General features: G+C 40.0%; 5 protein-coding genes across 5 annotated transcripts; 2 read left to right on the forward strand and 3 right to left on the reverse strand.

The window, feature by feature from the left end:
• Positions 1–437: 437 nt before the first annotated feature.
• Positions 438–22813, forward strand: jph2 (junctophilin 2). The gene is made up of 6 exons (XM_067593257.1): positions 438–1276; positions 4163–4979; positions 14941–15059; positions 17950–18833; positions 20599–20699; positions 20829–22813. Exons 1-5 carry the CDS (start codon positions 898–900, stop codon positions 20677–20679), a joined length of 2280 nt encoding a protein of 759 aa, XP_067449358.1. The 5' UTR covers positions 438–897; the 3' UTR covers positions 20680–20699; positions 20829–22813.
• Positions 22814–23948: 1135 nt separating this feature from the next.
• LOC137185042 (tubulin alpha-1C chain-like) lies at positions 23949–26677 on the reverse strand. The gene is made up of 4 exons (XM_067593258.1): positions 26538–26677; positions 25344–25566; positions 25098–25246; positions 23949–24989 (listed from the first exon to the last, which is right to left on the reverse strand). Exons 1-4 carry the CDS (start codon positions 26538–26540, stop codon positions 24015–24017), a joined length of 1350 nt encoding a protein of 449 aa, XP_067449359.1. The 5' UTR covers positions 26541–26677; the 3' UTR covers positions 23949–24014.
• Positions 26678–33942: 7265 nt separating this feature from the next.
• Positions 33943–36913, reverse strand: tuba1a (tubulin, alpha 1a). Its single transcript, XM_067593260.1, has 4 exons — positions 36774–36913; positions 35406–35628; positions 35148–35296; positions 33943–35046 (listed from the first exon to the last, which is right to left on the reverse strand). Exons 1-4 carry the CDS (start codon positions 36774–36776, stop codon positions 34066–34068), a joined length of 1356 nt encoding a protein of 451 aa, XP_067449361.1. The 5' UTR covers positions 36777–36913; the 3' UTR covers positions 33943–34065.
• Positions 36914–41354: 4441 nt separating this feature from the next.
• LOC137185047 (tubulin alpha-1B chain-like) lies at positions 41355–44438 on the forward strand. The gene is made up of 4 exons (XM_067593263.1): positions 41355–41506; positions 42721–42943; positions 43035–43183; positions 43292–44438. The coding sequence occupies exons 1-4, from the start codon at positions 41504–41506 to the stop codon at positions 44270–44272; spliced, it is 1356 nt and encodes a 451-aa protein (XP_067449364.1). The 5' UTR covers positions 41355–41503; the 3' UTR covers positions 44273–44438.
• A 648-nt stretch (positions 44439–45086) lies between these two features.
• pmelb (premelanosome protein b) lies at positions 45087–57983 on the reverse strand. The gene is made up of 12 exons (XM_067593261.1): positions 57906–57983; positions 55713–55808; positions 55297–55443; positions 53753–53881; positions 51635–51796; positions 51204–51536; positions 50557–50844; positions 48710–48847; positions 48495–48597; positions 48193–48398; positions 48002–48092; positions 45087–45537 (listed from the first exon to the last, which is right to left on the reverse strand). Exons 1-12 carry the CDS (start codon positions 57961–57963, stop codon positions 45375–45377), a joined length of 1914 nt encoding a protein of 637 aa, XP_067449362.1. The 5' UTR covers positions 57964–57983; the 3' UTR covers positions 45087–45374.
• Positions 57984–58959: the final 976 nt, after the last annotated feature.

Here is a 58959-nt window from a genome sequence, read left to right on the forward strand (position 1 = left end):
CAATAGTTATATACCATAAAATACCATAAAAATATCATAGGATTATACATATACTGTTAAATAAGGTTATAACAACCACAAAAACAGTGCAGGTTCCCAGTAGAATATTGTAGAAATTATCAAGATCCAATTTGACATAAAAGCTCTATGAGAACCATACAGGCCATACAGGAATATGAATGGGAAATTACAGTGATTTATCTACTGTCAGATATCTCTTTCACCGAGCTTAATAGCCTATTAGATAATAATTACGTTCAAACTTCATTAACTGTGCTAAAACTTGTCCTGAATGACACGCACTCCAGTCCCGAAGTGGGAGACTGGCATGGCTCCTTGCAGGCAGCAGAGTAAGGATTGGGTTGTATTTTTGGAAGGGTGTGTGTGTGTGTGTGTGGATTGGTCGCCTTGTTAGGTCTGCTAAAATATTTCCAACAGCAGCGACTGTCAGGAGATAGCTGGGTGGCAGGGACAGGGGGAAAGGGGCTTTTCTCTGTGGCCACCTGGAAAGCCATGTAAGATCACTGGCTTGTCAGGACGCAAATACTCAGAAATAATTCGGTAATTAGCTCCAAATTTAAAACAGCATACTTTATTATTCAGGGAGGAATCTGTAGATAGTTCATGAGTGAATCCAATCGGAGAGGACTCTTGAGTGGATTAATCTGAAGAAAAGGAGGAGAACAAACAAAATTGCGTAAAGTGCGCCCATGGACACGCTCAGAAATCCTCAAACCAACTCCAAAAGAAGACACAAGTTCAGCACCAAGGATATCTCCAAGCAGTTTTGATGTCAGGTGAAGGTGAAGTCAGACTGAGGGAGACTTTATCTTTAGCCAGGTAACAGACTGAACAGCTTTACTTTCTGATCGGTGCGTTATTGAGCCGCGGTGAGGCATGAGTGGAGGTCGCTTTGAGTTTGACGACGGCGGGGCTTACTGCGGAGGCTGGGAGGGGGGTAAAGCCCACGGACATGGCATCTGCACCGGACCCAAAGGCCAGGGCGAGTTCTCCGGCTCCTGGAACTACGGTTTCGAGGTGGTGGGAGTCTACACCTGGCCCAGCGGGAACACCTACGAGGGGTACTGGTCGCAGGGGAAGCGTCACGGTTTGGGAGTCGAAACCAAAGGACACTGGATTTACAAAGGGGAATGGACTCATGGCTTTAAAGGGAGATATGGCATCCGGCTCAGTGTTGGAAGTGGAGCAAAGTATGAAGGGACGTGGAATAATGGGCTTCAAGATGGATATGGAACAGAAACGTATGCTGATGGAGGTGAGATTTGCTGTACAGATTGCAGGGTTAGAAAGTAACGTTTAAGTACTTTTAAGTGTAAGTACATTTACTCAAGTGCTGTACTTAAGTACAGTGTTGATGTACTTGTACTATACTTGAGTATTTTCACTTGATGCTACTTTAAACTTCCACTCCACTACATTTCAGAGGGAAATATTGTACTTTCTACTCCACTGCATTTATTTGACAGCTTTAGATTTGACACAATGGATGATATTTTAAAATACAACACATTGTTAAAGATGAAACCAGCGGTTTCCAACCTTTTTGGCTTTTGATGTCTTACAAAAAGTAGTGTGTAGTCTGGGTCACATTTTAGATGACTATGAGTTGTTAACAGCTCCACCAAATAGTAATTTTTCCCTCTAAATGATCCAATATTTCACCAAAAATCAAAGATTAGAGAAAAAGTCCAAAAACTGAAAACAGATTTGTGTATCAGAACTTTGTTTTTTCTTCTTTCCTCTCCCATTAATCAATTCACGACCCCTCAGATTTATCTGGTGACCCTTGGGAGGGGCCCGACCCCTAGATTGGGAACCACTGGACTAAACTAACTAACTGTATATAAAGTAGTTGAAACTAGCTCCACCTCCAGCAGCTACAACAGTAACATGCTGCTCTAACACTGATGCTTCAGTATTAATAATCTAATGATGTCATATATAATTATATATCAGTCTGAGGGATCAAACCACTACTTTTACTGCAATACTTTAACTACATTTCGCTGCTGATAATTATGTACTTTTACATGAGTAGGATTTTTCAGCAGGACATTTACTTTTAATAGTTTTTTCTACATTACTGTATTGGTACTTTTGCTTAAGTAATGGATTTGAACACTGACAGATTGAGACTTTTGACTTTATTATAGAGCAAATAAAATGTGGATGTGTTTTCAAATTGCAACTGAAGACCTCAGCAGTGGTGTATTCAGATCCTTTAATAGAAAATACAAGCATGTCACTTAAGTAAAGTTTGAGGTATTATAAGCAAAATGTACGAAATATGTCAACATTATTTTTTATGTTACTTACTAGTATTTTACTGTTGTAGTTGGTTGAGGTGGAGATAACTTTACTTTTTTATCATCCTGCTGGGTGGTTAAATCTATAACATTGCATCATATCTTATAAGATGATCATATGTTTTGCTTATAAAATCTTATTCTGCAAACCAGCATCCAGATAAATGGAGTAAAAGTATAAAGTAGCATAAAATGGTAATACTCACAGAAATTTGTACTTAACTTCAGTACTTGAGTAAATGTACTTAGTTACATTTCATCACTGGACTGTTGCATTGAGTCAGTGGTGGAAAAAGTACTCAGATCCTTTAAAAGTAATCATAGGCCTGTCAAAATGTAAAAATACAAGAAAATGTTCACATTCAAATTCTTTGGTAAGTTAAAGTTCTTGTGCAAAAACCGCAAAGTATATTTAAAGTATAAAAAGTGAAAGTCAGTGTTTTATTATTATACATCATATGATGGTGGCTGGTGTTGTTGAAGTTACTACTTTATATACTGTTGCGTAGTTCCGTTTATTTCAATATATCATATTTTATAAACCGATTACATTTTATGTGTAAAACTTGAACCTGCTTTTACTTAAGTACAGAAAAATGTGTTTTCTTTACAGTAACAGCAAAAATTGCATTCAAAATCTTACCTAAGTAAAAGTACTTGTACAAGTAATGTACAATTACCTTAAATTCTGTTTTTTAAATACAGTGCTTGAGTAAATGTACTTTGTAATTAAAATGTAATTTCTTGTTAATAGGCCAGATCAGATTACATTTTAAGTGAGTTTTTTCGACTCATCATCCATGAGACTGTCTAGAGGAAACTAAATAAGTTAGACAAATAAAATCTATTGTGGTGATGTCTGCTTGTACGATAGCAGTGGTTTCCCTCCTTAACAGCTGACTCATCAGCTTTAAGGCCAGTCTGGTGGAAGTTGCCATGGGGGATGTGATAGCAGCAGATGTCAGGATGTAATAATAGCCCACGAGCCCCATGCCCTGCTGGCCTCACGGGCTGAGGCCTAGCTGTCACCGTAATCCACACATGTCAATTTTAGCATGAGTCCAGACCTCAAGATGACTTGTCAGTGGGTGCATTAATAAATGAGATTTTTCACACTATATAAATATCATGACAGTCTGGCAGATATAAAAATACGGATAGTTTTACAGAAGACTCTATAGCTAGGCTAGCAGCTCTGTGAGGCTGTACTTAGGCACTGCACTGCTTTGAGCTAAATGCTAATGTCACAATAAATTTGTTAAAATGTTAAGCAGGTATAATGTTTACCACGTTCATCATCTTAGTTTATCATGTTAGCATGCTAACATTTACTAATTAGCACTAAACACAAAGTACAGTTCAGGATGATGGGAATGTCATTAGCTTTGCAGGTACTTGGTCATAAATCAAAGTAGGTTATTGGACAAAATGATGATGGATGATGGCGCTAGATGAAAAGTCAGGAGATCATCAAAATTATTACAATTCATCCAGAGGGGAACATGAATGTATGGACCAAATTTTCTGACAATCCATCCAAACGTTGTTGAGACATTTCACACAAAACCACAAACATGAACGTCATGGTAGTATTAAAGGAAAAGACAGAGGATCACCAAAGTCAGTGAGATTCATCCTTAGAGGATCATGAATGTTTATACAAAACTTCATGGCAATCTGTCCAGTAGTTGTCGCCAAAGTTGTGAACCAGCCAACCAACGACAGAGTGACCCCATCCATTAAGCCATGCTCCTAGTGTGGCTAAAAATAGCCTCTGATGTTTGGTCTATGGTGCAGTTAGAAAATAATTACTCCTGGTTTTCGTATGTTTCCAGGTACTTTCCAAGGTCAGTTCACTGGCGGGATGCGGCATGGCTATGGGGTCCGTCAGAGTGTCCCCTATGGCATGGCGGCAGTTGTCCGCTCCCCTCTTCGTACCTCCCTGACCTCCCTTCGCAGCGAGCACAGCAACGGCACCGTCCTGCAGCAAGACATCCCCATCATCACAGCCACCAATGCTTCAGGTGAGGAGACACCTGTCGCCACCCCTACCCAGCTGGGACCGTCCCGTGGCGGCTTCGCCCTCACTCTCCAGGTGGACCCAGATGCCGTGAAACCAAAGAAAAAGGGCCTGTTTCGCAGGAGCTCCCTGCTGGGCAAGCTGAAGAAGTCCGAATCAAGCACCTCACTGTCCAGCCAGAAGAGCAAGATCAGCTTCCTGAGGACGGAATCGGCTCTCAGCTCCAACGCCAGCGACACCAACTCCACCATCAGCATCGGGGACGAGAGCCTGGCCGGAGCCGAGGACTTCCCCCCGGTGGAGGCCGACATTGACGCCACCACCACAGAGGTCTACATGGGCGAGTGGAAGAACGACAAGCGCTCAGGATATGGAATAAGCGAAAGGTCCAGTGGGCTGAAGTACGAGGGCGAGTGGCTCAACAACCAGAGACACGGCTACGGCTGTACCACCTTCGCCGAGGGAGGGAAGGAGGAGGGCAAATACATGAACAACATGCTGGTGAAGGCTATGAAGAAGAGGGTGATCCAGCTGAAGGGAACCAAGATCAAGCAGAAGGTGGAGAGGGCAGTGGAAGGAGCTCAGAGGGCTGCGGCCATCGGCAAGCAGAAGGCAGAGATTGCTGCTTCCAGGTAAGAATAGACGTGGAGAGATGATTCTCCTTATTGCTGTTTCATCTTGTTTAGCAGTGAAATGTTTATAAAGACAAACTGTCTTTTATAAGAACTGTTTTCACGCCTTACTATTACATTACATTTAAGTAAGAGTACATTCATTTTTCCGAAAAATAATTAAAGGACAAGTCTTATTTTCAACAATATTCATGTGCAGAGCCGAACGAACATGAATTTATATACTTACAAGTATTGTGTGTGTATCCAAAGCCTGATATATCTTATTCCTCTGTGCTGTAGACCTCCATCGTTGTCCAAAAACTATTAAAAACACGTCAATGAGCCACATCGCTGCACTGGGTGAATGTTCCTTCACCATGCAGATGACGGTCATGGTATGTTGTTGAGAAATGGCTCCAAAGACTAACAACAGCGGTCACATTTCTCTTCTCTGGAGAGTCGTTCTGCTGTTCTGTTTATGTTTCTGTACATTGTTCAAAGAACTTCAGTACAAATCCAAGAGGTATCACAGTAAGCTGGGAAAGCTCTGTAAATGGAACCGCGTTTCCACACATGCTCAGTGGCGTCTGCCTTACACAGAACTACTCTACCGAGACCGAAAACATGATCACTGTTATGAGTCTTTGGAGCCGTTTCTCAACAACATACCATGACCATCATCTGCATGGCGAAAGAACAGGTCATCCAGTGCAACGGTGTGGTTCATTGACATGTTTTTAATAGTTTTTGGAGAACAGCAGAAAAATAAGATATACCAGGCTTTGGATACACACACAATACTTGTAAGTGGGATCAATTTATTGCTGGTTTGGCTCTGCACATGAAATTTGTGGACAATAAGAAAAAAATTGCCATTTAACAACATTTACTGCTGTTCTGGAGGTATTTACAGAATCTGAAGACTCTGCTAACCACTTGGACAAAAAAATATTCTATCTGCTGCACATTAAAAAAGATTTTTACCAGTTTCTTAAGTTGCGTCTCTCTTTAATGATCCAAACAAAGATGAATCAAAAACATTTTAAATTTTTAAATAATGTGTTTATATTTTACAAAACAAGCTCATTTTATGTTTATACATTTATACCTGGACACGAAATATAGTCACAACTTGGGAAAACATTTAAAGATCATTTTTATTGTGCAGCGGAAGGAAACCTTTGCCATCCAGATGGCTAGTAGAGTCTTTAAAGATTCTGAAAATATCTTTTCACTGATCACTGGGTATTTATTTCTTCTCAAAAATCATTGCTTAGCGCTGTGATTCAGATATAAAGGTAATACATGAGAGGCACAAACTAGGGCTAGGTTTACTCAAAGGGCAGTGCACGAAGTTCAATGAGTTTAACAGTTCATAAAGAGACAATAACAATAAAAAGAGATACTTCATTCAGAGCCATCCACTCCCGAAAACACAACCAAAGAGAGTCATTATGTTCATTTAATACTCTATAATAGATTATGACTTCAGTGGCTAAAGTGTTTGTTAGGATTTCATATCATGTTCTGAGTATAGCCAGATGCTTAAATTCATTCTGTTTGTCTATCACAGTGCAATATAAGTAGTTAGGACTTGAATGTTGCTGATTTGTGACATTATTTTCTCAGTTTAGTCCTTGCAGTGATTGTGCCATTCGAAAAGACTGTTAAGAAAGACACAATATTACCTCACATCGTTTCTCCCTCATGTGTCTCTGTGTCTGTTGCTAAATCTGTCTTACATTTCCTCAGCTGTAATTTCTCACCACAACCTGCTGCAGTGACACAATTTGAACTGCACTAAACTTTAAAGCCTCAATGCCCAATATTGCAGCAGTAACTGTTTGACTACTTGACGGCTGATTTCATCTTCTCATCAATCTTTTCATCAATCTTCTTAGTGGGTGTTGAGATGATGAGAAAATGCTTTTTGCAGCAGGTTTATTTATCTTTGGTCAGTCCAGCTTGTTGCAGACAGAAGATCCAACACATAAAGTCCATAATGCAACAAAAGGTATCATTGAAGAACAGGCAACCAAGTAAATCTGGGCACAGAGTAGCTAATAAAAATACAATGAGACAAATTAATTATCAAATAAAATACAACATAAACGGGGCCATACATTTTCACAATACACATAGTGGGGATATTTATCTTCATGTTTCCCTCTTTATATGAATTAAACAATAATAATTAAGAGTTACGATAAGAAAAGTCTGCATGCAAGCAGCTGCTTGCTAATGCTAACATGCTAAAATGTTCACAGTGACAATGACAACAGGCTGGTGTTTAACAGGTATAATGTTTTTTACATTCACGTTTAGCGTGTTAGCATGCTAACATTTGCTAGTTAGCACTAAGCATTAAGTACAACTGTGGCTGATGGGCATGTTTTTAGTTTTGCAGGCATTTGGTCATAAACCTAAGTATCGGACAAACTGAAATTATGACCTGATTATTGCGCCAGAAGAAAAATCAGTCAGAGTTATTACATTTCATCCTGAGGTGGACATGAGTGTCTGAACCAGTATTTCAGTCTTGATCAAAGTGGTGGATTGATTGGCAGACCAAGACTGTTATCCCTAAAGCCAAAAATATGAGACCTAACTTAAGAAGCGAAACAAATACATGAATTTGGACTACATGTAAATTTACAGTGGTGGAATGAAACTAAGTACATTTACAAGTATTGTACTTAAGTACAGTTTTAAGGTACGTGTACTTTACAAACATGTCTGAGTTGTTTTCCGCTCCACCAAAGAGACATTTCCCCTCTAAACGTCTTACATGGTTTCAAATAAATAATGGCCCAAAGTGGTAAAACTCTCCAGTATTTCACAAAAATGCAAAGAATAAAGAAAATTTTGAAAAATGAATGAAAATCTATATAGCAGAACTTTGCTTTTTCTTCTTTCGTACCCAATCTATCTTCTCAACACCCATCAGATTTATTTTATCACCCTCACAAAGCAGTTCAAACTAGCCCCCGCTCGAGTAGGTACAAATATAAAATGCTGCCTATGCATTGACTCATCAATATTAACAATGTGCTTTTTTAAACTTGGTTTATATATCAGTTACAGCCCGATTATCTGAAAAATGTACTTTTACTTTAGTATTTTAAATAAATTTAGCTGGTAATACTTCTATACTTTTATTTAAGTAGGATTTTAAATGCAGGACTTTTACGTCTAATGGAGTATTTTTACATTGTGGTATTGATACTTTTACTTAAGTAAAGGATCTAAGTACTTCATCCACCACTGCAAATGTATGGCATCCTAATTCATGAGGCTGGGACAGTTTCATCTGGAATAGTCTCTTGCCAACAGTTAGAAACAAAACGAACACCTCTCTCATATCTGTCCGTTAAATGTGAAGCTATTGACAGCAGCCAGTTAGTTTAGCTTATCATTAAGATAACAGGGGAAACAGTTTGGTTAGCTCTGTCCACAGGGAACCAAATCTGTCTACCAGCACCTCTAAAGCTCACTAATTAACACGTTGTGTTTATGAGCTGCCTCCTGTAGCTTATCGATCTTCTCATCTAATGCTAATACCAGTGTGCTAAAGACAATGAATATGAGTATATTTGAACTTTTCTAATCACTGTGCATTGTTAAATCCATCAATCAAACTGTAGTGAGTCATGTTTTTCTTAGTAAGTATATTGTTCATACATACACGTCTACCATCAGTTTGTCTGTGACCGTACAAGGCGGTGGTGTTTTTCTATCTACAGCCATCTTTAGCACCTGAAATAAGTGTTTACAGCAGTGAGACTTGCACTGATGGACTGCAGACCCCTGTCCCAGCAGATTGAAATCTAAATATTTTATTCCAAGTATAAGCAGTATATAAGAGTTATGGGAAGGTTCTCATTGTATCACTGCTTTAAGCTCACCTACAGCAAATCCACAGACGCCAGGACAGAGCTGGGAATGGAAGCAAACACTTTTATTTATGTTGGACCGCTTTCAGCAACACCTTGGTGGCCTTTACTTTGTCCAAACCAAACATGCGAAACACATCTTCACCAAATCATTAATATATGAAACTTCTAACTCCTGGAAGACTAACTAAACAACAACCACTCCAGAGTGGTTCTGAACATTAAACTGAAATCCATTATTATATAAGCAGAGGAGACATGACACATCTGTTCCTGGCAGTGGTTTCCTCACTCTATGATCTTTTGGCAATGAAGTTGAGGGTTAAAAATACATGTACAACCTGTGCACTGCATGGCCATGCCAGACCTGGCCTCTTGAAGTCCAGTTAGCTAAGCATTCACTGGCATTCAGACACTCTGTGGACATTGTTCTGTTGCGTGGGCTGGCAGCCGGGCGTCTGGAGTAGGACCTGTGTGGCAGGACAGGGTGTAAATGACGCACACACAGGGGCCCGGTGGTCAGAGGAGCTCTGACTAAATATGGACAGGCGCACTCCTGCTGTATCACAATCACAGGGGAATGCAACAGCTGATTATCCCCCCTCCCCCTGCCTCCAAACTCCATTTTTCCTGCCTCGTCATAGACACACATCCAGACTGTTTTCTTGTGCTGAATCGCAGTGGCTCTTTCTTTTTTGTGCACGCCTAGGCCTACAACTTTACTCACTCATGTCCTGTTATAGGAAATCTAATACTTGCCTCTAGTTGCACACAACTCTGCTCCATACTCCATACTGTCTGTTTCACTGTCTGTCGCCCTCTATGAGCTTTAGCTCCGCTGCTAACAGTTACAGATCACAGATCCCGGTCTATCTTGCGTCAGCAGTGGTGTCAAATGCTTCCCTGGATATAAATATTACACAGCTCATGAGCGAATGCTTGGGTATAAAGGGTTAGCGTATATATGTACCACACCTAGCTTTAGTTGTGCGGCTTGGCTTACATACTGTACTGCTGAGATGTGCATTTTGTGTCGGTGAGCAATCAGCTGGTTGTAACACTTGTAAACAAAGTTCAGTTCTGACTTCAGCTCGAGACTATTTGCAAGTTATTTATTTAATGACAAATAATGTCATAGAGGAAAAATAACTTATCAGTATTAAGATAAATTGCCTTATATGAACTCTTAGCAATGTTGCAATAATGAGGTTGCAAGTAGCACATAATATGTGTATATTTTGGCAAAGAGATTTAATTACGCTCTGAAACATTTACTCGTCTTTATATAGAAACTAAATCACTCCTTCACACTCCCTCTGTCTTTCCCTCTCTGTCTCTTAAACACACACACGCTACACAGTTGAATAGGACCCTCCACAAAGATCCAGTGGCACATGCCAGAATGACAGAGTATCTCTTCCCATCAGCGGGCTCCAGGACAACTGCAGTGTGACAAAAAACAGATGGTTAGAAAACAGCAGAACAGTAGGACCTGTCTTAAGAAGAAGACGTTTGCACAGGCTGTACAGTAGGATTTACAGTATAGACTGCTCTGTGATCTCATAGGTTCGAGTGGGGACGGCAGTTTTTCACAACTGAGCCTCTTCCTACAGCTGATGTCTCATCACTCCTCAGAGTGCAATGAGCGTCTCCTTAAGGCAGCCCTAAAAGCATAAACGGTATTTAGGTCACAGTGTCAAATGTCATGTTTGGTTGCGGAGAAACGCTGAAGGCCAACACAGACTGCAGCAGTAATACAACTTAAAGGGTCACTCCAGTAAATTCTGACCTGAATTCTTTTGTTCTTTTGAAGGGGAGGGGCATATCAAGATCTGACAGATATTAATGAGAGATTACAGTGTCTCTGATAATAGATTATCGTGTCATCTTGTGGACTGCAGAAAACGTAAAGCGCCTATCATAAAAATTTTTGTATTAATACTGGATCACATGTGAAGGGGGTTTGCCCATAGGCATAAATTACAGATAATTATTATCCCACCTCTGCAGTTCTCTACAATTTACGCAGCATTTTAGCGTCATTCAGCTCATTGTTTAATGGCCTGCAACTTTACTGCTCTGGTTCACTCACACTTCACTCATCAGCATCGTTTCCAGATGATGAAAAAATGGTGAAAAAGCTCTGATAAGCCAACTGTACACAACCTTCTAAAGGAGAGTGAATATTGGACTTACATTCACCAGGCGGCCAGAAACACAACTCCAAATGAATGATCATATTGCTCTGTAACTGTGTGGAAATACATAACATGCTTTTTGTGATTTTCTCTTCCTTTATATACTGTTATGATGTTGGATGTCTGTGTTAAACATGTGCACTTTTCACATATGAACTCTGGACAATGTCCGGAGAATCAGGTCTGGACATGCGCTGGTTTTAATTAAAGTACAAGTACCTGAAATTGTACATGTACTTAGTTACTTTCCACCACTGCTGAATACTTATCTCCATTTAGTGAGCTCTGCGGTGGATGTTAGTTTGCTGGAAGAAGCCATCTGCCGCCATCCTTTCTCCTCCTCCCACCCACTGGCAAATTACCAGCAGAACTGAGTGGCTGCCATTTTGTCAACTATTAAACACACAGCTCTGTTTGAAGGGAACCAGGAACCAAATGAATGTGTTTCTGGCACATATGTTTGTTATGACTGATTTAAGATTGTTACATTAATGTTTCAGCAAACCAACTCCAGGAAATCTGTTGTTACTAAAATGTGAAACATCATAAATAGAAATAGAAAATGTAAGTATTTGGTCCTCAAGAGCCACATTTCAGCAACAACCAACATAAAGCTCAAACATTTAATATATCAGTTGAATGTGTTAAATGTGGTAATAAATTATTAGTATATACTGTATGTATATACATATATATATATACTCACCAAGTACTTTATTAGGAACACCTGTGTAATCTAATGCAATCCAATGCAACAGCTCTGCCATAAATTCTACTTTTACGAAGCTTATACATTTTCAGTTTTTGTTGACATTGTCAGAAAGGTGATAATTCTATTTTATGTATGTTATTGAGATCATAGTGAATGGTGGTGGTGTACAGAAGCCGAGAACGGCTGTGCTTGCAATTGTTTTTTTTAATGCCGTTATCTCGACTTCACAAGTTAATTATAAACAGCAGCTTTCATTATTATAACTCTACATTTATTTAGTGGTTTTAGTGTAATTATCATCGTGCATGTTTGAGCGGATTGTGTGTAGAAGTTCCTGGAAGAAGAGGTGCTGACTGTGTGGACAGGTGGAGCTCATATATATATCAAACAGGAAACCTCAGGAGTCTCTAATTGTTCCAGTGGGAAGCACCTTCCCCACTGAGTCTTGAAGTGGATAGGAGGCTATTTTCAGCTCCGTGTAAAGTTACAGTATGTCAAGTATCCACAGAGTAATCACAATCAGTTATTCTCCCAGTTAATGTGGAACAAATATCAGCAGCCTTGAACTTTCAGTATTCACCGCTGCTGGGTTTTAGCCAAAATCAGCCTGCTGTCACCTTAAGAATATATCAAAAATAAAGGACTTAGCTTTTGTGTCATCCGCTCTAATGATGTCTTTACAGCCCTCTCTAGAAACAAAAACATGGATGACATTAGTCCACTTAGATCTTTACACTTCCTGTTTGTTAAAAAGTTTATTTCAAAATACTACTGTTGGTTTATAAAGCACTGAATTGTTTATGGTCAAAAAACATTCCTGATCTGCTGCTACGTTATAAACCGTCCAGACAAACCGTCCAGAAAGTTGATTTCAAAATATTATTGTTGGTTTATAAAGCACTGAGTGGTTTATAGCCAAAAAACATTTCTGATCTGCTGCTATGTTATAAACCGTCCAAACCTCTCAGGTCGTCTGGGACAAGTGTGCTTTCTGTCCCAGTGTGCTTTAGTCAAAACTAAACATGTATTTAAATGTCTCATCTAACTCTCAGTTCTTTTATTTTAATTATAAAAAAATAGTAAAATTGAGACTATTTATTCATATCTCATATTGTATTTTAAGCTTATTTTTGTCTCCCTTTTATTTTACTGTTTAAATCCTGTTTAAATGTGTCTTTTTATATTGTCGTGTGTTTCTCTTATATCTTGTTGTATGCATTTTATTTTTATGTCAAGCACTTTTAATTTCCATGTTGTCGAAAAGGCACTATACTTTGTTCCAGACTGAAATATCTCGACAACTGTTAGATGGATAAGATTAGATGGATTCATGTTCCCCCAAAGATCTGGTGACCTCTTGAATTTTCATCTAGTGTCGCCATCAGGTCAAAGCACAGCCTCAGTTGTACTTTGTTTGACAAACTAAGGTTGTGAACATTGTACCTGATAAACATCAGCACTCACAATGACATTGTCCTTGTGTGCATGTTAGCATGCTTACGTTAGCATTTAGCTCAAAGCAATGCTATGCATAAGTACAGTCTCACAGAGCTGCAAGTGTGGCTTTAGACTCTCAGTGTTGTCACTAAAGAAAAAAGCTGGGACATGGAGGAAAATCATCTGAAAAACACAGACAGAAAGTTGAGGATTACAAAAGTGTTGCATTATGGGTGAATCCTCCAGATCTTTAACTGTTGGTCTTAACTTTCCTGAGCTTGTGTAGCAAAATGACTCTTGGCTTTACTGTTCTAGTGACTTCTCTGTCTTGTCGTACCCTCTCCGTCTCTCTGTCACGTAGAAATATCTGTGTTGATGGAGCCCCCGGTAACTTGCCAGCAATAACTCATAGACTCGCTGGGGGCGATAAAAGCATAATTTATTTCTGTCCCTGTCCAACAGCAGAAAAAGACACCTCCTCTAATAATACTAATGAGCCACATGACAGACAGCCATCCATTCCTGGCCTTCATTTCAACATGATTGAATACTATAAACAAGCCCTGTGTTGTGGTATTTTTGGTCAGTCTTAAATTGTTTTAATCCATTATATTCAAAGACCACACATGATGTTTAAGTAGGAAGGTCAAGATCAAGGTCAAAGTGTATTAAAACATCCATTAAGATATGACATGATGACCTCCATGATAGCTGAGAGAGCAAATGAGTTGTAATAAGGCTGCAACTAATTAACTACCAAGTAGTTACCGAACTGGTTATTTTTTATTATCAATTAATCTTTACGATTAGTAAAGTCTATATATCAGTCTATAAAGGAAGTCATTTGAATAGCTGGGAGCAGTTTATTGTTATTTTTGCTGTAAAAATTATGATTTTTTTGTTACAAATTTATTTTCCATTGATCTAAATGATTAATTGACTAATAATTTCAGTTTTATGTGACACTTTGTTGGCTGATTATGTGTGGCAGCAGAACTGCACCATTAAACTATTATTCTAGTAAAGAAGCGTATTAAGTTTTTCAAGACTTAAAAGAGTTTTGCAAACTGAGGTCAAAGGCTCTCATCTGAGAGATGTTGTCATATTCATTAATTTCCACTGTAGTTTCACAATCTGGAAAATGTGCTTGTTGGCTTTCTTGCCATAAGTTAGATGAGAAGATCAATTCCACTCTGTTTTTTTTATGATAAACAGTGTAAACTATAGCCAGCAGCCACTTAGCTTAGCATAGCGTAAAGAGTGGAAAAAGGGGGAAACAGCTAGCTCAGCTCTGCTCAATGGTAACAAAATCTGCCTACCAGCACCTCCAAAGCTCATTAAGTAAGATGTTATTTCACATTTGTTTAATATGACGGAGCCAGGCTAGCTGTTCCCCCCTGTGTTCAGTCTTTGTGCTAAGCTAAGCTAACTCCCTCTTGGCTTCATATTTATCGTACAGATATGCGAGTGGTAGGCCTCTTGATCTTCTTATCTAACTAACAGCAAGAGAGTGAATGATTGTATCTCCCTAAATGTTTAACGGTTCCTTTAAACATGTACATTGTTAGATACCAGCACAAATGTTATTTTCCGGGCATGAATAATATGTCACCATATCAGACTGACTTCTTTCTTTCTCTCTTTTATAACTCATGCCACTAACAGTAAAATTAAAATATGACATCCAGATGATCATCTTACTGGTGATTTATGAATTGTGTTCCATGTGTCCCCTCTAGGACGAGTCATGCAAAGGCCAAGTCAGACGCAGCTGAACAGGCTGCTCATGCCTCCAATAGTGAGTCCAGCATTGCCAGACTGGTGGCCAAAGAGCTCTCCCCTTCCTTCTACCAGCCAGGTCAGTCAATGTCAACTTCTCATCTGAGAGGGATACTGCAAAATGGATAACAACATGAAGAAAGTACCAACTTAACAGCTATTATTATGATGTTACGTCTTTGAAAAAAGCTAATATGGTAGTTTTGCCTCATGAGAAGAACTGTATGAAGAAATTGATGGTTCAAAGTGAAGACTTCAATATATATTTGAAGGATATGGCTGCCAATTTTCTATATTTTTCTTATTGTCAATAAATCTCGTGCAGAGCCAAACAATAACTTACAAGTTTTGTGTGTGTATCCAAAGTCTGATATATCTTATTCCTCTGTGCTGTAGACCTCCGTTGTTGTCCAGAAACTATTAAAAACACACCAGTGAGCCACACCACTGCACCAGGTGACATCGTCCTTTGCCATGAAGAGTACAGTCAGGTTAATTTGTTTAGAAACAGTTCCAAAGACTAATAACAGCGATCACATTTCAGTCTCTGGTGAGTAGTTCTGTGTAAGGCAGATGCCACTGCATGTATGGGAACATGGCTCCATTTACAGAGCTTTGCTAGCTTGTTTTGCTACATATCACAACCTCTTCACTTCGTACTGAAGTTCTTTGAGAAATTTACAATGTCGTATGAAGTCAAGAGGTTGGGTTATGTAGCACAACAAGGTAGCAGAGCTCTGTAAAAGGAACCACGTTCCCGCACATGCTCAGTGGCATCTAATGTACACAGAACTGCTCTCCGGAGACTGAAAACATGATCGCTGTTATTAGTCTTTGGAGCGCTTTCTCAACAAACTGATGTACCAGAACTCTTCGGGGCAAAGGAACATATCACCTAATGCAGCAATGTGGCTCATTGATGTGTTTTTAATAGTTTTTGGCCAGCAACGGAGGTCTATGTCACAGAGGAATAAGATATATCAGGCTTTGGATGCACACACAATACTTGGTAGTAGGATCAAATTATTGTTGATTTGGCTCTACACAAGATTTGTTGACAATAAGAAAAATATAGAAAATCACCAACCTTATCCTTAAAACATTTATTTTCACTTGAAATCTGATGCCATAACATGACATCCCAGTCTCTCCCAAAAGGAAACAGCAAATATAAAATCATGTGTCTAGTTTTACACTGTGTCCCTGCATGTACCTCCAACTTGAGCTAGTGGATCTTTGGCTGAGGCTCACCACAAGGGTAGTCGCATTTGAATGTCTAAAAATGGAACATCTTATTGGGTCGAAGGGAACATATCAGTTTCATTGGGAGTCTGGCGACACACACTTACACATTCACACAAAAGCACAGGAGCTATTTAGGAGCATCTTGCATTCTCCCTCTGCTGTCTCCCTCAATAGAGCTTAAAGGAATCAGACACAGACAGACAGAAAGAAACTTTCTGAGTGGCTGCCCAAATTGTCTCTGACCAATACTACAAATGGATGAGGCCTGGCTGAGTCCTGCTCTGCATTCTTCCATGAAAGATCTCTCACCAAGGAGATAACAACACAGGCGGACAGTGTCAGTGTGTGCCGAGTTATTTTTACTGGATAAAACAACGCTGTAGCCTCATGATTTAAAGGAGTATAGTGATATGTTCTTATTTTCAACAAATTTTATGAGAAGACCAAAATCAACAATTAAAGTGCTGTCTGTGTAGCCAAAGCCTGATACACTGTATCTTATTCCAGCTCCATTTTTGTCCAAAAACAGACAGTGTCAGTGTGTGCACCATCTGGTTTATTTTTACTAGAGAAAACAAAGCTGCAGCCTCACAATTTAATGTCCAGTGATATTCTACATTTTTATTTATTTCAACAAATTTCATGACCAAAACCAACAAGCGCAATTTATGTACAAAAACTATTAAAAATATGACAGTGAGCCATACTGTTGCACTGGCTGACATGTTCCTTAATTACCATGAACACACACACTGTATTTATTTTGATTCAATCCCACACATACCATCCTGCTGCCATCAATACACACTAGAGCACCAAATGTGTTTTAATCCACTGCTGAAACAAATTAACTCCTGTTTGAGTAATGTTTGCTAAAAGCTGCTTTAGGAAATTATCCAGCATTTTTAAAAATGGAACAGTATATTCATGACTCATTTTTTAAAGATTTACGGCTTTGAGCTGAAAGCTAAAGATATTGTAGAGAATTCATAAAATATTGAGAAACACACACATTGTTGGTTTTGGCATTTTCATGACTATTTGTCAGCAATAACATAAATATAGAATAATGCCAGGCTTATCCTTTTATATTAAGTAAACCTTTCTACTTCTTACATAAACATTTTCACTCTTCAAAAGTTTATCTCGATTCCCACTGAAAATTTGACATCATGGTGAAGAGTATTTCTTTGGCATTTACACCTTTTCTCTCTGAAAATGTGCATTGAAGGGCAGCTACCTCTAACTCCAGTAGTCTCCGTAGCTGCATCCTGTGGTCACTGGAAATTATTTTAGTTTATGGAGAGGGAGTGGCATAGCTATAAAGTCGATTACTGAGATTTAAGGTCTTTCTTCTGGTATTTACTTCCTGATATTTTAGTCAAAGGAAATTAGTCTAGTTTAGGAGTAGTCTTATGAAAAAGTCAGTTTCTAAAATGACCTTCAGTAGTTTTCTCCTAATGTATTCAACTGTAACCAGCCTTGTATGGGCAGAGAAACGAGGGCTCCGTGATAATTATGTTAAAGAGCAGAAATGTATGTTTTTATCCAGTTATGACACCAATCATTCTGAGCTAAACAAAAACGCAAATTTGTCTGACTGATAATTATCGAATTTTTATAAGATCAAATATTCTCCAAGGAACAAAACATATATATATACATATATGTATATTGAGACTCTCTGAACTTTTTAATATACTCATTGAACTGGTCTTATGCAGGTCCGGAGTATCTGAAGAAGAGAGTGTTACAGGAGGTTGTGGAGGGCAGTGAGAACACAGATACAGTCATGCATGAGCCGCTGCTGGCTGAGGAGGAGCCTCTGCCTACACCACCCGAAAGCCCGCTCATGAATGAATTGGACAGCCTCATGCCTGGCTCGTCCCCAGGCCGCACCCCCTCCCCCAGCCCAGGCATCATCAGCAAGGAGGACCCCAAATTCCTCAGTCCAGGCAGCTGGAATGAAGACAAAACCAGCAAAGGTGGTGGCAGTAAACCCAACAGCAGGCCCAGTAGTCGCCCCACTACACCTTCTGCTCCGGCCTCGGCTGCACCTGAGGGCAGTCGTGGCCCCTCTCGCACCCCCAGCCGTCAGAGCAACAAGATCGAGCAGGGCTCCGACCTGGAAATCAAGCCCCTGCAGAAGTTTGACTCCGAGGCAAAAGCTCCAGACGTCACTCCTGCTGCTGCTGCCCCTGTAAGGAATAGCCTCATCTCCCCAGATGAAGAAGAAGTGCCTCGATCCTCCAAAGTGTCGTCCAAAGCTATCACCCCCGAGCCTAAAACAGCAGCGCTCAAAAATGAAAGAGCTCCGTCAGTCCATGAGCGAGCGTCGTCCTTCTCTGAGAACAAAGTGGAGTCCAGGGAGGTGAGCAGGCCTTCAAGCAAAGCAGAGACAAAACCATTACCAAAACGACAACCCAGCCCCGCTCCATCCCCAAAACCTGCACCCAGACTTGAACCTAAGACAGTACACAAGCAATTTGAAGCCAAAGCCACAGCTGCCAAACTAGCACCGAAGGTGGATCCCAAAGCAGAGGCCCGAGTGAAGGCCACGGTCTCGAGCCAAAGTAAGGAGATGATTGCAGAGTCTTTGGAGGTGGAGGTAAGACAGCACATATTCACATTGTCTCACATTTATTCATTTATTTATATATTTTTTGTGACAAGAAATCCTCTATTTTAAAGGAAATTGTTGCCGATTTTCTATATTTTTCTCGCTGTCAACAAATCTCATGTGCAGAGCCAAACTAACAATGAATTGATCCTGCTTACAAGTATTGTGTGTGTATCTATTTATTTCTTATTCCTTTGTACCATAGACCTCCATTTTTGTCCAAAAATTATTGAAAACACACCAGTGAGCCACACCACTGCACTGGGTGCCATGTTTTGGGCGTGGTAGTTTACTGAGAAACGGATCCAAAGACTAGTAACAGAAATCATGTTTTCAGTCTCTGGAGAGTAGTTCTGTGTACGGCAGACACCACTGCGGTTGTGCAGGAACGCGATTCCGTTTACAAAGCTTTGTTAATTTGTTGTGATACATATCACAACCTCTTGACTTTGTACTGAAGTTCTTTGAGAAATGTATAATGTTATACAAAGTGCTCAGTGGCGTCTGCAGTACAAGGAACTTCCTGATAATGTTATCGCTGTTATTAGTCTTTGGAGCCATTTCTAAACAAACTTTAGTGGCGGCAAAAGCAGAGGACTTCAGTACAAAGTAAAGAGGTTGTGATATGTAGCACAACAAGATAGCAAAGCTCTGTAAACAGAACCATGTTCCTACACAAACACAATGACGTCTGCCGTACACAGAACTACTCTCCAGAGACTGAAAACGTGATCCCTGTTACTAGCTTTTGGATCCGTTTCTCACAAACTACCACGCCCAAACATGTCACCCAGTGCAGCGGTGTGGCTCATTGATGCGCTATTAATAGTTTTTGGACAACAACGGAGGTCTGTGGCACAGAGAAATAAGATATATCAGGCTGTTGATACGCACACAATACTTATAAGTAGATCAGTTCATTGTTGGTTTGGCTCTGCACATGAGATTTGCTGACAATAACAAAAATATAGAAAATCACCAGCCATATCCTAAAAACTATAGCTCACATAGATATTAACAAGAGTAGAGTTAAAGTCTAGACATCATCTAATGCCATTAAATGTCCATGTCACCATCCAAGTAAAGAACTATATTTGACTTTGGAGAGTAAGCTAACATACTGTTCAGGTCAAAGGGGACACATTTTTATATTTGAGAGCAAAAAAACACTCTAAACACCTTTCTTTTAACCTGAAATTTCATGGGTGACTTTTCCCAAAGTGACCCAGAATATACAATAATGGCAATAGTTCGACTTTTTATTATATTTTTGTGCAGCTGATGCACATTTTTGTACACAGAGGGTGTGTAAATTTGACCCGTATTTATACAAAAATTACCATTCAAAAATATTATATATATTGTTGCCTTCTTCATGTTCAGTAACATTTATTGAAATCATGTCTTCTGTTTTAGGTAACACACTGTATGACCATAAAATAGTGTGATTGTAAATGTTTTTTTTCTCCAGAAACAAAATTGTGTAAAACCTAAAGAATATACCCCCTCTGCTCTCTGAAAGCTTCATTAAGGATTAATGAGGAGATATTTATGAATAAAAAATAGATTTGTGGTTCAGAAGTTTGGTACAGAGACTAATTATGAGGGATAATGTGAAGGGTCAGAATATGTAATTTTACACATTTACAGGATGTGAAACTTAACAGCTCATAATCATACAGTTACGTTTATTTCAATCAAACATTAGTAATTGACTACATGCGCTGTTCTCACATGTTCCTTTGTTTTCAAGGGCCCAAACACCATAATGATCTGCATGGTAATCCTGCTCAACATCGGCCTGGCCATTCTCTTCGTACACATTTTGTCATGAGACACTGTCCACCATCTCAGGTAATAAACACGACATGCATGTTTAACGATATGCAGCTTTAAAAAAAAAAACATTTCCTTGCTGCTGCTTATATTGTTTGTAGGTGAGTGAAAGAGGTACATAAAAAGACAAATGCTGTTCCCCTGCAGGTCACCAGCAGTGTTGGAGAGAGATGGCCTGCAGCCTCCTCAGTGAGGACCAGAGATCAAAGAGACCGCTGAGGGGGACAAAAAAAAAGCAAAAGCCTCATGCAGACAGCCGCAGCTCTTCTAAAGGTTTTTGTTGGTGTGACTGTGTGAGGCTCTGTGAAGCTGCTCTCTTTCCAGACGTTAGAGAAACTGAAGGACATTGACTGACTGAAATGATTCAGTACATCAGAATATGATGATGTTTGTGTGTTCAAGTGGCAGGGAGTAGCGGGTGGGGGTGGGGGAGGGAGGGGGTGGGTCTCGGTGCTTACACTAGAAAAGCAGGGTGGGATAGTATGCACTGAAGAACAACTTTGTCACAGTGTGTGTCAACTTTTTTGCAAAACGCTTTAAACTACATCCTTAATTGGCACACACTGACAGATTAGACAAACTCAGTAGATTATTATGTATTGTCACAAGATATGTTTGTTTGTGTTAATGTAATGCCAGCTGAAGGAATGATGTTAACATACAGTATACAGACTGATTTTTTTTTTTTTTTCCGCACTCTGCCTTGAACTTGATTGTTTGGACACAAAGACAACTGCAGCAGATGTGTGAAGGATTTGAGAGTCATTGTTTTAATTATCTGCAATGTCCAACATATGGTAAAAAAAAGCTGAAAAGGATTGATTAGGTAGCAGTCTGAAATGTGTAATTAAGTGTGTCGGTCCTTTTGAAAAGCTCTCCAGAGAATACTGCGTACTGTAGTCATCCAATGCTGCTGTAAAGCCAGGTTTTCATCTTGTTGCTCTTCACTCTCTTAAGAAAGAATCCAAAGCATCCGTTGAGTTGCATTTCGGCTACTGCATCCTGCAAAATCTGTATTTTGAGACTGTGGTGTACTACACTGTGAAATTTTATGTTTTCACTGGGATTTCTGTGCATTTATTGTCATAACTGCTGCACTGGTTTCGGAGATGATGAACCAAATAGAGAAGGAGAAATAGGAAGCTTAAGAGTGTCACTGCTAATGACTGTATGTTCCTGTGGTGTTTGTAATGCAGTCATGTTAAACATAAAGGTGGTTTTAAGTGAGAGTTGTGTATGTTATGCAATAGATAAGAAAGCAGAAAATGGGGGCTGGGAGCCGGGATCTGTTAGTAAGTAGAGCTTCTTATTTTAAACAATCACTGTATGTCGGAGCAGTGGGAGCTGCAGCAGGGAGGCTGGGATGATGTGTGTTTTTTTTGTCTGTTAGCTTTTGTGTTGTTCATGGTTTCATGTTTAAGTCTAGGAAAAAACGTCCGCACTGTTCCACACCGCAATATATTCAGGGCCTGTCGTGCTTTAGAGCAAAATACGAGTTCAACTTTTGTACGCATGAGGGCACATGGTGTGTATGTGTCTGTAATTTTGTACCTTTTTGAAGTGCACATCTTTTCAGCATTCAAAATACACTGTCGTCAGGGTTTTTTTGTCAAAGAAATATGCAATCCTAAATTTATTTATTTCCCTAAAGAGTCAGTCGGATTACCTCATGAATGTGAGATGGAGCAAAATATAGATTGATGATTCTTTAACTCCATGTCTTACATAAAGAAGAGCACTCTCCGGATATTTCTCTGTTGTTCTTTCACCCATTAATATGTAGATTTTAAAATTAAGATTTTTTTGCCTTTACAGTTTGCAAATAAACACGCAGGCGACTGGTTGTGCATCGTTTTCATGCAAAAAGAAAAGTAAAAATCTACAGCAATCTACAAAAAAAGCTACTCCCATGATCTTACATTTGGTAGTTTATTCTAATTAACAACAGAAGAGACGTACTGTTAGATGACCTTAATGGTAAGTGCAATGAAACAGTATTCATATAGTTCAGTGTAATGTAGAAGCCATTTTGTTTTGTCTGTTTTAGTGCAGTAACATTGCTGAATTTGAGGAAATGCATTTGTGGTCATAATTACAAAGCTGAAATTAAATAAAAAAAAACTTTTACAACACTTGTGAATGTGTTATTTGTAAGTGAATCAGTCCAGATAAGAGTCTTTTGTCTCCCCTCTTTCCCTCCCATAAATACGTTGCCTTTCCAAGTTTCTAAATTTATCCCACAATTAACAACCTTAATACAATATCATTCATTATCCACAAGAAATCCAGTCTAGTAACTGCCGAACTAAGTATTTTTAAACACCACCTGTCTGCCAGCATGGGACCCCCATCCCTCCCCCTGTCCCTCCCTTGGGCCACTGTGAATACCACACCCTATTTTAAACCAGACCGGGGTTATGCCTCGGTTCTTCTCACAGGAAAGCAAAAGTCACACCTTAATTAGTAAATGTGAGAATCTGCAAATGTTATGATACATCTGATGTTGCAAATGTCATCTGGTAGAAAAACTCCACTGGTTACCTGCAGTAGTTTGACATTTAGAATAGTTTGCTGATAATTCAGCATGGTGTCGGTAGTCCAGGCATCTGTTGAACAGCACTGCCCCCAAGTGACCAAAACAAGTGGAGCAGCGAGATCCTCCATCAGAGCACATTAGTCCTTTTGAGGTTCAACTAAATTATATACACAGTACCAGTCAGCTGACTGGTACTGTACATTTTATATACACACTTTATTAGGTTATGCTACAGATTTAGAGTGGTCGAGATTATGTGAGCTCAGTAAAGTGTCATGGAAAACCAGTTTAGAGCTGCAACAGTTAGTCGGTTGACCAGAAAGTTAATTTGCAGCTATTTTGATGATCATTTCAGCCATTTTTCCGCCAAAAAAGCAAAATATTTAATGGTTCCAGCCTCTTAAATGTGAGGATTTGCAGTTTTTTCTTTTCATATATATTGTATATACTAAGTTGAATATCTTAACATTTTAAACATCAAATTGAAGACATCACCATAGCTTCTGTGAGGCTGAATGTCTTTTCACTACTTAATATTTCATTGACTAAACAATTAGAAGTAGCTGATAGCTGACCAGCATAATTTTAGTATTAGTGACAAATTTAAAAAAAAAAAACAAAACACAAAACACTGAGTTAACAATTGGCTCTGCTCTATGTAAAATGCAGTCGCTACTGACAGCTCAGTGCTTCTGTCCAGTGGAATTAAAGTGAATAAAGAGAACACAATAGACAGTTGACAAAACTTTATTTTTGACAAAGGCACAGCTTAGACACATCAGGGAATGTATGCCTGTTTAATACTCTTCTCCTTCATCCTCGTCTCCCAAACTATCAGTTCCAACCTCCTCATAATCCTTCTCCAGAGCTGCCATGTCCTCTCTGGCCTCAGAGAACTCTCCCTCCTCCATACCCTCACCCACATACCAGTGAACAAAGGCACGCTTAGCGTACATCAGATCAAACTTGTGGTCAAGCCGAGCCCAGGCCTCTGCGATAGCAGTGGTGTTGCTCAGCATGCACACAGCCCTCTGGACCTTGGCCAGGTCTCCACCAGGAACCACGGTGGGAGGCTGGTAGTTGATGCCAACCTTGAAACCAGTGGGACACCAGTCCACAAACTGGATGGTGCGCTTGGTTTTGATGGCGGCAATAGCAGCGTTCACATCTTTGGGAACCACATCGCCACGGAACAGCAGGCAGCAAGCCATGTACTTGCCGTGGCGAGGGTCGCATTTCACGAGCTGATTGGCTGGCTCGAAGCAGGCGTTGGTGATTTCAGACACCGTTAACTGCTCATGGTAAGCCTTCTCAGCAGAGATGACAGGGGCATAGGTGGCCAGAGGGAAGTGGATACGGGGATATGGCACCAAGTTGGTCTGGAACTCTGTCAGATCAACATTGAGGGCACCATCGAAACGAAGGGAAGCAGTGATGGAGGACACAATCTGACTGATCAACCTGTTCAGGTTGGTGTAGGTAGGACGCTCGATATCGAGGTTCCTACGGCAGATATCGTAGATGGCCTCGTTATCTACCATGAAGGCACAGTCAGAGTGCTCTAGGGTGGTGTGGGTGGTCAGGATGGAGTTGTAGGGCTCCACCACAGCAGTGGACACCTGGGGAGCTGGGTAGATGGAGAACTCCAGCTTGGATTTCTTGCCGTAGTCGACAGACAGACGCTCCATCAGCAGGGAGGTGAAACCGGAGCCGGTGCCACCTCCGAAGCTGTGGAACACCAGGAAGCCCTGAAGGCCAGTGCACTGGTCGGCCTGAGGACAGAGAGGGAGAGATATAATCAAATATGAGATACAATAATATAATCTAGTTTTATTTTTAATCACAATTAGGAATCATTTCTTCCTGATCAAATTACCCACCAGTTTGCGGATCCTGTCCAGCACCAGGTCGATGATCTCTTTGCCGATGGTGTAGTGTCCACGGGCGTAGTTGTTGGCAGCATCTTCCTTGCCAGTGATCAGCTGCTCAGGGTGGAAGAGCTGGCGGTAGGTCCCAGTGCGAACCTCATCTAGGGAAAATAATAAAATTATAGGAGGGTTTGACTGCCAAAGGAAAAAAAATTAATGGACCAACTATGGTATTCATAATTTTTAATAAGCATTTACCAATGACAGTGGGCTCCAGGTCAACAAAAACAGCTCTGGGAACGTGCTTTCCGGCTCCAGTCTCACTGAAGAACGTGTTGAAGGAATCGTCTCCTCCTCCAATGGTTTTGTCACTGGGCATCTGTCCGTCCGGCTGGATCCCATGTTCCAGGCAGTAAAGCTCCCAGCAGGCATTTCCAATCTGGACACCAGCCTGACCAACGTGCACTGAGATACACTCACGCTGTGGAAACAAAAAGATAGATTTATCCATGTGCATTTAATTTGATACAATCAAAAAGTAAGTTTGGTTGACTGAAAATATGTTTTAAACAATTCTTGTGCTATTTTTAACTAATTCAAAGCTGGAGGCAATTCATCACACGTTGAAAACTGCTCAAGAGTTAATGCCAGATCAAGGATGAGGAAAAAAAGGCTCCTTTGTAAAGAACCAGATACCAGAAAATCATGAGTAAAGTCACATGACGCATGATGCACAATCATTTACACTCAATAGAAAACCCTTTGGAGACAGAAACATCACATAAAAGGCTGATTATTCAGACACATGATGTGGTTAAAGGAAGAAAGAAGATCTTGTGTTGAGAGCAAACAATCTGAAAAGTTCTGTGGTGAAATATTATACTAAAACCAAACACAGCTGTAGATTTTTTGATACAATAGTAGTAGGGCTTACACAATGTCCACCGTGAAAGATTAGATATAAAAGCCCCCCATAAAGCTTTTAGTGAATAGGTTTTGTTTAAAAAAACCTGTGGTTGCAGTTTTATAAAGGCCAGGCCTCTTCATACAGGCCATAAAACAGGAATGTTTCAGGATGAAAGCACAGCGACCTTCGCCAACTGGGTCAATGTGCAGACAGGAAAAGCCAGAAACTGGCAGCCACGACACGACTGAACTTGAATTTGGGCCGTGGCCTGTCTAGTAACACTTAAATGTTCCAAAAAAAATCAAGTTTAAAGTTACAGTTAAACGTCCCAACAAGGCCAAAGTTTGATGAGCAGTCCTACACCTAAACCTTTGTTTGGATTAAAGGTCAAATTGAAGTTTAATAGTTCACGCCAAAGCTGCTTTATTAGCCAGGCTGATAACCGTTAATTCAGGGTGCAACGTGATGTCACCCTTCAAAGATTTGAATTTGGTTCAATAAATAAAAAGATGATAAGTAAAATTAAACTATCTTTTCATACTCACCATGTTTCCTGGAGGAGTGAAGTCTGTTGAGATTCGGGTTAAAAAAGAGGAAGAGACTAAGTTAGCTCTCACAGCAGGGCCTTTATGAGTCCTGTGTAAGAAGTAACTGACCAGTTTTAGCTGGGCGGGGCTATTTATACTTTCCTAGCCGGCGGAAAAGAGCTGCTGATTCTGATTGGTTGGAGAGGGTCACGTGGGCCCCTTTCCATTGGTTAAAACAAAAACAGTCATCTTTTTCGACACGCCACGAGCTTTACAGGAGGCGATTTTTTTTTTACCTAGGATGGCGAAGTCATGTCCCGCCCTACTCTGCCTCTGATTGGCTCACCCTGATATTCTTACTCTATCTCTAACCAATCTCATTCCTCATACCTAAACCTAACCAACCCATCCGGATGTGAACAAAGGGAACGAGTACTAGCCAATCAGAAACAGAGTACGGCGGGCAATGATTTCGCCATCCTAGGAAAATCAATTTGAAAGTGGGGCAATCATTCTGGGGGCGTAAACATTGCAACAGGTTTAACTGACAGCAGTGGAAGTTAATACCATTTAAATAGAAATTACATTTTTGTTTTGTTTTATGTTGAATGTATATACTAATCTCGTAAAAAATAATTAGATATAGCAATATAAGATGTTTCTTGTGTGTTTATTAATACCAGCCTTTTTTCTTCTTTTTGACCAACAAATAGTGGTGGAAGAAGTATTCAGGATGATTACTTGGGTAGAAATACTAATACAACAGTGTGAAAAACATCTCAATTACAGGTACAAGTCCTTCATTTGAAACCCTTCTTACAGGTACAGTAGTGAAGTGCATTTACTCTAGTGCTGTACTTTACACACACACACACACACACACACACACACACACACACACACACACACACACACACACACACACACACGTGATTGTTACTTACAATCCATGAAAAATGAGATTATACAATTTAAAAAAAAAAAAACAACTATCTGTATATTGATACAAATACAGTCAAACTGAGTCCAGATCTTGCAGAAAATGACCTTTTAAGTTTTTAAAAATGCAGTTTCTCCATGTGGATAACCAAAACAAGTCCATACAAACAGTTTCTGAAGCACGGTGGAGTTGGTGTCTTCTAGTCTTTGAGAATAAATTGTTTATCTGGCACCATGACACCACAATTTTTATAGATTAAACCAGTGGTCCCCAGTCTCTCAGGGTTTGGATGACAGGTGTTTGTAAAAAATACACCTGTCGTTCCAAATCAGAGTACAATGTGGAATAAAATCATGTTTTCAAATAAGTTTCTAATATTGCAGGACCTGTAGATGAAAATAAGAAAGTTTGACTAGATGAGTGAGAATCATAGTGCCTTTTAAAATAATCCAGGAATATGAAACCAAAAACTGTTCAATAAGTATGATTTTTTTAACCATATAAGTTTCAGTACTGCATTCATCAATTGAAAATCAAGTCATCCTCTTCAGTAGACTTAACAATATCTTGTTTTCTTATCTAATGGCATCAGTGATACCAGGACCCTGAAACTGAAGCAGCTGAATGAAATTCCACCATATTTAATTGTATTATTTACATCTTGGATGTCAAAATATCTTGAAAGAAGCCCATTAAGAGGGAGCTGATATACTTTCATACAGTACTGTGCAAAAGTTTAAGGCACTTTAGATGTTTAGATTATTATCCATTATGCAACACCATCAGGGAGACCCCAAACATACAGCTAGAGCCATAAAGAACTATCTTCCATGACAAAAAGAACAAAGAGTCCTGCAACAGATGGTCTGGCCCCCACAGAGCCCTGATCTCATCATCATTGAGTCTCGGATAACGCGAAGAGACAGAAGCAACTGAGACGCCGACATCCACAGAAGACCTGTGGCAACATATCCAAGATGCAGGAACAACAGACCTGCCAAGCACCTGAAAAACTGAGCGCAGGTGCACTGATGAGACCTGCTGCTGTTTTAAAGGCAAAGCTGCTCACAGCAAATACTGATTTCATTTGGGTTTCTTCTGTTCATTGAACTTTGTATTAAATTAATTGAAAGCATCCTCACTCAACATTTTCACAGTACTGTATACTGTATGTGCCTTAGAAATGAATACTGTTTGAAGGAATTATGACCGCTCTAAATCAGTATATTTGACTAGATGTACCGCCTCTTTTGTGTTAACAAGAACCAGCCTCTCATCTTGTGCACAGACGCTCACAAATCAACAGTATTCAAGTTGTCATCACTACTGCTGTTGGCCATATGAATCCAGCTGTGGTCACAACCACAGTTTTGACCTGGTTTTGACCCTTTTTTTGTCACCCATCACTACCACCAGAGGTCTCTAAAACTCAGAAATGGTTCCGTTTTTCCATTTTGTTTGTAATTCAATGACTTCAGATAAAAACAAACTGTGTCACTGGTTGGTTCACGCATCCTAAATTGCAGACCGTTAAATTGTCCTGCAACACGTCATGGAACACAAACACCATAATGTTTCTTGCTAAATGGGGTCTCTATATGCATTTGGGTGAACATTAGAGTGCCTTTGTTGCTACGATAGCTACTTTCATCAGTTTGTCCATATTCATAGCTCACATTTAATAACTTTCCTCAGGAAATTTTAAATTAATTCAGCCGTTATTGCCTCATTATCATGTTTTCTCATATTTAATTAAGATTCACGGATGATAAGCTTCTTCACAGATGTTAGTACAGGATGAAAAACAACACAAGTAGACGTACAATCTTTCCCAGATTTACAGATTTACAGCCCATAAACATTCAAACGACTTTTTACAACTACATACTAAGTGAAACAATGAGAACACAATTATAATATTACACATCTACATACAGATGTAAGATATTAAGCTTGCATAGATTGTTTAGGAATGAGACTTTCAAGTCAATTTACTTATATTTGTGATTGGAATTAGGAATGAAGCCTTTAAATGAAGTTATCCTTTAAATAAACTGCGAAATCACAAAGCATCATTAAATTAGAAGCATTATTATAATTACATTGTTTGTCACCTTTTCACAAAGTGTTTATATTCATTGTCCCCGCCATGCATGGAAAGTATTTTACTATCATACGGTCTATTTTTGTTGACAGCATGTCTGACTGGAGGTTCAGGCTATTGTTTATTCTAAAGCAAAAAAAAGGGGGGGCGGAGGGTACTGGGATTATTTAAATTGTTTACTGGGATTTTGATGTGTATGTCTGCTGATGATTTTATTTGTTTGCTTTGCTTTGCTTATATATTTTATTTTGTTGCTACTTTTATTTTGTTTTGTTTTGTTTTTTTCTTTGAAAATGTTTCGAAATTTTACAGGAACCTGTGCATTTTCTGCTGGTCTCTGCTGCAACATAAACACACATCTGTTGGACCCGGGATTACTGTAGAGGAGGATTATGTAGGTCAGACATGTTGCAGTGGGTCTCTTAAAAACACCACATTCACATTCTCCACTGGGAATGGTATTCTCCCATGAATTTTTGTTTACATTAAATAGTAAAAAGACATATTTTAGGTGGCTTAGTTTAATGTAACATATACAGACAGACAGACAGTAGGATGTATAATTTTCACATAATGATCTTTAGAACAAGGATCACAGGAATGATGTAATGTACATTTATAAAAAAAGCTACAAAATTGACAATAAAACAATTTAAAGCCCTAAATAACATTTAAAATCCTGCTTACCATGATAGCTTGTCGATATTATGCAATGCAATGAGACAAATCTGAGGAGTGTGTTGGTTTTCTTCCGCAGCAGTAACTGTTTCAACCAGAACAACAAAGATACTGGAGGTGAGATAGGACTTTGACTTTGACCCCAAAACATTTTGTCCTTCTTGCACAACTTCTGATCATTTAAGAGGTTTAATTTTCTTTGAAATGGCTCCACAAAACTCTGGTGTACAGATGATCAAAAAATAGGAAAAGTTATGTGTTTAATTGGTAACTTTGTCTCAAAAGCCAGGAAAAGAAGACAAGATGGATTATTTAAATAGAGTTTATTTTTATTTCTTCAGTACTATATAGCAGGGGTTCCCAACCTGGGGGTCGAGACCTCTATATTGGGTTGCAAGATGAATGTAGTGGGTTGCAAGATGATTACCCAAGTAGGAAATAAGAAAAAACTAAATTCTGATACACAAAAACTGTCTATTTTCCAGTCTGTATATATTCTTTATATTCATGACACAATAATAACAATTTCATTCATTCATTCATTTATTCATTCATTCCTCATGTGGAAAATATGTAGATTATTTGTTCCAGGGAAAAACATGCAGCACAGTGGGAGAATGATGATGAAAACAGTGTCTGTCATAATAATGAATTCTGATGTCCAAATTACAGGAAGTTCTTCTTACCAAACATCTCCAGGGATCCTCGACCAGGAGGTGTCCGCTTTTTGCTGAATGTTTTAAACAGCTTTTAAAGGTCATCTTGTTGGTTGAGTCGAGGTAAACTTGATTTATACTTAAAAAGTCTTGGATGTGGAGTCACAGAGACATATATGTTTGTCCCTAATGTACAGACAGAGAAAGAGTTTCTGCAAAAGGAGATTAAGTTGGTAATTTTTGTCAGAATTAAAGATCTTTGTAAATTATAAATTATTCTATTCTTCATTGTGTTTTCTCTTAGCCTATTTATTCTATTTTCATCCATTTTTGTATTGTTTTATCTGTTGTCTGATTTTGTTTTGTTTTGTTTACTACTTTTTGTGCTGCCATCTTGGCCCTAACTTTAATGGTACTTACCTGGTTAAATAATGGTTAAATAAAATGAAAAATATCAAATTTCCTGTGTAGGACATGGACTCTATCTATAATTATACCTAAAGAGGTTTCAAAGCATCATTGCAGGGCTGCAACTAACAATTATTTTCATTATTGATTAATCTGTTGATTAATCCGTTTCCCAAAGTCCAAGATACAACCTTAAATGTCTTGTTTTGTCCAAACCAACGGTCCACAACCCAAAGATATCCAGTTCACTACCATGGAGGACTAAAGGAACCAGGAAAATATTCACATTTAAGAAGCTGGAACCAGAAAATTTTACTACTTTTTCTTGAAAAATTACTCAAAACAATTAAATCAATTATTAACATAGTTGCCAATTAATTTCGATCAACAAAGGGATTAGTTGACTAATCATTGCAGCTCTACATCATTATTGTGCTTTTTTACTTTTAGTTTGTTGCTGTTATACCATATTTCTGTGAGGGAAGAAATCACATTGTTGGTTCACCTGAAACTGAAAGTTGAGTTAACTGATGCAACTGTGAAAAACAAAACATTTACCAACCAATGCACGTGGTCCTATGTGCTTTTATTGGTGCTGTTTTCGCTTTTCTTAGCAGGGCGGAGATGGTCTGATGATGGTTAAGGTGGTAAATGAGACCACAGCTGGTCGGCCCATTGACTGAAAACAACTCATAATCCAACCTGCTACACTGGAACCAAAACCAGCTGACCCTCAAGTCCATACTCGCCTATACTGCTGGTTTATGAAAGAGGAGCTAGTCTGAGTCCTATTTACATTTTCATGATATTTTGACCAAATTGCCATCTCTGAAATCCAAGCTTGATTCAATTCAATTCAATTTTATTTATATAGCGCCAAATCACAACAAAAGTCATCTCAGGGCACTTTTCACATGGAGCATGTCTAGACCATACTCTAATTTACACAGAGAGAGACCCAACAATTCCCCCATGAGCAAGCACTTGGCGACAGCAGTAAGGAAAAACTCCCCTTTAACAGGAAGAAACCTCAAGCAGAACCCGGCTCAAGGTAGGCGGCCATCTGCCCTGACAGGTTGGGTTGAGAGAGAGAGAAGAGGTTGGGAGTTAGTCATATCAAGTGGATATCTGCCACATTTACAGTCTTTTTAGCATCAAATTCCCTCTTTGTGTTTTCTCAGACAGTGTTTCCTTGTTGAGCTGCAGTAGAGGTATAGTAACAAAAAGAGGAACTTTGTCTCATTTGGGCGGCTGACACTTCATATTAGCTTCAGAAAAACACTTAAATACATTTTTGCACAGAGGGAGAACTGTGGATTTTGGCGCCCATCACTTACATTGTCAGAGATCTTCTAACAGTCAGTAGGAGTCACAAGAGGAAACTGCATTATCCCACTTAGAAAACCTGCTTTCAGTCAATCTGCCTTTTCAGTTAAAGAAGCACATGAATGGAAAACCATTCCAGCCCACATCAGGAAACTCACAACTTACAGGTCCTTTTCTAGACAGTTAAGAATGTCGCTTATAAGCCACCATATCTGTCAGCACCAACTCGGATTCCTTCATCATTTGGCAAATGTCACAACTTGTATGTTGCTAAACCTCCCTGTTGCTTGACTTACCTTAGTGCTACTGTTGTCCTGTTGCTTATATCTGCCTTTGCTCATGTCTATCTCTGCTTATTGTTTGTTTTTCCTTTGTGGAACCATAGCTTTCCTTGCTTGTACTGCTGCCCATATCTGTGCTCTGCTTTTGCTGTACTTGACATGCCTTACATTATGATTATTGTTTTAAACTTGTGTTTTGATTTTAAGCTGCCAACTTCACAAATGAAATGAAAACTATCCTCCTGGATAGTTCTGGCATATTTACAGTCATGTTTATTAACATGCACTGCCCCTGAGAAATAAACTGAATAAAAAAACATGGGGGATGATTACGGCAAGAAAAACCTTGGGGTGACTGTGGCTCAGGAGGTAGAGCTGAGCCACAGCCGCCACTAATCAGAAGATTGGCGGTTTGATTCCCTCCACTCCACATGTCAAAGTTTCCTCAGGCAAGATACTGAACCCCAAATTGCTCCTGATGGCTGCAACAGTACCCTGAATGGGTGAATGTGGCTTGTGGTTTTAAAGCACTTTGAGTGGTTGGAAGACTAAAAAGGCACTATATAGGTGCAGTCTATTCACCATTTTACCATTTATTTCGATGTTCATTTGGGCATTTGACTTGTTTTAAGACAGACTTGAAAAATTGTGAACCTGTCCTTTAACATACTTTCAGATTCCTCTCTGTCATCAGAGCTGTTTGTCTTTCAAATAATGTTTGAAAATTCTGCATTTACAAAGCAAACTGTGTATTCATGTGCATGTCTGGGCAGATTACAAGTGTTTCCTCTCTGAGGGAAACAAAAGGCACGTGGATGACGGATCAGTGACCAAATCACTCTGGTAATAACCAAACACTCGGGTCTCCCCTTTCTGTAATTGTCAAACTGGTTTGTAATTTTATATGAATTTCAAATTTGCACTAAAGCTGCAGTAAAAATACACAAAATATTTTACTTTTATTGGCAACAGCAATCTCATCTCATTCGCAACATCCATTCAAATTTAATAAATAACACAGACAACTTCACACGTCACAGGAAATTTATTGAGAACAGCCAAAGTGGTAATTAACAAACATTTCTGTTTGGAATGTATTTAAGAGCAAAGGGAATCATCTGTTTCCTGCTTAGCTAGTGCCTTTGTGTCCCTTTTAATATTCCTCTCCTTCCTCCTCTCCCTCACCCTCAATTGAGTCGACTCCGACCTCCTCATAATCCTTCTCAAGAGCTGCCATGTCTTCTCTGGCCTCAGAGAACTCTCCCTCCTCCATACCCTCACCCACATACCAGTGAACAAAGGCACGCTTAGCGTACATCAGATCAAACTTGTGGTCAAGCCGAGCCCAGGCCTCTGCGATAGCAGTGGTGTTGCTCAGCATGCACACAGCCCTCTGGACCTTGGCCAGGTCTCCACCAGGAACCACGGTGGGAGGCTGGTAGTTGATGCCAACCTTGAAACCAGTGGGACACCAGTCCACAAACTGGATGGTGCGCTTGGTTTTGATGGTGGCAATGGCAGCGTTCACATCTTTGGGCACCACATCACCACGGTACAAAAGGCAGCAAGCCATGTACTTGCCGTGGCGAGGGTCACATTTCACCATCTGATTGGCTGGCTCGAAGCAAGCATTTGTGATCTCAGCCACTGAGAGCTGCTCATGGTAAGCCTTCTCAGCAGAGATGACGGGGGCATATGTGGCCAGAGGGAAGTGGATACGGGGATATGGCACCAAGTTGGTCTGGAACTCTGTCAGATCAACATTGAGGGCACCATCGAAACGAAGGGAAGCAGTGATGGAGGACACAATCTGACCGATAAGCCTGTTTAGGTTGGTGTAGGTAGGACGCTCGATATCGAGGTTCCTACGGCAGATATCGTAGATGGCCTCGTTATCTACCATGAAGGCACAGTCAGAGTGCTCTAGGGTGGTGTGGGTGGTCAGGATGGAGTTGTAGGGCTCCACCACAGCGGTGGACACCTGGGGAGCTGGGTAGATGGAGAACTCCAGCTTGGACTTCTTGCCGTAGTCGACAGACAGACGCTCCATCAGCAGGGAGGTGAAACCAGAGCCGGTGCCACCTCCGAAGCTGTGGAACACCAGGAAGCCCTGAAGGCCAGTGCACTGGTCGGCCTGAGGACAGAGAGAGGGAGAGACATGATCAAATATGACATACAATAATATGATCTTAATCATAATTAGGAATAATTTCTTTTTGATATCAAGTTACCCACCAGTTTGCGGATCCTGTCCAGCACCAGGTCGATGATCTCTTTGCCAATGGTGTAGTGTCCACGGGCGTAGTTGTTGGCAGCATCCTCCTTGCCAGTGATCAGCTGCTCAGGGTGGAAGAGCTGGCGGTAGGTCCCAGTGCGAACCTCATCTAAGACAAAACCACACATTGAATCAGTTGTGGTTTGCAAAACCTCAGATATTTCATTTCAATTTGCTTAAATTAACGTTCAGCCAGAAGTGACAGAAATGACACTTACCGATGACAGTGGGCTCCAGGTCGACAAAAACAGCTCTGGGGACGTGTTTTCCGGCTCCAGTCTCACTGAAGAAGGTGTTGAAGGAATCGTCTCCTCCTCCAATGGTTTTGTCACTGGGCATCTGTCCGTCCGGCTGGATCCCATGTTCCAGGCAGTAAAGCTCCCAGCAGGCATTGCCAATCTGGACACCAGCCTGACCAACGTGGATGGAGATACACTCACGCTGTGGAAAGAAAAGAAAACAATAGAGGTTATTCACCTGTATGCATTCATTTGTACTTATAAACTCATTTAGACCTGTCAGAGTAGAGAAGAGAAAATGTAATACTGAAAAAATGTATTTTAGTTTTTTGTTTTGTTTTGCAAATCATCTTTTTATTTATTTAAAGTCACCAACAAGCTTATTATTGAATGGGTGAAGAAGTGGGGTTTAATGTCAACTCTACATTTACAATAATAATAATAATAATCTTAATTGACTGGCGACAACCAATCAGAGACAATCTGGAGTTGATTGAACTTTTTTTTCTGGCGCACTGCGTTGTGTCTGGAGCTGGGTTGCTATGCGACAAGCCCCTCACTCTAGTAACGGATGACGTTTATTGAAATTGATGTGAAACTGTATCCTTACTGTTATTAGAAAAAAAGAAAACTTGAGTCTGATCTTAGAAAAGCTGAAATAGCAGCCAGATCTAACAGTAACAGATACGTCTCATCAGCAGCAGCCATCTGCTGACAGCTCGCCAGTGTCCATTACTAGCAATGCATATTTAATGCCTTGCGCCATGCTGACAGCGCACTCCATCCTTCCTCCGTGCGGATAGGGTTTCTCTAGGGGTGTGGGACATTTGCGGACGGGTGCAGCCTCTGCGCATCCTCCTCTGCGGCTGCACATCGACTTGACGTTACCGGCCGGCGCTGTCACGAGGAGAGTGATGACCGGGGGTGGGGTGGGGTGGGGTGGGGGTTGTTGCTGGACTGAAAAATGCCGCAGACTAGTCTACGTCTGGACTGAAGCCTTCATTATTCATTCTGTCCACACTGCAATCTGTTGAAAACGTCTTTTGTTTCAGCCTGCCCGCCACGTATCCATCCACAGTGCGCCAGGACATCTCCTCACACCAAACCTCTGACTGCAGCCTCTGTTTGCATGCATTTACTTATTCAAGACATATTTCTATTATAAAGTAACGTTTTAGGATAAATCAACCTCTTATTCCCACTTTTTCCCGTTCATATTAACGCCCCCCTCCTTTCATCCTCACACCCACAATCACATCTATAATAAAAAAAAAGTGGAAGCAGCCTGTGTATCTCAAATATTTATGAAAGTTTAAAAAAAAAAAAAAAAAAAAAAAAACTTCTTACCATTATGTCCTGTTATAGCGCTTGAGGGTTGCAGAAGCTCCTTGATGGGGAGTCTTACAATTCGACAGTTATGGGGTCGATGTAAGAGATAATGGCGCACATGAGGATGGACAGAGCTATATATGCAAGAGCAGCCCCGGCGCCGGGTGGCTGCTGCGCCCCTATTGGTCAGTTCCCTGTCAGTCTGCAATCCGAGGCTTTCTATTGGATGAAGGGCTCTTTGGCTGCAACAGACCGCCCCTCAGACCCCACCCGACATCCCGACATCCTCCGGGTATTGTGCTGCAAGCATGGCGCCTCTAATTGTGAGGAAAATGCTGCGTAATTTTCAGCATGCTGATACTAAATAGGCCAAGTTTATCAAACATGAGTTCCCACATGAAAAACTAATGAATACAAACAGGGGAATAGCTTGTGTAACAGAATAGAATAGAATACAATATGCTTTGACATAGAGAATAATATTGATTATTTATTTGATCTAAGTTGGCCTTATACATGATGCATGCAATTGATCTCTGTGCTTGTGCAAAATCAATCAGGCAATCTGTCCGCTCATCTTCCTCTAAATATCTTTTATTACCAACGATTTTCCTGCATTTCAACCTCATGCACGCCTTCCACACTGCAGAATTAGAGGCTGCATGTCTTCCGAAAAGGTTGGGATGCTGCATGGTGAAATATTTTATTCTATGCAATGACAGTATCAATAAATATGCTTCATATGTGGTATGTTTTACCTAATTTCAGATGGATTTTGTTACAAAAAAGGCCAGTCAAGCTTTACAATTAGTTATATTTTTGGTGCATTTGTCCTTTAACCAGAGCTGGCTGTCCTCTCATGTTATATCATTCAACTTGTCAAGAATTTCTCAAATATTCTTTTCAAAATCACTGTGTTCATAATGCTGTGGACTTTATTGAATAGTAGTTTTATTTTCAATCTTTATTTTTCAGTCTTTATGAATAAAGGAGGTCAAACAGTCCAGTCATAGATGAGGGGCATGTAGGCCACAGAGAGCAACAGACGCCCAACCCCCCAGTCCTACTCCCAAGATTTAACCGTTGCTAGGAAATGAATAACGGAGTTGCCTGGATACAGCCTAGTATCCACATAGACCGCCTTTATCTGGTAGTCACGTGACCCAGCTTAAATAGCAGCATTAATGTGCTGCAGTGCAGCTGCCCCTCTATGTGGGGGGATGTGAGACACCCAGACACCTCTTTTCCAAAATCTTTTGGCATGATGTGCCTGTGTCTGTAACGAAATGCACTTGCTCACCTACGAGGTTATGTGTCCTCTGCTTTTAAAATAAAAAAATAAATAAATGAATTGTCATGAGGATGATAGGGTGTGGCCACTGCGGCATAAGATGCATGGCATCAGCATGGCTCAGCCCTTTTGTTCACACAATTCATCAAGGCTTCTGTCCATATAAAAGGTCAGTCTTTAAAGAGACAATATGTCTGTCTTAAACATTCAGCTTTCAGTGAGAAAGACAATAAATGTGTTGTTTGGTGGGCCTATAGAGTGGCCCCAGCAAACTAACAGACAGTTAAGCACCTTGGTTGCTAACAACAAAGGAAACCCTGTGGCAACAGTTACCCCGGGGGCAGAAATAATACCTCTTTGAATGTGGGGCTTCCTAAAATAAACCACATTTTGAGACATAAAGTCAAGAGCAGCAGTAAGTCACCTGCAGCCACAGCCAGGAGGGAAATCGGATAATTATGCCAAACCGTTAAATCACTATGAGCCATCTACTGTATTTGTAAAGTGAGAGTCATAGTGGGATTTTTCAATATTTATAGATTAAAGTGTGTGACATCTGATGCCTTACAGTTGATATTTTCAGGCCATGATCAGGTGGACCAGCTAATCAGGACACCAGATTGATCTACTATAAAACATTTGATATTTTTAAAACAAAAGGTACGTTCTATATTTTAATGCTTTTGAAAGATTGTACTGATCAATTTACACTCATTTCATTTATTTGATGCTGACTTAAATATGCTGACTCACGCATGCTTTCACTTTCTCTTTCCAGACTATTTCTTCAGTATCTCTCAATGATTCAAAGATTATTTGTTACATGTCACATATAATATGTGGTGAAATTTGTAGGTTTTGCTAAGAATAGTGTGAAAATTAAGGATTAGAAAAAAAAATTTATAAGATCAGTATATCTATTATATGTATGTGTATGTATGTTAGTATCTGTGTGTCCATGTTCATCTATTTTAACTTGTGTGTGTGAGTGTCTGCACGCTTTTACATGAGATTTACCACCATTTTTAAATATTATATATTATAAAAATATACATTGAAAATCATCACAGTGGTACCTGAGAGCAAAAAACTCATTAGCTAGAACTATTTGTCATTATATCTGCATGTCATCTAGTAGAGTCCATAAGGATATAAATCATGAATTACCATTTGTATTAATGGCTTATATGTTTCAGAAAGCAAAACACATATTACAGTATGACAGTCTTCTAATCATGTGGACCTCCAGGCCAGTATTCCTGCCAGGCTCGGCCCCACCCGCGAAATCTCACACCAAAATATGTCAAGACCTGCTGAAGCTAAAGCTCAAAATCCTTCAGTGTCTGGTGTATTTATACAAAAGAAAAAAGATACCCAACTTTGATATTTTGTCTGATGACCCAGTTCAGCTAAATCACCTGCATTAAAACATTCAAAAGTGACAGATGGAAAATATGTCACTTTGCAGGGTATCATATTCTCTCTGAAGGATGCAGTAAAGCCATTTTCATGGCATGAAGGACCACTCCCATCTCTCTAGCATTCCCATCCTCCCTCTCTCCTCTTGGTGTGCAGCTGCTCAGACCCTCCCAGTCTCGCAGCTGCTGGGGAGGAGAAGGAGGAGGAGGAGGAGGAGGAGGAGGAGGGGGAGGAGGGGGAGGAGGAGGAGGGGGAGGAGTGTAGAATGTTCTCTGATGAAGTCTCGGCTGGGAGCCACGGCTGCTTCCTGTTCTTCTCTTTCATCCCCTGCAGTTCATACTGAGTACAGCAACCGCAAAAAGCCGGTTGTAAATCATGCATCCTCACTTCCCTGCTGAATAAATGATGATTTCTCCCACAGTACGGCGGATGTTCTGATGGAAAAGAAAACAACATGTTTGGTTCATACTGCAATGAGGAAGTTTTGCAGGCCAACAGTAAACTCAGGAGACACTGATTATGTCAGAAACACCATGCAAGCCTCTTTTCAAATGACTCAGCTAGAAGGGAAGGCTTTCCAAACATATTTTATTATATCTGCAGAAGAACTGCGCAGGAGGACCTTGGTCAATGCGGCTATCGAGTGCCTTAGAGCAACCGTCATGCCACATTGACGACACATCACTCTTAAAAAAAGACCATTCAGGCATTTTCAGTTCCTCAAACAAGACGGACAAACAGAGGAGGAGGCACACCCCAACCTCAGCCCAGCTGAACAGCAGAGCTACACAGACATGCAGCCACGTGATCGGCCCACTGAATGACATCATTGCAGAGAATCTAGGACAAAGAGGGAGGAGAGCTGGAGAGCTGGCATGCCAGGCAGATACCATGGCAGGCCCCAGCAACATGGATGATATCAGCTCGAGTGGGATGGAAGCATCTTGTGCAGCAGAAGCATTCAGCCATTTTGCATTATTTATACTGCGTCAGGTGCATCGAGCGCTCGTCACAGATTTCTGATGCAGAATTTGCTTATATACACTAGAAATGTGCAGGTTTCTATTGATTCTATTGCAGTCTGTCACACTAAAATAAAAGATGTATTCAATCTTTGTCTGCTCATTCCTCTGCATGCATAATAAATTAGCTTTGTCTGAACTTGTCCTTTATTCAGCGAGAATAACCTCAAATTTCTGCCCACAAAATATAAATATGGAAAATTACATATCATATATAGCTTAATTTGCATAAAATGATCCAAGTAAAGCAAATTTTCCATCATACTCATCATAAAATAATCAAACATCACCTTCATCCACCTTAATTTGAGATAATAATAAGATGAAATGATGAGTCAATTAGTCGATTATATCAATTAATCTGCATGGTTCCAGCTAGTCCAGTATGTAGATTTGCTGCTTTTCTCTGTTTTATATCATGGTAAATTGAATATCTCTGGGTTTTAGACTGTTGGTTGGACAAATAGAGATGTATATATCTTTATCATATGAAAAATATAATTAGCTTTATGGCAGCTTGCTGTCTTCTGTCTTCTATATGTTATACGTATATTTCTTTTAACCATCACTTCATCGGTTTCAGAACATCTCGCCAAAGGACTGCAGTTGAAAATTTGCCAGCTGGCTAAGACTCACAGAAATCTTATCGTCCTTATAAATAGATAAAAATGACAATCACAGCCTCCCAGTAACCTTCAGCATGATATTCATCCTACTGTGATGCGTTTGACAGGTTTTACAGTACATCATTTTGCTCAGAAAAAAAAATTGAATGCAATATACAGAATAAGCTGGCCTTAACCAGCTCACCAAATGGTGGTAGTAAAACCTCTTTTTTTTCTTGCACAGTGCACAGGAGCCCTGCATGTATAAATCTGGTAGCGCCGCCCTCCCATTCAGCAGTTGTTGCATCGACCCCGCCGGGTACACCACGCGACGCAAACACACCTTTTTAAAACGCTTCTTTCTTCACATTTTCTCGTTCTTTTCTTCTTCTTTGACCCTCAAACGAAAACATGGTAAGTTATTCTATCTCATCTATCTATCTGAGACACTTACTGCGAGGTTTTTAGGAGGTAGATATTGAGGTGAAAGCAGCAGCAGCCGGCGTCTCTGCTGTTAACACGACGTCGTTTTCCATCTCTATCTAATCCTCTTTAATTTAGCAAACCTGCGCATTTGGATGCTTTATGCAGCTGTTATTTAGTTCCCACGTTTCTTGTTGATTTACATTTAACACAATTTGACTGTTGACACACAGATTGGTCTGCAGCAGTGGCGCGATGTGATAAGTCATTGTGTAGAGATGGGAACAATGCACTGGCTGGCTGCGTTCAGGCTCCAATAACAGACAGTGAGGAGGCGAAATAAATCTGTTTTTATCAATAAAACAGTAGCATTTTTATCTGGATTTTTTTTTTAAATGTCAAATTTAGTGAGAGAATATGTAAAAATACGACATCTTATAAATGCCCTACCTTGTCTTAATGCAGGGAGGGGCAGTTTGGGTGGGGATGGATGGAAACATTAGATTGCAGCAATCATATTTAATTAATGGCAAACAGAAGCGAATATTTTATTAATCTTATCCATGATTTAAAAATGGATGCGACACAGTGTTTCTGCTTTTAATCATGGCCTGAAATATATAATAAACGCGTCTCCTAACTGATTTCATCCTTACTGATGAATTCATTTAATTTGTGTGCAGATTTGTGGCATATAAAATGCCACAGGGTTGATTATGCAGGATGAGCAATACGCTGTGATTGTGCATCCTCAAGGCTTCAGGAGCAAGTGGAATATTCCAGGCTGGTGATGTGCACGCGCCTGTGCACATGCAAATGAATTTGCATTCGTGCTTATGCTCGCAAAAGAGAGGGGAGAGAGTGTGGGATAAAAGACAGAGGACAAACCAAAAAAAAAAAAAAAAAAAGATTGGAGGAAAGACGAGAGGAACGTCCTTCCTCTGAGAGGAGGGCTGCTGTCAGGCATTTCTGTCCCCTGCGGATTGTGGTGCAGGGAGGTGCCTCCTGCTGCATTGCCTGCCAGCATCAGATAGGGGGAGCAATTAAATGTTTCTAATTTCAAAGATGCTTTTATGTTGCAGTTTACCACCTGCTAATTATTGTAGATGTGTTTTTAGAAGCCAGCAGTGACAGGATGGAAATGAAATTAAAAAATGAATGCATACAGGTAAATAACCTCTCCTTGTTTTTTTTTCTTTCCACAGCGTGAGTGTATCTCTATCCACGTTGGTCAGGCTGGTGTCCAGATTGGCAATGCCTGCTGGGAGCTTTACTGCCTGGAACATGGGATCCAGCCGGACGGACAGATGCCCAGTGACAAGACTCTTGGAGGAGGAGACGATTCCTTCAACACCTTCTTCAGTGAGACTGGAGCCGGAAAGCACGTCCCCAGAGCTGTTTTTGTCGACCTGGAGCCCACTGTCATCGGTAAATGCTCAGAAATACAGATACCATGGTTACATCTTGATTTAATTTTGTCAAACCCTCCAGTCACTTCTGATTGCACCTGTCTCCTTAGATGAGGTTCGCACTGGGACCTACCGCCAGCTCTTCCACCCTGAGCAGCTGATCACTGGCAAGGAAGATGCTGCCAACAACTACGCCCGTGGACACTACACCATCGGCAAAGAGATCATCGACCTGGTGCTGGACAGGATCCGCAAACTGGTGGGTAACTTGATCAGGAAGAAATGATTCCTAATTGTGATTAAAAATAAAACTAGATCATATTATTGTATCTCATATTTGATTATATCTCTCCCTCTTTGTCCTCAGGCCGACCAGTGCACTGGCCTTCAGGGCTTCCTGGTGTTCCACAGCTTCGGAGGTGGCACCGGCTCCGGTTTCACCTCCCTGCTGATGGAGCGTCTGTCTGTCGACTACGGCAAGAAGTCCAAGCTGGAGTTCTCCATCTACCCAGCTCCCCAGGTGTCCACCGCTGTGGTGGAGCCCTACAACTCCATCCTGACCACCCACACCACCCTAGAGCACTCTGACTGTGCCTTCATGGTAGATAACGAGGCCATCTACGATATCTGCCGTAGGAACCTCGATATCGAGCGTCCTACCTACACCAACCTGAACAGGTTGATCAGTCAGATTGTGTCCTCCATCACTGCTTCCCTTCGTTTCGATGGTGCCCTCAATGTTGATCTGACAGAATTCCAGACCAACTTGGTGCCATATCCCCGTATCCACTTCCCTCTGGCCACATATGCCCCCGTCATCTCCGCCGAGAAGGCTTACCATGAGCAGCTCTCAGTGGCTGAGATCACAAATGCTTGCTTCGAGCCAGCCAATCAGATGGTGAAATGCGACCCTCGCCACGGCAAGTACATGGCTTGCTGCCTGCTGTTCCGTGGTGATGTGGTGCCCAAAGATGTGAACGCTGCCATTGCCACCATCAAAACCAAGCGCACCATCCAGTTTGTGGACTGGTGTCCCACTGGTTTCAAGGTTGGCATCAACTACCAGCCTCCCACCGTGGTTCCTGGTGGAGACCTGGCCAAGGTCCAGAGGGCTGTGTGCATGCTGAGCAACACCACTGCTATCGCAGAGGCCTGGGCTCGGCTTGACCACAAGTTCGATCTGATGTACGCTAAGCGTGCCTTTGTTCACTGGTATGTGGGTGAGGGTATGGAGGAGGGAGAGTTCTCTGAGGCCAGAGAGGACATGGCAGCTCTGGAGAAGGATTATGAGGAGGTCGGAGTCGACTCTATTGAGGGTGAAGGAGAGGAGGAAGGAGAGGAATATTAAAAGGGATATAAAGGCACTAGCTAAACAGGAAACAGATGATTGCAATGTGTTCTTGAATACATTCCAAACAGAAATGTTTGTCCATTACCAGTTTGGCTGTTCAGATTTGAAGTCCTGAAAATGTCAAGTTTGGCTTTGTCCTCAATAAAATTCCTGTGACATGTGACATGACATGGTTTTTTTGTTTTTATTAATGTTTCCTAAATATAAATATACCAGTGGTACTGTATATCAGTAGTCATGATTGATCAGTCATAAATGTTAAATTCTGAATTTCTAACTATGCTATAACATGTAATAAAGTTGCAGTTTTATACCAGCAAACACTTAAATCGTGAATCCTCAATAGGTTTTGTAGCACCTATACAAGATGTATATCTTACTATAAACATTAAAAACAATGAATCTCAGCAGGTTGTGTTTAAGAAGCTGAGATAAATTGAAGCTCTGGGTCCACAACACTATTCACAACACAACGCTATTTTTCAATTACGCTCTCTGATTTATGCAGGAAACCTGGTTTAATTAATGAAAAATAACATGTTAATGTCTCCACTGAATTCTGAAGTTGTATGTTAGCTTTCAATGCATGTTTCACAAATCATGATTCAGCATGATTACTGAGGATTATCTTGATCAAAATGAAATCTGTGACTTCCATAAGCTCTAACTAATAGAGAGAAGAAAGAGAGCTGTGTTTTGTGGGGTCGGCGGTTCTGTCTGAAATCTTGGATAATCCCACAAGGAGCTCAGCCGCAGCACGAGTGTAGCTGCTTTATAATGCGTTATGAATTAAGTAAAACAAAAACTGCAATAACTGTTTGGAGCAAAGTTTATTTGAAAAATATTAAAAGTCAGTTTTGTCCAAATGAAAGCATACACTTCAACTACCAAACTTCAAATACATACAAAAATCAGAGCATGTCTTAAGCTGTAATTTTAAGAATTTTTTTGATTTAATTGTAATTAATTGTTACACACTCATTAAGTTTATTGTTTAGAAAACATGTTTTTTTTAAAAAAAGTATAAAAAGACATCCCAGGTGCCTGTAACTTGCAATCAGATGATGCTTGGTTTGGTATTTGGTTGTGTAAGGCTGGTTCAGACCGGCCTGTCCTGCAGCAGAGGGCAGTTGTCCACGGCTCCTCGTCTGTTCAGGAGGTTCCAGAACATCGATGCTGCGGAGCAAGTGTGCGCCTGGCCGAGCTGCGGGCCTGCAGATATGATGACGTCTTCCTTCAGAGGACGGTAGGACTTCAGGCGCCTGTCGAGTGAAGCACAACATCAAGATAAGTTGTTTCAATTGTATGTGCATAAAGGGTAAGGTGGGGGATTGTCTATATTGTTCTTATTGCCAACAAATCCCATAAAAAATACCTAAATCTACAAAGTGATAGTTATCTCTCTATCTCTCTGTGACTTCTCTAACCTGTTTTCAGCTCTCAGCCCCAAGTCTACTGGTTCCTACTGAAGACATAAATCTTTAAAAGCATGTCACAAAAAGATTTATTTTTATCCATGCTAGTGGTATGAGTCTAGGGATGAAATAAACAGAATAGATGACACACTGCAGGGCTCCAATTTCCACTTTTTTTTTTTGCACCAAGGTGACTTTTCAAGCACCACTGCTCTTCATCAGACTGAGGTGACAAAGCACAACGCCATCTTAAATATACACGATGCTAGTCACATGATACAGTCACATGAACCGAGTTTCTAATGTGAAAATAGCATACAATGTATACACAAAACACCTATACATATCCATAAATGCATATATACACCCACATCTGTAACTAAGATGCATGTATATGTATACATACACACATACAGTAGATAGTGTACATAACTCTGCAGTCAAAAAAGTTCAGAGTTGAATAGAGTCAGGAAACACTCAATTTAAAAAACAATTAATATGTGTAAAAAAGTATATTGTATGTACAAAACTATATTAAGAGGACGACACTCCATAGGGTGTTCCTAACCACCATCACGCTTGTAAGCCATCATCAAGTACAGGAAAATACTAAAGAGGCGCCTCTATTTGTCCTATAAAGAGTGAAATATTATCAGCCAAAGACCAACAGCACACAGACCAAAAAAAGACTGAGAAGAAAAAGAGAATACAGATTACTAGTTATACACAGAGGATATGACTAATAGGAAGTGGGTCCAGGGAGTCACATAAATGTCCATTTCCTCATTTAGGCCCTTGGGTGACATACAGTAGTATCTAGAGCGCGAATCCAGACAAGTTCTCGTTTCAAAAGATGAGTATTTATGTCTCCCCCACCCTCCGTGGGAGTTGGACATGTTCATTTCCACTGTAACTGAGAGAGGCAGACAGTGTGGTTCATTAAACTTGAAATGGTTGGACACAGGGCTCTTATAGTCACGGTTTCTGATAGCACTTCTATGTTCTGGGACTCTGGTTTTGAGGGGTCTGGAAGTTTTGCCAATATATGCAAATCCACAAGGGAATTTGAGCATATATATCACACTATTGGTTGTGGTTTTGCTGGTGTTCCCACATTTGTAACTGCCTGGTTCCACAGGACTCAGAAACGTGGATGGTGTTGATGGGGGATTAGGTGGCCAATCCACCCTCACCAATGGTGGCAATGGTTCTGGGGATGGCAATGTTAAAGGATTTGGGTGGCGATTTTCTATATTTTTCTTATTATCAGAAAATCTCATCTGCAGAACCAAACTACTCTCCAGAGACTGAAAACGTGAACGCTGTTATTAGTCTTTGGAGCTGTTTCTAAACAAACTAAGGTGACCGTAATCTTCTTGGTGGAGGGACATGTCACCCAGTGCAGCGGTGTGACTCATTGATGTGTTGTCAATAGTTTTTGGACAACAACGGAGGTCTACAGCACAGAGGAATAAGGTATATCAGGCTTTGGATACACACAAAATACTTGTAAGTAAATTAATTAATTGTTGGTTTGGTTCGGCACATGAGAATTGTTGACAATAAGAAAAATATAGAAAATCTGTAACCTTTAATCTCAATAACAATTCAATAGATGACCATGTAATGGTACAGGTATCCATGGTGCCCAGAAAATGAATCCTTGTGACTTTCTATCAAGCATCACCATCAGGTCAAAATTTTAATGTGTTCAATACTTCGGTTTATGACCAAAAACCTGCAAATGACATTCTCACCAACTTAAGCTGAACTTTGTGCTTACTGCTAATTAGCAAATGTTACTATGCTAACACGCTACACTAACATGGTCAGCAACATACCTACCAAACATCAGAAATGTTAGCATTGCCATTGTGAGCATGTTAGCACGCTGATGTTAGCATTTAGCTCAAAGCACTAATGTGCTTATAAGTAAGTTACAGCCTCATAGAACTGCTAGCAAGGCTGTAGACTCTTCGTCTCGTTAAAAAAGGCTCAGATGGGCACTGTTTTCAGACACGGATTAATACACGTTTTGTGCTCCAGTGAGTATTTGCAGCAGCAAAATTGTGTCTGTTGATGTTGTTGTTGAAAACAATAGAGCCCTATTTCACGGAAAAAAGAAGCTATGTCAGACTTTGGATAAACAGGGAGTACTTGTCAGTGGAATCAATCTGTTGTTGGTCTTGGTCTTTTCGTGGGATTTGTTGACAATGAGACAAATATAGAATATAATCAAGTAATTGAATGAGATTGTGTATAATTTGTAGAAAAATGAATATCACAAGACATGTCAAGTTACAGTTCTTACTTGTAAGAAAACGCTACTATTCCTACTGCCAGGACGAGTGCCAGGACACCCAACATCATAGCGATAGTGCCAGAAGAGGACAGATCCGAGCCTGAAACAAAGAAAAGGACAAGGATCACACTGTCAAGCAGCATAAAGCAGATTGTCAAACTGAACAATTTGTGGACTGTTGCATGGTAGTGGCTGCGTACCCATGTCGACATTGACTTTGGCACTGGTGGCGGCTAGACTGACATCATTGGCCATGGACACATTGATGCAGTAGACACCAGAGTCATTGAAGAAGTGACGCAACACCAGCTGGCACTCTTTGGAAGGCTCCACCATGTTGCATATCGTGTGAATCGGCCTCAAGCACTGCTCATCCAGAATCACACTGCACACCTCTTTTGGGAGGCTTTGGGAGAAAGATGCTCCAGTAAGTAAAAGTAAATAAAATAAAGTGTTTTTAAAGGACACTGTGTAACTTTATTTGTTTTAGAGTAGCATTCACCTTCCCTGGCAGGTAACAGTGAGATCCAAAGCATGTTTGTCCGTTCCAGGTGATGCCATCACAGCATTGTCCATTTGCACAATCTCTACTTTTTCAATGCCCTCTGAAAACCAAGACAAGGGCCACAGGGTGAAGGACTAGTCACTTCAAAGTTTTTTATTGTTTCCATTTTACATGTTGATGAACGTAGAAAGCATTAACGAAAGGTCACCTACCAACCACTTCGATGCCGGTGCAGAAGGAGCCGTATCGATAAATCACGCAGTCATCATCAGAGGGTTTATCATCGGCTTCCCTTTTAGCAACCACTACCACTGTAGCTTGGCCCGTCAGTGTCACTGTTCGCTTTACACCTGATGAGGACAAACAGCAGCAGAGAGTTAACATCACATCATCTAATTCACAATCATTTTAATTATTTATTTTAATTGATTATTAGTAATCCAGAGTGCGCCAAAAACATCTCAAGTCCAAAAATGAGAGCAGTCAACATTGATTTCTTTTAACCTTAACCGTGGTCATTTCCAAACTGTAACCAAGTTGTTATCATTTCTTTTAACCATGACGACTGACGAAAAAGGTCCCCTAACTTCAACAAAGTTGTTTTGTGGCATGCGTCTTAACCAGTAGGCTACCTTGGCTACCCAGGGTCTATGTAGTTGATCGATCGCAAAATTGTTAGAGATTTGCACCACTGAAGTACAATATCAGGATCTCCATTCCCCATCAAGTGGTCCTGGTCCTGAAGAGGGTCAGAATCTAGTTTTAAGACAGTTTATATTGAGATAATTTATTGTAAAGTTGTGTTTTATCGAATTGCACACTCAGAACTGAGGGCAGCATAGTATTATGCCAGCGTAGGAGTACTGGAAGGCAGCAACAAACAATTATTTTCATCACCAATAGGTCTGAAAATGACTGTCTCTAATAATTTATTCATTGTTCAGTCTGAAAAATATCAGAAAATAGTGAAAAATACAGATCATTATTCCCTGAAGCCCAAGTTAACATATTCAGATTACTTGTTTTGGCTGACCAACACTCAAAAACCCAAAGATGTTGAGTTTATTATCAAGGAAAACTGGGAAAAATAATAAATATTCACATTTTAGAATGTGAAAAAAAGGTTTGAGAAGCTTATACCAGCAAATGAATTGTTGTCAATTCATTTTCTGTCAGTCCATTAATTGATTAATCATCTAATCACTTCAGCTCTACCATAGTGGAATAGTGTGGGTCAATAGGGGCCCAAGAGCAAACTTTTGCCCCGGGGTCCCATAAGAGGTTTATCCAGCCATTCTCGCATTAGTATTTTAAACCCAAACCTTGATGTTTTCCTGCCCTCAATCTAACCAAACATCAACCATAGCATTGTCAGATCATAAAACAGTTTAGAAACAGTGATGTTATTAGGAACATCAAATCAAGAAACACTAATACATGTCATTCTGGATGGAGGATATGTTGGCCATAGAACTGCTGCATGTGTCCTAGTTCATTCATTTGTTGGCTGCAATAAATGTTTATTTAACAGCTCTTTATTCAAAATTAGAGAGTGGGTGTATTTTTGCCATTTTGTCATATTTTCTTTAAAAAATATTGCTTTGATAAATTGGGGGTAGTTCACTCCTTAGTCAAGGGGAAAGTCCAAGGAAAAAATCAATAAATGAAAGATAAGATTCAGCACCCCTCCCCACCCCAATAATTTTCTTACAGTCCCGCAGTACACTAGTAAAGATGATTGATCTGACCACGCTCAGTGAGCATGCAAATCAGAATTCAAATATTAAACCTCAAAGTACAATAGAACAATTCATTTTGAAGTCAGCTTGACCTGTTGATTTGTACAATGGCAGCGCCTTTTGAAAGATTTACATCACATTTACATTTTAGGAAATCAGTTGATGCTTTTATCGGGTTCATCTGACAGTTGGTCCACTTGTATGAGCTTAGTGACACTTTGCTATTGTTGTACAAGCTACCTCTGGTGGGGATTGAACAAATGATCTTCTGGTGAGTTTATACCCTAATTCTGTACAAGCAACTACTCAAATCAGCCTACCTGCTTCAAGCCCAGTCCCTGCCTCACTGTTCGCCTGCTCATTCACAGCTGGGAGCATCATGGAGGACTCGGCCGAGGCTGAGTCAGCTGGCTTATTGCGGTTGATGGGGGAGGGAGTCTTGGCCACTGTGGGTGTTTCCTGACCAGGCTGCTGAGTTGTGGAGGCAGTGGAAGCCTCGTCCTCGCTGTTGTCCTCCTCTGTGTCCGAAGGAACCGTGTTGACAACCAGACCACTTGCTTTGGTGGAAATCAGTATTGGAACAGCAGACACCATTGCAGGAGCTTTGACTGTACACAGAGAGGGATGCTGAGCTACTACAGGTCCATACTTCAATAAGATGTACATACACAGTAAACATTGTAAGCATCATTAAAGATTTTACTGAAACAACCACTACTAGACATTTGCTAGAAATTCGATACCAGTCTCATATCTGTCCTTTCAATACGTAGCCAGCAGCCCGTTAGCTGCTTAGCTTAGCATAAAGACTGGAAACAAGGTGAAACAGCTAACCTGACTCTGTCCAAAATTTAAAAATCCACCTGCCAACACCTCTAAAGCTCAATAATTAATTCTTTATTTGTTGTTTGTCTAATCTGTGGTTTCACAAGGAGTTCCTGTATGTGTTGTAACTACTTTCAGTTACCTGTGGTTTCATGATCAGTAGGTGGACCGGGGGCCTTGGTTGGGGTATCAACTGGTGGGTCGCAGGCCTTATCCGGGATCACCGCCTGGATCACCACCTGGGGCTTGAAGGAGCCAGAGTTAATGTAGGTGTGAGTGACAGTCAGCTCTCTGGATATGAGGGCTCCACTTTCATCCCCAAAGTCCCAGTTGAAGGTGATGTCTGCGTTGCTGAGGTACTTGCTGGGGTCGTGGAGGGTGATGGTGAAGGCGATCGCTCTGTTCTGGATGAAGCGCATGTCTCCAGCCACGATGTCGTTCACTTGGTCCAGGGAGACGGCGAATGGGATTTGATCTGAGACGAAAACCAAATAATAACAACAAAATGAACACTGATTGAAGGTTATAGCTTCTAGTCTTGCAATAACTACTTAGAAAATCTAAACTGATTACCAGTGATGGAGAACTGAGTGGAGGCATATCCCAGAGGAATGAACTTCTCCTTGCTGCGGTAGTGGTAGATAACAATGTCCATGGTGTAGGAGCCCAGTGGGATGTCATCTGTCCCAATGGTCAGAGAGGAGGAGGAATCGTCTGCTACCTGCCAGTACTGACCTGCCAGGTGAGCGTTCAGAGCCTGGTGAGTACACTTCACTTCCTCTTCACTACAAATATTTACACATGATTGTAATCCAGTTAATTTAATAAAACTGTATCAGGAAGCTTTCTGTAAGATGTGTTCAGGGTCGGAGCTTGTCTGCTTGAGAAGGATTTATAAATGTTAACATAATTACCCTTTTTTCTGTTTTCACAAAGCTTTCTCAAATCTGAAACTGTGTTTTAAACAGTCTCTGGAGTCTACTTGGTAATCAAGTCCATGTTTTTCCAAGTGTAAATATAATATTTTTTAAGATAGACCTGGTTTAATGTTGTCTGATTGGAGAAAATGCAGTAAAATCACTTTTTTTGTTTTGATAAATAGAATAAAGGTTTCACACATCTGACAGTGGGATTTAAACAGTGTTAAGGTTTTTACTATGACGATGTTCAACACTTTTTATAACTATAAGTGGTGCAAACACTGAGAACTAGTTGCTTAATATAGTTGTTTAAGTTTTCATAATACATAATAATCATGTGAAGTTCTTCACTTGTTTTGTTTTTTTTACTTTCCGAATATGTTTATTGAATTTTTAAGTTTTCCATTTTACAAGAAAAGCGAGCGAGACAAAAATAAACAGACAATTTAGAGCATAATACTGTTTATCTCAGCATAAATAAGTAAGTAATGAAGAGAAGAAGAACATTCATTCATCATCGTTTCGAGTCAATTATCACAATATCACAGCAACAACCATATTTGGGCCTTAATATCTCATATAATTCATGTGAAACTTCTGATTAAAATAGCAAACACATTCACATTAAGGGATGGGTTCACAGTTTTTCAAGTCTGTCTTAAAACAACAGTCAGGCTGTAATTATTCCTCATGTTTATATTGGCTATTAAAAGATCCCCTTCAGATGTGATGGGGGCCAAAATCCACAGTGTGTCCACACAGTCATTTGGTGCAAAAATGCATTTAAAAATTTATCTGGAGCTCATTCAGCAATCTGAGTTAGTCATATGAAGTGGAGGAGAGACACTGGCTCTAATTCAAGCTCAGTTTGCAATGTGTTCTGCATTTCGTACAAGACAGTTTCCCGGTGTTTTTGTAATTCAAGACAAGACCATAGCAGTATTTATGTGTCTGTCACTTGTTAACGTGACATTTTTTGGAGTAAATCCTTGAGGCCTCATGCCATGTGACATGCAATGTCTGAAGTCTGAAAAGTGACAATCATGTATTGTTTTTTTACATGTCTTGCAGGGCAAATGAAGTGACATAATCATGATCATATGAAAAGGCTCATTCTTAATCCATACTGGGTCATGTTTCAGGTCATAGCCTGTGACATAAGAAACTCTGTGACCCTCAGAATCAACATCATTTCAAAGCATTTGGCTTTATAATAATAATAATGGATTACATTTATACAGAGATTTTCCATGGTACCCAAAGCGCTTCACAGTGAAGGGGGAGACTCATGTCAACCACCACCAATATGTCGCACCCACCTGGGTTATGCACGGCAGCCATTTTGCACCAGATTGCTCATCACAAATCATCTTGAGGTGAAGAGGGAGGGGATGGCTGAGCCAATTACTCTGGGAGATGATTAGGTGGCCAGATGGAGAGAGCTGGGATTGGGAATTTTGCCAGGACACCAGGGAACCCCCTACTCTTTGTGATTAATGCCATGGGATCTTTAATGACCACTGTGAGTCAGGACCTCGGTTTAACATCTCCTACAGCACAGCGTCTCCATCACTGCACTGGAGCTTTGGGATTTATTAGGACCAGAGGGAAGACTGCCTCCTACTGGCCCACCAACACAACTTCCAGCAACAAATTCATTTTTCCCAGTAGGTCTCCCATCCAAGTACTGACCAAGCCAACTCCTGCTTAGCTTCAGTCATTAAGCTGAAACAGGGTACATGTTAGTATGGCTGCTGACAGCTAGACTCACCCCAGGTCTTCCAGACAAACACATAGCCCGGCTTCTTGTCCTTCTTAATTGGTGTCCCATCGGGGAAAACAGCTTCCCAGTCTGTGTTCTGTGTTGGGTATACTGGCTCAGATTCAAGGTACTTTGTTCCTGTGGGAGGAGCAAGAACATTATGACTGTTAGAAACTGTGACATGCTAAACAGATTTAAATAGCAGTAAGATGTACAGAACCATGGCCAGGTGTGACTCGTTGCCAGTGCACATTGTTCAAGAAAATACTAAAGATCGGCTCAAAAGTTTGTTAAAACAGTATCTCCAAATACTGCAGGAACCTGAATTGAATTGTGTGTGTTAACTAGAGACAACTGGTGTAAGAAATAAAATGTAAACCAGAAACAGAAATTACTCATGCAGGGAATGAGAAATGTAATCTTAGACCCTTTTTCTTAGATTTAAATGTGTTAAAACGCAGGATGGAGTAATAAATGAATAAAAATTAACATATATATTTAATTATGGAAATAATTTATATTATTATTAAGACTGACTATTCATTTGTATGAAGAAATTGTAAGTTGGTGATATATATTTTGTGTTTGGCTTTATTTTCTTGTTGAAAGTTTTGTGACAGTTTTGTTTCTCCTCTGTGTGTACTCGACTGTTAAACCAATAAGATGAACTGGTTTTGATGTTATCTTTACGTGGTTATAGTGCGTATATAAAAGTGTGTGTATAAATGTATGTGTGGTGGAAGAATAGTCAAATGCTTATGCTGGTGCTAGTGGGGACCCTATTGTAGAGAGAAAGATAGGCCATGCTAGCAGCTGTGTGAAGTTAGCTAACTACTACATGCTAACATGCGGATGATTAGTAAGTTTAATGTCACCATGTTCACCATCGTAGTTTTAGCATGCTAGTATTCTCTAATTAGCACTAAACAGAAAGTACTGAGGTTGATGTGATGTCGTGCATTTTGCTGGTATTTGGTCATGAAGCAGCAAAGTTGGTGATGTTGCCACATGAAAGCTCAGAGGATCACCAAAGTTATGACAATTCATCTTGAGGGGAACATGAACATCTGCACCAAATTTCATAGCAACCCATCCAGCGGTTGTAGAGACATTTCACTCAAAACCACAAATGTGAACCTCATGGTGGTGCTCCAGAAATAGTCATAATATCACCAAAGTAGAATTTACTGTCTAGGAATCATGAATGTCTGTACAACATTTTGTGCCAATCCATCAAACAGATGTTAAGGTATTTGACTGGATGCAACCTTTGACCTGCTGGTGACGCTAAAGGAAAGTTGAAGGAGGGTTATTATACACACATCATGTAGTCGCAATAATAAAAAGGTGACGCCTGCACACTTAATCCAAGCCACAGGACAAACGTTAACGTTAAAGGCAAAGTTAGGATAAATCCTCTGGGCGCCATGGATATCTGAACCAAATTATATGACAACCCATCCAATATTTGTTTATATTTCAGTCAAGTGTGTATTGTGCATGGTGTGTGTATGTGTGTTAGTGTGTGTGTGTGCGTGTTAGTGTTGTGTTACCATTGACAACACAGTCTTCAGCCCAAACAACGTCTCCATCCGGCTGCACCTTCTGGTTGTGTGGGAACTCCAAGTCGATGGTGAAGGTGACTTTGGCTCCAGTCAGAGTTGGTGAATCATTGCCTACATTGAACGTCACTCTGCCGCCTGCAATGAAGAGGACAGAAAAACACTGAGTCACGGACACAGAAATATATGCCTGTGAGTCCAAATAAGTGTAATGATCCTTGAATTAAAAACATAATTTAGACATAATTTTATTTCCAAAAGCATAAAGTAATGGGACGTCCTGGTGTCCTAGAGGTTTAAGATGCACCTTTGTTGCATGTCAGTCCAATATCTCTCTCTTCATTTCCAAAATACTTTCAAACTGTGTATAAATATGACATTTGCCACCAATATTTCAACACACAAACCTTTCCAGGAGTCTCTGTACCGGGGGTCTCCATCCTTCCAGATTGGGTACATCTTAGTGTTCCAGGACGGATAACGAGTGAAACGGTTTTTGGGCTCTGAAAATAAATTGAGAATAAATATATTATACTTAAAGCAGAAGCCACCAGTTCCATACACATATGTTGTAAGTTCAGAGGAGTTTCCTAATAACTTTGAAAATGTTTCCTAGAAAGAAACATGTATTTTGGTTCTTATAATAAAGAAAATAGAGACAATATATAATTGGAAGTTTAAATTAATTCATTCCAATTAATTCAAAATCTAGTCTTTAAGTCAGTGTGCAGTCATTTCAATTCAATTCAATTTAATATGTGATACCATCAGTCAGTTGAACATGGAGAAATGTGAAATTTCTCTACAAGCAAGCATAAAATACAACATATCGGGAGAATAAAGATTCCAGTAAAAAACTTTAAAATTAATAAATATTTATTTGGGTTTAATTGAAGTTTTACTTTCCAAAAACTTTACAGTTTCCCTATAATCTGTCCCTAAGTAGTCCTAGAAAATTATTAGGAGATTACCAACCTGTAAATTAAGTGTTTTCTCACTCTACTGGGCTCTTAAAAAGCATTTCAGTGACATGTAGTTTATTTAAATCCTCTTTAGAGTTGCCCAAAGTCCTCATTATTGGACTTAATACATTTAATTTTACAACAATCTTGATGTATCTATCTCTATTTGCCACTGATGATGTGACATAAGGTGAAGGTGACTGAAGGTGCCCACAAATATAATTCTCTACTTCCTCCAATCCCTTTCATGTGATGCTCAGCTGAGTGCGTGTGCACGATTTTATCAACAGATTAACAATGTCACAGGGGTCGAATTTGGATTAAATACAGTTCAAATAAAAGCTTAAACTTATGGCAGAAAACAGCTATTATTTGAATCAGACTTTTGAATGTGATTATGAATTCAGGCTGGATTATTTCAGATTAATGACATTTCTTTTTCACTCCTCTCGTGGTTCGGCTCAGAACCTGAAGCCAACTATTGAGGTATGAATTGTCAAATGCAAAATAATACAGTTCTCGAGGCAGCCGGCAAAATATTCATTCCTTCCTTAGAAGTCATGACATTCATTTCTCAGAATATTAGACCGACTGGACGAGTGCACGTCCAGAAACGTTGAGTCTGTTAAGTATTGTTTTTATGTGTTTATGTTCCCCATAATGTCACCTTAAGGTGAAAGTTGAATAAGGATTAAGATAAATAGTCTGCGCTTTGCATTAGAAAGGTCAAATTCTGTGTCATTTAAATTCATGCATGACTGCATAGAGAGGTCATGGGAAACTCTTGAAACTGGAACTTCAACTAGAAACAGATTTTATGAACCAAAAACACAACGTTTCTCTGCTGGAGGAACTGAAATGATTCATTTCAGTGGAAGGAGGAGATTAAATTAGAATAGATTTGATCTATTTTGTCTTTCACAGCATCTTTGGAGGCTTAGTATTTGATTGGAACCTAAAAGCAACCTCACAAAAACCATAGTAGGATCGCCCCAGTAACCACATGGTTGCTGCACATGCAACATATCTGCCAACGTCCCTGGTTTGAGTCCAGCAAAGGACTTTTGATGCATGTCAAATCCATCTCTCCACTAGTTTCTTGTTGTCATCTTCACCAATAGTTGTCAAATAAAGGCAAAAACTGCCAAAAAAGTAAATAAATAATAAAAAAAGAACTAAATCACTGCTGATTGACAGATAAAAATACTGACAGAGCGCCAATTTTGTAAATATTGTCTTAAAATGAAGTAATTCATGATGGTTTGAGAAAGTTCCACTTACAACGGCAACAAAGAAACATAATTTACATATAAAACTTGTATAATGAGTGTTGTTCATGACACTGACTGTAATATTAGAGAGCTGGTTGTCATCTCTCTGTCTACTGGAAGGACAGATTATTCTGATTATTGAAGTTGTCCATCTTAAAGTACATAAAGTGCTCATTCTGAAGTACTTTGCATTCATTTGAAGATAGAAAATGTCCTGAATAACTTGTATAATATCTGAAACTGCAGCCTCATCACTCCTGAGATCTGAGACGGATTAAATGTGACATTTTTACGCTGCTGTTTCAAATTATTTCTGTCACACTTTCTACATAAAATTCAGTTTAAAAAATGCATTTTCTTTACTTACTCGCAGCAGTGTGTGAAGCCACCGCCAGCAACACCAACAGCACTACAGACGTCCTCATGGTCAATGCCCCTCCTCTTAATGAAATATCCCTTTTGTGAGCAGCAGGCAACAGAAAACTGGCTTTATAAACCCTCTGATGTTTGACCTCACATTGTGTATTAGCAGGAGGAACGCCTCCTTCCTCTTGGAGCCCTCCAATGAGATTCAGGGCTCCTGGACTGATTTGTGATTTGTGTATTTACAGTAGCAGCACGTCTGGGCGATTACAGTCGTACGTACAGTGGAGAACGCGCCACATAATCACATAAGAAATGCAGAATTCCACATGGACTTTTTTTGCATGGCAACAGATTCGATCACGAGACGAGCTCGAGTGCGTATAAAGAATTTTTATTTCTCTGCGATGGTGACGGCCATGACCGGAGGCAGTTTTCGGGTTGTTTTCAGGCGTACATACTTCCCATTCTCGTGAACGGGATATCTCAGGATTTCATTACATCTGGCGTTTGGGCTCAAGGATGAGCTAATTAGATTTTGGTGGTCAAAGGTTAAAGGTCACTGTAACCTCACAAAACACGTCTTTGGCCATAACTCAAGAATTCATATGAAAATTGTGAGAAAGATTCACACAAATGTCCAACAGGATGAAATGATGAACTGATGATATTTTATAGCTTAGATAGTTTTTAGCTTTACTAGTTGGTGGAGGTTTACAACCGTGAGGTGATATTTCTAGTTAAATAAGGAATTAATATTGATAATAATAATATGAATTAAAAGGATGCATCTGCTCACCTTATTGAGCTGTGCTCAGTGATTTACATTAATATAATACATTGTATCAGAGCTGCAAAGATTAGTCAATTAATTGATTAGTCGATCAACAGAAAATTTATCTGCAACTATTTTGATAGTCAAATAATCATATTAGTCTTTTTTTTAAGCAAAAATGTAAAAAAGTTGCTGTTTTCAACTCACATGTGAAGGTTTAATGATTTTCTTTGTCACCTTTGACTCTGGCAAATTTTAACTGTCATTTATCACTAATTTTCAA

The sequence above is a fragment of the Thunnus thynnus genome, chromosome 6, assembly GCF_963924715.1.
Source record: "Thunnus thynnus chromosome 6, fThuThy2.1, whole genome shotgun sequence".
In the NCBI taxonomy this organism is placed as follows: Eukaryota; Metazoa; Chordata; class Actinopteri; order Scombriformes; family Scombridae; genus Thunnus; species Thunnus thynnus.

Excerpts from the sequence above, each read along its gene's own strand:
- jph2 (XM_067593257.1), top strand. The coding sequence starts at position 898 with ATGAGTGGAGGTCGCTTTGAGTTTGACGACGGCGGGGCTTACTGCGGA. Across the intron at positions 1,277-4,162 it reads AGAAACGTATGCTGATGGAG|GTACTTTCCAAGGTCAGTTC; the intron begins GTGAGATTTGCT and ends GTATGTTTCCAG. Across the intron at positions 4,980-14,940 it reads GCAGAGATTGCTGCTTCCAG|GACGAGTCATGCAAAGGCCA; the intron begins GTAAGAATAGAC and ends TGTCCCCTCTAG.
- LOC137185042 (XM_067593258.1), bottom strand. Across the intron at positions 25,247-25,343 it reads CCTGGAGCCCACTGTCATTG|ATGAGGTTCGCACTGGGACC; the intron begins GTAAATGCTTAT and ends TATTTTCCCTAG. Across the intron at positions 24,990-25,097 it reads TGGACAGGATCCGCAAACTG|GCCGACCAGTGCACTGGCCT; the intron begins GTGGGTAATTTG and ends CTCTGTCCTCAG.
- tuba1a (XM_067593260.1), bottom strand. Across the intron at positions 35,297-35,405 it reads CCTGGAGCCCACTGTCATCG|ATGAGGTTCGCACTGGGACC; the intron begins GTAAGTGTCATT and ends GTTTTGTCTTAG. Across the intron at positions 35,047-35,147 it reads TGGACAGGATCCGCAAACTG|GCCGACCAGTGCACTGGCCT; the intron begins GTGGGTAACTTG and ends CTCTGTCCTCAG.
- LOC137185047 (XM_067593263.1), top strand. Across the intron at positions 42,944-43,034 it reads CCTGGAGCCCACTGTCATCG|ATGAGGTTCGCACTGGGACC; the intron begins GTAAATGCTCAG and ends CTGTCTCCTTAG. Across the intron at positions 43,184-43,291 it reads TGGACAGGATCCGCAAACTG|GCCGACCAGTGCACTGGCCT; the intron begins GTGGGTAACTTG and ends CTTTGTCCTCAG.
- pmelb (XM_067593261.1), bottom strand. The coding sequence starts at position 57,963 with ATGAGGACGTCTGTAGTGCTGTTGGTGTTGCTGGCGGTGGCTTCACAC. Across the intron at positions 55,809-57,905 it reads GGCTTCACACACTGCTGCGA|AGCCCAAAAACCGTTTCACT; the intron begins GTAAGTAAAGAA and ends ATTTATTTTCAG. Across the intron at positions 51,797-53,752 it reads GTTTGTCTGGAAGACCTGGG|GTCAGTACTGGCAGGTAGCA; the intron begins GTGAGTCTAGCT and ends CTCACCTGGCAG.